The sequence below is a fragment of the Gobius niger genome, assembly GCF_951799975.1.
Source record: "Gobius niger genome assembly, chromosome: 16".
Classification (NCBI taxonomy): Eukaryota; Metazoa; Chordata; class Actinopteri; order Gobiiformes; family Gobiidae; genus Gobius; species Gobius niger.
Window position 1 is genome coordinate 27,317,148 of NC_136867.1, and position 72,089 is coordinate 27,389,236.

At 43.8% G+C, this 72,089-nt stretch overlaps 1 protein-coding gene across 1 annotated transcript; it reads left to right on the top strand.

Annotated features, from left to right (window-relative positions):
* Positions 1-1,167: 1,167 nt before the first annotated feature.
* LOC306976395 (uncharacterized protein) lies at positions 1,168-32,493 on the top strand (the record flags this gene model as incomplete). Its single annotated transcript, XM_079574312.1, has 30 exons — positions 1,168-1,200; positions 1,285-1,484; positions 2,552-2,710; positions 2,792-2,942; positions 3,858-4,016; positions 6,422-6,589; positions 8,082-8,183; positions 8,258-8,458; positions 9,619-9,826; positions 9,909-10,021; positions 11,315-11,520; positions 12,570-12,677; positions 12,762-13,041; positions 14,292-14,639; positions 15,928-16,182; positions 17,458-17,757; positions 18,918-19,145; positions 20,064-20,180; positions 20,281-20,604; positions 21,970-22,314; positions 22,450-22,628; positions 22,823-23,039; positions 23,753-23,851; positions 24,072-24,236; positions 25,529-25,876; positions 27,779-27,915; positions 29,019-29,148; positions 29,574-29,747; positions 29,889-31,985; positions 32,458-32,493. 30 exons carry the CDS (start codon positions 1,168-1,170, stop codon positions 32,491-32,493), a joined length of 7,587 nt encoding a protein of 2,528 aa, XP_079430438.1.
* Between the last annotated feature and the right edge of the window lie 39,596 nt (positions 32,494-72,089).

The following is a 72,089-nucleotide window of genomic DNA, read 5'->3' on the forward strand; positions in this document are numbered from 1 at the left end:
GATGCTGGGTTTGAGTGTAGAGTTTAGATGAGTACCGTAAATTCTCTAATACTGGCCTGTATTCCATTAGCGGCCGGGTCTCTGACAGAGGCCGGGTTTGCGGCTGGCGGAGGCAAATTAAAGCCGGTCTCTAAAACAGGCCGGGGCTATTATTAGAAACTATAGCGGTAGAAATATTCCCCATGTTAGGAATTTGTTTCATACTCATGTAAATGAAAACTCACGTGCAGGAAGTAAACAAACGGGAACCCGGGCCGAGGGGGACGCTGCGTAGTGGAGCTGATCCGAGCATAACTTTGACACAGATTTAGCCAGTTTTCAAACCTCCTGTGACTATTTGTGGAAACAGGGCAAACAACAAATGTTGCGTGTCTGTCGCGTCTTCAAAGCACGTCCAGCTGCTCCGTGTGCAGGTCAGTCCCACGCCTCAAAATAAGTCCTCCGATCAGCACGAGCGTCTCGTCTTCTCTCAGGTCAGTCTCATGATCGATCACAAACACAAACGCTCCGTCTAAACTCGCCTTTTACACAAGAAAACAACAAATAATCTGGTCCGCAGTAAAAACAAAGCAGAAACCTGCAGTGATATTGATGTCAAGTTCCGCTAACAGCAACGAAACACTTCCTGTTGTCCCGACAAAATAAAAGGCGTCAATGTTTCAGCCGTTGGGAGAGGGTTTGCAATGTTAATTAATAAATTAACCTAATATTTTAAGTGCAAATGGACATAAATCTCGTTTTTCTTCATTTTCCTGGTCGTCCGTTTTGCTCAAATAGAAATAAAGGCCTGTCTCTAATTGTGGCCTGGTTCCAATAAAGGCCTGGTCCTCAATGCCCTTGAGTAAATAAAGACTCCAGCCTATATTAGAGCATTTACGGTAGATATCTCCGGATCCAAAAGTGATGCCTGCCACATTTATAAGTCTCACACATCAATATCTAGCCTAATTGAGAAAAAAAGGAAGTCAAGTTCATTTTCACACTTTTTTTTTCATTTTATATTTGAAATTTGACTCCAGCATTTTTCTCCAGGAGGGTCGTTCAAAGCTTTCCCTGATCCGCCAGAGCATCGACAGCCTCAAAGACAAAGCGCCGCAGCTGGACCTGCTGCTCCAGGGCGCTCGCCTCACGGTGACCCAGGACGGAACGCCTGCGTCCTGCCTCGACATGGTCTCATCCCTGCTCCGCAAACTGGAGGAGGTGGACGCGACTCTGGCCAATCAGCAGCAACAACAACAACAACAACAGCAGCAGCAACAACAGGACCAGCAACAGCAACAGCAGGAGCAGCAGCTGGAGCAAAAACAGCAGGAGCAGGATCAGCAGCAGCAAGAGGAAGTGCAGCAGCCGAGTGCCCCGAAGGACAGCCAGAGCAAGTCTGCTGGTCTCAGGAAGAGGACGCTGTTGAGTGAGCTCCGTAAACTCCACGACTCGGTGGAGGCGCAGACACTGAAGGAGCCCACTCTGCCGGCCGTGCAGCACAGGTCTGTAGAATTATGTTGAACTCAATTTTCACACTTTTTGAGGGCACATTGGAATCATCGTTTGGCCTAAGGTGTAAATATGAATGAGTTGCTTTATTTCATGTATCCTCTGGTCTTCCAAATGATTTGATATTACTGCAAACGATAAAGGTTTAAGAGCCTGACTTGAGCATACTGAAAATACTGTCCACACCTTTCAGAAATGCCTTTGGGAGGATTTCCAGACTGTTTCATTTGTTATGAACCGCATTGTGTGTGTGTACAAAGCCATGCTTGTGTCTGGACTCCCAGCTGTTGGGTAGGAAAAGATCGGCCAACAAATAAACCTGTTGATCCATGCCATAGGTGCGGATCTCCCTGCACTCTGTTGCAAAATGTCTGCTTTATGAACAGAAAAAACCCCCATCATTTTTATTTAGGGGTAGGGGATTAGGGATTTAGGGATTTTTAATAGACTATACCAGGGGCAGGCAACGTCAGGCCCGAGGGCCAAATCCGACCCTCCAGCATAGAACCAGCTGGCCCTCAGGATGTTTTGAATGTTGGAGGAATGTGTGAAATACAGTCAATTCTTTCAAAATTTCAAAACAGAATGCTAGTGTAACTCAGATACATTTTTGAAACAGTAATATATAATACAAAAATATTATATTGTTAAAGCTGTATCACTAATATAGAATATATGACATTTTTAAGTAACTTGCCCAACACTTGCAATGTCAAGAAATCAAAACAAATCATTTTAATTTGAGCTGAAACAACCAAGTCAGTTCCTGGACCAACAGCGTCAATTATGTTTTTTTTGGTTTTTTTCCGTACCTGCTTAAGACTCTTTCCCCTGATACCAGACTGGCATCGTTCAACGGTACCTAGCTCTACTCATGTACATACAATGCTGGCATTTGTAGAAAATTGTGTTTTACTTTGGGCTAAAATTGGCACGTCCGGCCCTTGGTCTTTTTACAATGAAGAAAATAAGCCCTCTGTCATTCAAACTTGCCTACCCCTGGACTATACCATCATTTCCTGTAACCTTCCATGAGGTGACCATGTTTTGTGTGTTGCAGGCTGCGGTCCCTGTCAGACCTGGACTCTCAGCTGCAGACGCTCCTCCCTGAGCTGCAGACTCTGACGGAGCTGCAGGACTCCCAGGGAGCTCTGGGCGAAGCTGTGCTGGACGAGGTGCAGCAGCAGTGGGACGAGACGCGGCGGGCGCTGGGCGGCAGGTCGGGGTCTCACTCAGAACAACTCATGTTTGTGTATTCACAGTCGGCCAGTTGAACCACGCTTGTGTTGTGTTATTGCAGGAAGCACCAGTGCAGCGTCCTGGTGGACTTACTGAAGAAGTTCCAGAGCTGCAGGGGTCACCTGAGCTCCACTCTGCAGAGAGCGGAGCAGACCATCAGCGAGCAGGCCTCGTACATGGGCAAAGACAACCTGCAGAAGTGCATCACTAAGGTACAGGCGTCTCTCCGGTCTTTGTCGTGATCAGTGTATTACAAAGTGATAATACTAACTCTCAAACAGGTCTTTTTCAATATGTGTTCTTCATAGCCAACATTTAATTTATTGCGGGAGTAGGCAACGTCAAACCCTGGAGCAAAATCTGTCCTTTCAGTATAGAACAAAGATGATTTTGGGATCAAATGCCTTTAAAGCCATACTAAGTAACATGTTTACCTTAATAAATCCTTTTCTTAGTCCCTGTGGGGGTAATACAAGTGTTTATGGGATGATTGGAGGGTCTTTCATCTCCCCCCTCCAACTTCACTGCCACCGGACCGGAGCAACCAATGGCTAGCCCAACTAATGGAATCACGAAGAAGAAGCTAACAGGCTAACGGACAAAGCTAACTGTAGCTAGCGTCACTTTAAACAGTATTTACAGCCAAGTTTGAGTGAAAAAAATTATTTCCATTGTATAATTGGATGTCCAATATCCCTCTGTCCCTTCGCCTTTCCTGTCAGCGTAGTATTTACTCTCCAAGACAATTAATAAGTTAAAAAATTGTAACTTGCTACGACACCTGCAGTTGCGCTTATGGCCTCTAGGGGCAAGAGTTACTTAGTACTGCTTTAACATAAACTACAATGTTGAAAAAAGACCCCTGAAAACCATGATGTGTGTATTTGTAATTGGGCCACAATTGGTTCGGCCTTGATCTTTTGATGTGGGAGAAAATCAGCCCACCACCAAACATGCCTATGCCTGTATTGTTTTTTATTTTCTAATCTTTTACAAAGAAAATGCAGGCTGTGTCTTTATCTTGAGCAGTAAGGCCTTTCTAATCCAACCCAGCACAGTGTGTGGACACAACGAGCCAGCAGAGGGCAGACTCGCACCACAGTTCACTGAGTTTTCCTCGTGTCCAGGTGGCGGAGACAAAGCAGGAGCTGGCGGGTCTGGGGGCCCCCATGGAGGAGCTCAGAGGCGTCTGCAGACAGATCCAGTCCGGCCTGAAGAAGATCCCGGACTGTGACCAGACGTCATTTGAGGCCGAGGCGGAATCGCTCATGGACAATTGGCTCGATGTAAGACTTTTGTTAAAGCGTAAACCATCCACTTTGATAAATTACTCTTTTAAAAATGACCTTTGTGAATAAAATTGAGATTAGTTATTATGAAAGAAAATCAGATAGTAGAGCCGGTGGTCCCGTACCCGGCTGCCATGCACCTTTTGCGAGAAAAAAACATAAAAAACTCTTAAAAACAACCACTGAACCTACTTATTTCTCAGACTCATTAGCCAAAAATTCTCTCTGTTGAGTTTCAGAAATATTGATTGTGGTATTAAAGAGTTTTTTGTAGTTTCTCACTCATCTACGGACCCGGAAGTAGAGCTGTGACGTCACCACTGAACAAACATATACCAGCACCAGAGCGGACAGTGTTTAACTCACAGTGAGATACATTAAGTTTGTAGTTTGTATCCAAGAACATTTTCTCCAGTTTGGGTTACCCAAATCTGAAAGCTTCTGGACTGGAGCTTACAGTCCCGTTTGAAAGCTAAGGCCTACAAAACTTGCCTGGCCTGCCAAACTACATGCTTTTTTATAGATATTTCAGAGACATGTAGTCTGGGAGCAGCATGATCTCCATGATTTCCCGGTGGTCGTGATTGACAGTCGGCATCAACCAATCAGAGCAATGCTATATACGTCGCAGCAACAAGCGGCAGGAAGCCTTTCCAAAAACGTCCTTTTTTGGGGAGAAAGCTTTGAACGCTGTTTCTTGCTCCAGATTTAGGGATTTTATATTTTCCAAATGATTTAAAACAAGAGCAGTAGAAAACAGTGTATTGATCGCCTTCTTCTTTTGAACAGAAAGTGTCAGGCAATTACAAAACTGATCTAAACTTTTTTGTTGCTTTTTCACTACATTTTTTGTTGCTTTATTTTAAGCTTTTTAGTCGTGTTTTTGTGACTTTTTTGTCATGTTTTTGTTGCTTTTTCACTTCTTTTTTTATGCATTTTTTAAAACTGTGTTTTCGTCACTTTTTTGTCACATTTTGTCTCTTTTCATTGCGTTATTGTTGCTTGTTGTGTCGTCCCCAAACAGCGTCCCCATGGACGAACTGTTTTGATGCTTTTTTCAAGAAGCTTTTAGATTTGGGTAAAGCCAAAGTGGAGAAAACGTGCTTGGTTCAGGTTGAAGTTAAAGGGACTATACAGAGTTTAAAAATTGTAAAATTATCTAATTTCCTCCCCCTAAATGTTCCAACAATGTCCTAATGTGTAGAAAGAGCCGAGACCTGTTCACCACAACTGCCTCTAAAATCCTGCACTGTCACTCAAAAAGGTGTGAATTTGGGTCCTAAGTGCCGTCATGCATGAGCTTAATAGGGAAGCTGCAGTTACATGTATGACCTGAGGTGGCAGTACTGAGTATAAAATGGCTAACTTGCATCTAGCCCCTTTAAGAGGTTAAAGGCCTGAATGCTGATGAGAAGCCAATGGTAGGCAGCAGATTTTGCAATCTTGGTCGGCCTTTTTTTCTTAGCCACGCCCTCAGGCCGCTGGTCACAAAAGCACTAACCAGACACCGGACCGACACTGTTGTTGGTCCTGGCAAGGATGCAACCGAGCTGGGATTTGAACCGCCAACCTCTTGGTATATGTTTAAAACCTGATAATCCTGGAGTCTGGAGATGTGCAAACATGTTACGAACTGTGATTCAAATTGTGTTCGTTTAGCTTTTCTGTCCTCCCTAAATGGTCAGTGCTTTATGCTGAATATTTTAACTTTGAATTATACAGTAAATTGCAAATATTTGTCGGAATGTTAATAGAAGCTGTGTAGATGGAGACAGCTCTAACGTGTATTATTCCCAGAGGGTTTTGGCTGAGCAGTGAAAAGCTTTAAAGGTCATAACATTAATGGTGCCAGAATTAAAAATTAAGACCTTAAATGTCACTGAATTGTATTTAAGCTGGATTTAAATCTACATTACTAGGAAAATAATGATTTTGCTTCACTATTTTTTTTGCATAAGTTCATAGAAAATCATTTTTTTTTGCTCAAAAGTTGCATGTTTCGTCCCATTTTCTTTTGAAGATCAAAATTTCCCCTCATTGCTTTGTTCCATTTGTTGAAATCTTACAGAATGAAATATGCACAGATGTTTATGCATTAGCGGCAATACATACAGTATTCAGGCCTCAACCTGGCATTTAAAAAAGTATAGATTTGACTTGCTGCCACCTGAATGAAGCCTGAATACTTAAACTTGCAATAGAGAATATCTGAAGTTATTGCCCTAACTTTGAAACTATAAAACTCAAAAGGTCAGGGCTGTTTTAAATCCTAAATGTTCACTTACCATGGCAAAGATCCATCCAATATTTGCAGGCCACCGTCTAAAACCAGGCGTAGGTCAGGTCGCCGTGACATTTCGACAGTTTTAGATTTAATTTCACATTGATATCGTATCCTCCAGGTGACGGAGAAGACGGACGCGTACATGGATAACCTGCGGGTGGCACTGGAGCTCTGGGACAAGCAGCTGATGTTGGGGGCGGAGGTGGACAGCTGGGCCGGGGCGAAGCTGGCGCTGTTCGCTGCCAGTCACCCCTTTCACAACGAGCAGCAGGTCTTAGCCATGAGGGTAAGAGAGACACGAGAACAGAAAGAGCTTTGTGTTTTAATCTATTAGCATTTTACTTCACTCTTATAGATCGGTATAGTTATTTTTGAGATGCAACTTGCAATTTAACCTTTTTGTCCACAATACAACAGTATGATAATTAGATTATGTTAGAGATGTGGGAAACTAGGACTCATTCTCCAGATATTTTCACAGACTAATAATTGCTATGTGAAAATGAGGAGGTACTTAAAAGGAAAAGCTTCAGGCGAACTGTAGTCTGAAGTTAGACAGGTCCTTTGTGTGTTTGCTGATCAAAGTTAAGTCAATTTGTTTTTGCGATGCCAAATATCCCAACAGCGGTTTCCTCACAGAGCTCCATGAATATTGATCATTTCACAAGCAAGAAAGGTTTGGAAATCAGAAATAACGCTGAACTCGAGCAATGAAACCGACAAACAAGTAATGTCCAAATGAACAGTCAGCAGCAGAGCCGTGGGAGCATATTTTGATGAAGGGGTGCTGAGGGACAGGATATGCCCTAAAATGCCTTTTCTGGGGCTTCTGAACCGCTCTTTGTCTGACCCGTCACCTCGGACCTAGGACCCTACCAGGGGCACGAAGCCCCCGAAAACAGAGCTCCCAGGATCATTCGGATGCTGAAACCCCTCCACCACGTTAAGGTGGCTGTTCCAGACAGTTGTCCCGGGAGTCTCCCATCCTTGGCAAGGAAGAAAATAACCCCATGAGAAAAAAGAGAAACCTTGTGGAGAACTACATTGAAGGACTGGTCCTTTTCCCATGAACGGATATGCTTTAGATCACCCAGGGCTGATGGGAGTCCGTCTGTAGACTGGGCAGAAGACTATGGAGCTAATGTCGAGTCACAAATTAATGTCCTCGTACAGGGTTTCCGCGGGGCATTAAAATCATGGAATTAAACTGGATTCAAACTGGCATTAAATCTGAATTTCATGGAAAATCTCAACAATTTTTACTATATAGGTTCATCGAAAATACCAAAATTATGAATTATTCAGTTGCAGTTTTGGCTAATTTTCTGTCATCCTGATCTTTGCAAATCTTGCAAATTAAATATGTAGTAATTGGTTCAGCGTTTGTGGCATTAAAATGACATTCAAAAGCATGAAATTTGCTTCTGCCTGTATAAAACCTGGCATATGTTTTGACCATACACACTTCTTTATCTGGGGCACATGTTACATGAAAGAAAAAGTACTTGCCGGTCAGTAATTATGAACTTTTCACACAACTTTGTGAAATAATTATTGATGAGCAAAATTAATTGTGATGAAGCCAAATCAAAAACGGATTTATATGATCACATTTTTCTCATTTACCAGCACTAGTGTTTGTTGAGAACCAGGACATTTTGATGACAAAATCAAACAAATGTAAATGAGGGCAAGATTGAGAAATATTACAAACGAAACCAAGTTATTGTCACTGAAGAATATGAATTGGAGTTGTAAGTATGTAACTATGTTTGCAGGATGAGATCAACAAAAACGAGGAGAACATCGACCACTTCCACCGAAAGTCTGCAGAGATCCAGGAGATGCTTCAGAGTCAGGAGGCGCCACTCGAACTACAGGTCTGTCTGAGCTCCCACCCTAAGATCAATATTTATAGATTAAACTTAAATGTGACTGTTCTTGTTGGCGGCAGGTGATAGAGACGCAGCTGAGGAAGCGCATGGAGCAGGTGAAGGAGCTGTTCACCGACTGCACGGACGTGTTCGAGGAGCTCATGGCCGTGAAGAAACATCTGACGGAGAAGATCGAGGAGTGTCAGGCGGCGGTGGAGAACCTTCAGTGCTCCCTGACCAAGTGTGACGCCTCCAAACCAGACGCAGAGGCACAGATACAGGTCGATACTGTGGGAAAAAGGAACATTTAAAGCAGCACTAAGTAACTTTGTTCTCCCTCTGGGGGAAATACAAGTGTTAATGGTTTGATTGGAGGGTTTTTCATCTCCCCCTGGTGTCTCTGGCCAGAAAACCACAATTGCAACGTCCCTGCCTCCAGGCCCCAAAACACGCTAAAGGAATCACGAAGAAGCTCACAGGCTAACGGGCAAAGCTAATTGTGGGCTAGCGCCACTTAAACAGTATTTACAGCCAAGTTTGAGTGAAAAAAATTATCTCCATAATGTAATTGGATGTACAATATCCCTCTGTCTCTTTGTCATTTCTGTCAGCGTAGTATTTACTTTCACGGACAATTAATGAGTAAAAGAACACAACATGCTATGACACCTGCTGTGGCACTTATGGCCTCTAGGGGCATGAGTTACTTAGTACTGCTTTAACATATATACAGTATTATTACATTCCCTTCATGTTGGTTTTACATTGGATTTACATTTCTCCAGTTTGGGCTTTACCCAAATCAAGAGCTTCTTGAACAAAGTGTCAAAAAGGCGGAGAAAACGGGGATGAAAACACAACAAAAGAGTGACAAAAACATGACAAACGCAGCAAAAAAGCAACCATAGAATGACAGAAAAGTGACGAAAAAGTGATTTAAATGTGACGCAAAAGTGACGAAAATGTGATGCAAAAGTGATTTAAATGTAACAAAAATGTAACAAAAAGTGACAAAAAATGTGACTATAAAGTGGCAAAAATGTTGCGAAAAAGTGAAAAAAATTTGACAAAAAATTGACAAAAAATTGACAAAAATGTGACAAAAAAGTGACGAAAAAGTGATGAAAAGTGCTAAAAAAATAAATGAGCAGGGTCGTTTTCAAACGACGAGGCTTTCAAATGAAGCGGGGGGGTTAAGAGGTTAACCCCCACCTGAACCGAGTGCATTTTCTCCAGTTTGGTGATACCCAAATCTAAAAGCTTCTTGAAGAAAGCTGTTGAAAAAGCATAAAAACTAAAAAAGTGACCAAAGAATCAACAAAAGAATGACAAAAACGTGCCATAAAAGCAACAACAACACAACAAAGGTTAATACACACAGGTTAATAGACTTCTTAGGCCATTTGAAACCATTTTGATCTGTTTCTGTTTTGTTCTCCAGGACCTGTGTGAGGACCTGGAGTCGCAGGAGCTCCAGGCCGAGTCGGTCCTGAAGGAGGTCTCCCTGGTGTCGAGCGTGGCCAGTCCCCAGGCCCTGGAGTCTCTGTCTGTGGACTGCGGACGACTGCGGGAGGCCATCAACCGGACCAAAGAGATGATCCACATGAAGAGAGAGGAGGGGGAGAAGGGGCTGCTCAAAGTCCTGCAAGGTCAGACCCGACTGTAGTATGGGGTAAAAAACGAACATATACGGGAGCGTTTTGTAGAAGCTGAGTCGTCTTTGCGTTGCAGATGAGCGGCAGTCCTTTGGGGAGTGGTTCCAGGACCAGCAGCTGTCTGTGAACGAGTGCTTTGAGAATCCGGAGAGCACGGCCGACGTGGAGACTGCCATTCAGAGGCTAACGGTGAGCTCAGAATTAGGATTAGAATCAGAACCAGTTTGGCGAAAGACCTTAAAGCATCATGGGAATTACCTGGTGGTGGAGTGCAGAGGTGGAAGACTGAGTATGAAGAATCACTGAAACAAAACGCAACACCAGGTCTGTGTTTGATGACACTTTAGCATTATAACGGCAGGTAAAAGTGTTGATTCTTCAGGCAGTGGTCAATGTTGAGACTTTTAGCTACTTTTCTTCCATAACATCTTAGTTTTAAAGGGATATTTCAGGATTTTTTGACATAGGGCCTCATTTCCTAGTTATCCAGGGTGATTTCTGGAGACATATTTTTTTTTCATTCATGCAGTCCTTATATTTGAAAAAATTTGTGGTGCTAGGCTAGTGCTAGTGCTAGGCTAGTGCTAGGCTAGCGCATGTCTATGGTAACTAGTAGCCTGCATTAAAAAACCTCTTCAAAATTATGGGGTCGTCCTCCAAACGTTGCCATATCTGACTACTGCAGATCCGGTAACCGGGCAGATCACTTCGCCGCTGCGTAGCTACAACCAGGGAGCTGATGCTGCTCAAATATAAATTATTTTAAATGCAATGGTTATATTTAAGAAATGATTCCGTCAACACAGACATTTATATTGTTAGTCTGGTGTTATAAGTGATTTGCCTCAGGTGCACTGTGCTTGGGTCAGACTGTTTTTAATGCAGGCTACTAGTTACCATAGACATGCACTAGCCTAGCACTAGCACCACTATCCATCCATCCATCCATCCATTTTCTTCCGCTTTATCCGGGGGGCCGGGTCGCGGGGGCAGCAGTCTCAACAGAGATGCCCAAACTTCCCGATCCACACACACCACCTCCAGCTGTTCTGGGGGGACCCCGAGGCCACACCAGGCCAGCTCGGAGACATAGTCCCACCAGCGTGTCCTGGGTCTAGCACCACTAAACTCTCCAAATATAAGGACTGCACTCTGGATAACTAGGAAATGAGGCCCTATGTCAAAAATCCTGAAACATCCCTTAAATTAAAAAAAGACGAAACATACCGTTTACAATGCTTATTTTATGATGTTTTGTCGCTAGCGAGCCAGAGATTTCCAGGAAGTAACTACAACATTGCTTCGCACACGCCATTTTTATACATAAAATGACACAACTTGCACTTGCACACTTGGAGCTACACTGTGTTGTGCAGTGTTCCCTTTAAAACAATAGTTTCATATTGATATCTCAGAATGTAATTATTGTCCCCTATTCTCCTGCTGTGTCTGGCCTTAATATAATATGACTGTTGTGTTTAGGGCTTCCTGAAGTCCACAGACCCGGAGCGGCGCCTGGACCAGCTCCGGGAGCAGCTGCAGCGCGGGCTCAGGCAGGTGCCGTCGGACCAGAGCCTGAACGACGTCTCGGAGTTCATCAGGGAGCAGCAGGACGAGGTGGACACCTTCAGGACGCATTGCCAGAACCGACTGCAGCAGATGGAGGAGCTGCTCAGCCTCCTGCACAGGTACACGCTGCAGTTCATTCATCAACTCTGAATGTTTCTCAATATCAGGACAAGTTTTCATCCCATCACAGTGTGGTTAGAGCTGTTACAATAATTAACATCTTGACTTGACAACAGATCTTTGGCTAAATATTTATCGTCTGTATGAGCATTTTTTGTCTTTGTAAAACTTTGATCTGAAAGTGAAGTCAGTGAAGTTAGTTAACATTATATTTCAGCCTAGTGTGGTATTTTAGGTAGAGATGGGTGATATTGACATAATTAAATATCTCAATTTTTTTTTTTTTTTTATCTTTCTCCATAACTATAACAAAGCGATATTTTTTGCAAATTATTTGAAATATGCAAAAATGTGCTGCAAACATGTTTTACATTTGTCACCCTAAAAAAACTAAACAGACAAAAGGGCAGAGAAGAAACACTTAACACATTTTTTTCACAATTTTCCCCCCTTTTTATTTATTTATTTAGCATTTTTTTCACAATTTTCTCCACTTTTTCCCCCCATTTTTCCTTTATTAATTTTAAAGGGACAGTTTCTCCTAATTTTCTCTCCATTTAATTTATTTGTCACTTTTTACTCAATTTGTTTTTGCAATTTTAATTATATTTGTTTTATTTATTTATTATTTATTTTATTTTTGTTTTGTTTTTTTTGTTTAAGTTTTCCCCTCAATTTTCCCCCTATTTTTCCTAATATTTCTCACATTGCTCCCTAATTTCTTAAACAATTTTTCCACTTTTCCACATTTTTAAACCTTTTTTATTTATTCACATTTCTTGACATTGGAGATAAATTCGATATTGTAAATTTGCATATCTTCCAAACAGGAATGTCGATAATATCTTGTAGACAATATGTTTAAAAAGATATAATCAAGCACTTTTAGAACAAAGCTTTACGGTCATTTTCATGCTTTACAGTTGAAAGTATCTAGCATCTTTAGAATCAGTAATATAATTTATCGCGATATTCTCCTGCCTCAATATATCGAACTTCAAAATGTGCTCCAGATCACGTCTTAAACCTTCTGTTGTTTGTGTTCCAGTCTGCAGAAACAACACAACAGCTTTAGCGAGTGGCTTCAGATGAAGGAGAAACAGTCTGTGGAACCAGAGAGAGTCAAGAATCTGCTCACAGAACTTCAGGATGCAAGGTGGATCTAAATATGAAAATAAAGATTTAAAAATAAAGGCTTGTTCTGATCCCGCGCTAACCCTGATGAATCTCGTCTCCGCAGCGCTCGGGCGTCGTCTCTGTCCGAGCTCCTGGCCTCCGTGCGCAGACAGGGCGTGAGAGGAGACAGTCTCCTGAAGGACTCCGACAACCTGCTCCAGAGGTTCAGAAACCTGGAGTCCCGAGTCCAAGACCAAGTCCAGAAACAGGACCAGACCCAGGAGGATGTGAACCGGTTCAAATCTAAGAAGGAGGAGACCGAGAAGTGGATCAGGGAACTGCTGCAGCCGCTCCAACTCAGCCAAACAGAGGGTGAAGCGCAGGAGGTGAAGCGCAGGGCAGAGGTGGGATTTTGGATTGTGGATCTTTGTGCCAAGTGTGGCTTTTACTTGTTTTTTCTTTAAATATACATTATTCTATGTAAGAAACATAAAATACAAATTATCTAAAGTGTCAAAGCATCAGAAACATTTTTAAAAAGCCTAAATGGTCATCCATTATTTTTGTAATTCATGCAGTTCTTTTATTTGAAGAGTTTCGTGGCACTAGGCTAGTGCAAGGCTAGCACATTTCTATGGTATCAGCTAGCCTGCATTAAAAACAGTCTGACCCGCTCCACAGAGCACCTGAGGCAAATCGCTTATAACGCCAGACTAACCATATAAATGTCTGTAACTTATATTTGAGCAGCATCAGCTTTGTGGTTGTATAAGCTACTCAGTGGCGGAGTGATCTGCTAGAAAATAGTCCCTCAAAATGTGATCATTCATGTGATGCAAGGTCAGTTACTGTATATTCCAAACATTATTCTATGGACACAGACATTTATATGGTTAGTCTGGCGTTATAAGTGATTTGCCTCAGGTGCACTGTGGAGTGGGTCAGACTGTTTTTAATGCAGGCTAGCTGATACCATAGAAATGCGCTAGCCTAGCGCCACGAAACTCTTCAAACATAAGAACTGCATGAATTACCAAAAAAATATCTCCAGGTACCAGCAACACTCTGGATAACTAGGAAATGAGGCCCTATGTCAAAAATCCTGAAATATCCCTTTAAAGAGACTAGATGCAAGTTGGCCATTTTATACTCACTACTGCCATCTCAGGTCTTCCGCGTAACTGCAGTCTCTATTCGGACCCGAAGTAACAACTTTTTGAGTGACAGTGCAGGATTTTAGAGGCAGTTGTGGTGAACAGGTCTGAGCTCATGCTACACATTAGGACATGGCTGGAACATGTAGGGGGAGGAAAATACTTAGTTTTAACATTTTTAAGTCCCTTTAAGAACAACAATATCCTAGGGTGAAAAGTTTTCTTCTTTCAAACATCTCCACAAGTCCAGTTTGTAAGTCCTGATTAGTGGATTTAGTGGATTAAGCTGTTCATTTCAAGTTCCCAGTTTCCTCCGAGGGAAATAATGTCATTGCTCGATTGTTCACTGCACAGTTTTGGCTGGTGTTTTTGCTCAAAAGTTTCCTGTTGTGTCTGATTTGCGTTTGAATATAGAAAATAGAAATATTTGAAATGGCATTAGATATTTGACTTGCTGTAACACGGTCCTTGTTGACTTACAATATCTTCCCTGTTTGTAGTCCATCCTAGAATCCAAACCCGAGGGAGACTCCAGACTGTCCGATCTGCGTCTCCAAAGCCAGAGTCTGTTGGATCAAGACCTGGACCAGAACCAGAGACAGGAGGTGCGGCAGTGTCTCGGAGAGGCCGAGGAGTCCTGGAGATCTGCCCTGGAGCGGACGGACGAGGCTCTGAGGGCGGCTCAGTCCCAGATCCAGACCCGAGTAAACACCAGAGCCCAGTTAGAGCGAGACCTGGGCGACTTCAGAGACCAGACGGACTCGGTGCAGAGCTGGATCTCAGAGCAGGACGATCAGCTGCAGAGTCTGAGGCTTCTGCCGGCCGAGGAGAAGGTCCAAGTCGCTCTGGTGAGGAGGAAACTTTCAGATTCCAGTTGTCTTTAACCCTTTAATAGTTTACTCAACCGTTTGGTAAAGCACACTTTATTGAATCAGGTGTTGTTTCGAATTCTGCCTATCGCTACCATTCGGTTCAAGTTTGTAATACTCAAAATATCCAGTTTGGACTAGTATAGGTTGGGGTTGGAATAGTTTTGACTGGTTTATGCTGGTTTAGAGCAGGTTTGGGGAGGTTTAGAGCAGTTTTGGGCCAGTTTGGAGCAGTTTTGGACTGGTTTGGACCAGTTTAGACCAGGTGTGGATTGGTTTGGACCATGTTTGGACTGGTTTATGCTGGTTTTGCTAGGTTTAAAGCAGTTTTAGACTGGTTTAAACCTGGTTTGGACCAGTTAAGACCAGGTTTGGACTGGTTTATGCTGGTTTTGACAGGTATAGAGCAGTTTTAGACTGGTTTAGACCTGGTATAGACCTGGTTTGGACCAGTTTAGACCAGGTGTGGACTGGTTTATGCTGGTTTTGACAGGTATAGAGCAGTTTTAGACTGGTTTAGACCTGGTTTGGACCAGTTTTGACCAGGTTTGGATTGGTCTAGACCAGGTTTGGACTGGTTTATGATGGTTTTGCTAGGTGTAGAGCCGTTTTTTGCTGGTGTAAACCTGGTTTGGAACAGTTAAGACCAGGTTTGGACTGGTTTATGCTGGTTTTGACACGTATAGAGCAGTTTTAGACTGGTTTAGACCTGGTTTAGACCAGGTTTGGACTGGTTTATGCTGGTTTTGTTAGGTATAGAGCAGTTATTTACTGGTTAAAAGCTGGTTTGGACTGGTTTATGCTGGTTTTGACAGGTATAGTGCAGTTTTTTACTGGTTTAGAGAAGGTTTTGATTGGTTTCGATGAGGTTTAGTTCAGGTCTGACTGGACTGGTTTGTGCTGGTTCAGATCAGCTTTGGACTGGTTTAAGGCAGGTAACTCAGAGGTCTAAAAAAAAAAAATTACAAAAAAAATGGTGTAGGGAGTAACATTAAAGGGTTACAGCTTTAACCTGTGGGACACTTTAATCTCTATGTTTGTTCTATGCTTTTTCTTTATCTTTTCCGCTTTTTGTATAAGGTTTGTTTAACTTAACATCAGCCAATTCTTTTTCTCAAAGCTATAATTTCTTTCAAACTTCCTTTACCATCTTCTTTCCTCTTCCTTCCCTTTCCGCCCCCTCTCTCCTCAGTCCTGTCTCCGCTCCAAACCTCACGGCGACTCTTTGGTCCAGGATTTGAAGCGTTTTTGCCAAACTCTGTCCCAGAACCAGTCGCTGGACGATTCTCAAAGACGGTCCGTGGAGGACGCGGCGAAGGAGACGGAGGATCAGTGGAGTGGGGTTTCCCGAGCCGCGGAGCAGGCCCTGAACGCGGCAGAGGGCGAGGCCGCGGTGCAGAGGGAGTACGAGGCGTTCAGGGACCACTGGGAAACGCTGCAGTCGTGGATCCGGGAGCAGAAACAGAAGGTCATGTCCGTCACGGGACTGGGCTCGTCTGAGGAGCGGCTGCAGCTCGCGCAGGTGGGATTCAAAGGGAGAGGAAGGGAAAGTTATTGTGTAGAGATTTTCACATGACACAAGTCGCCCCAAAGCGCTTCACACGAGGGAGGACGTGTTTCATTCACTCCCAAGACAGTGGTGGTAAGATATGTTCAGATTCCCCTGGGCAGACAGACAGAGGCACAGCTGCAAACATCTGCACCAACCATCTTCATACTTCATAATTCTAGATCTCAAGACTGTATCTGTGCATGTCCCAAACCTTTCAGTATCTCACAAGCAAATTTATTCTATTATAGTATTTACAATTCAGAACAAAGCTTGTTTCTACAGCACCTTTACAACTCGAACAGCCCAAAGTGCGTTAAGGGGTGTCTTAAAGGTACATTAAAAAGGTTTACACACCCTGGCAATATTTCATCATATTTCATCATTGAACCACTGTGGGGAGAACTCAAATGTGCAGTTCTTGCAAAACATCTCAGGAATCTACAGGAACTGGAGGTTTTTTGCCAAGAGGAATGGGCCGCTTTACCATCAGAAAAAATAAAGAACTTCATCCACAACTACCACAAAAGACTCTGAAGCTGTCCTTGACGGGGCGGCACGGTGGTGCAGCAGTTAGCGCTCATGCCTCACAGCTAGAAGGTCCCAGGTTCGATTCCCACCTGGACGGGGCCTTTCTGTGTGGAGTTTGCATGTACTCCCCGTGTCTGTGTAGGTTTCCTCTGGGTACTCCGGTTTCCCCTACCACTTAAAACATGTACAATAGATTCCCCTCTGGGGCCAGAACTCCCCTGAAAAAGAGTTTCTTAATCTCAGTGGGACTATCCTGGTTAAATAAAGGTCAATAATAAACAATAATTGATGTTAAAGGGGGAAATACACAGTATTAGGAACTGGGGTGTGTAAACTTTTGATCAAGGTCATTTTGGTATTTTCTTTTTTCATTATGATAAAAAAAAAAAAAAAGGAAACTCAGTTGTTTCACCATATATGGCTTCACACAACCACTGACTATGAGTAACTATTTATGTTATATATTATCTTTCATATTCTTTGAAAAATAGTCAAAAATAAAATAAATTCTGCCAGGGTATGTAAACATTTGCGCACACAACTGTATGTGGACTAGTGCTCCGGCCAGACATGGAAATAAATATCCTTAAGACAGCGGGTAAATGAAGAGGGTTGTGTAAGAAAAGTTGATTCAAGAAAGAAACAAGCTGGAAGAATGTCCTTCAGAACGGTTAAACGACGTGTGATGACACCATTTGCTTCTTGTTTTCTCCCCAGGCTGTTCTGAACTCCAAACCCGAGGGCGACTCAAAGCTGCGTTCCCTGGAGAGAGAGGCCCAGACTCTGGAGCCGCGCCTGGACCTGACGCGGCGGGCGGAGGTGGAGCGGATGGTCTCGGACGCGGAGCAGCAGTGGAGGACGGCGCTGCAGACGGCGGCTCAGGGCGAGCTCAGGAGCCTCTCGGACGACTTCGAGAACCAGAGCCAGACGACACAGGGCTGGATCAGAGAGAGAGCCCAGCAGCTGCAGAGCGTGGGCAGCCAGACGCCTCCCAACGAGAGGATACAGGCGGCTCAGGTACCTGCAAACAAGGGGGTCAGACTGATAGGCAGATAGTTCATTAAGAGGCAATCAATTAAAGTCCAACTGGCATTAAGTGTAAATAGAATAGAAAATACCAAAATCATGGGGCAAAATCCTCCAGGGCAGCCGTGTCTACAATAGTAGCTTATCACCACCAAGTATGGAGTGAATGAATTATGCAATGTGAAGCGTCTTTGAGTGTCCAGAAAAGCGCTATATAAAACCAGTTTCGTGAGCCTTTACATGATCCAAGTTTAGTTGCACAAAATTAAACAAGTCAATTTCCTAAGTAGATAAAAGGGGGCAGTATATTGTGAGGCGTAATAACAATGATCCGCACGCTGTAATATCGTCAACGGTGGCCTATTCCTTTAATATAGAACCTGCAGTTACGCGTTGACCTGAGGTGGCAGTAATGAGTATACAAATGACCAACTTGCATCTAGTCCCTTTAACATTCTTAACCCCCACCAGAAAAAAAAATTGACAAAAAACAAAAAAGTGTTGAAAAAAAGCTTGAAAAATGGGACAAAAAAGTTAAGATCAGTTTTGTAGGTCTTAGCTTTCAAATAAGGCATTACATTGTTGAGAAGCTTTTAGATTAGATAAATGTGCATACGTAAGGCGGGGGGGAAGAGGTTAAACAATTAGATTTTTCTCCGAATTCTGTCAAAACAAGACACAAAATGTGCAATATCTGGATTAAAACTAGGCTGAAATGTATCTTAAAGAGAGTCATATCTTGACAAGTTAAAATGACTGGAATCAAGAAAATTTTACCCTAATACGTAAGTAATTTTGATTTGAAATCAGCCAATGGAATGAGTAGTTTTGCACTTAAAATAAGAAAAAAATCAAGTAAAATGAGATTGTCTAATTTTAAGATGAATAAGATTGTTTTTCTTGTTTTTCCAATACATCTTACTTATTTCAAGCAAAACGTACCTATTTTTAGATTGCTTTTTGTCGTGTAACACTTTTTATTTTAGACTCTCATTGATTTTGTGATTAATTGAGGCTTTTCTGATATCGATATTGCATTGCTTAATATTGCAGTAACAATAATTTGCCATTAATTGTTCTATTCCTATTTTGATAAACTTGATGATACCATCACATACGGACATGTTGAGGTAATGCCTTGTATTGTTCAGGCCGTTCTGAGTTCCAAACCCGACGGCGACTGCAAAGTGAATAACCTCCGTCGACGCGGCCAGAGCCTGAGCGACCACAGAGACCTGAGCGAGAGCCGGAGGCAGCAGCTCCATCAGACGGTGAAGGACACGGAGGAGCAGTGGAGAAACCTGCAGCAGAATGCCAAGGACCTGCAGAACGCCGCGGAGGAGCGGCTCAAGGAGGAGACGCAGAGCAGGCAGCAACAGGTGAGAAAACACACAAGAGCAAGATGACACAAAAATATCTACAAACAGCTGGTCACATGTCATATGTTTCATGTTGTGTCTGTGTCAAAGCGACTCATTGGCTCAGAGCGTTTCAGTGTGTTGCCCTGACGGCTTTGAGCAACAAGGCGCTGAACCAAGGAGTTTACTGGTCCATGCTTTGGCGATGTAGTAATAAGTGAATGTGCTGCATTTCCCTGTTGTCCCATGTGGTGAAAGGTTTGTGCACCTGGCCCTAAGGAGCGCTATCTACTGCAAACTGTGGCTCAATTAGCTCTGACTTAAAGGGCAAGTTGGCCATTTTATACTCACTACTGCCACCTCAGGCCACATTTGTAACTGTAAGTGCAGGATTTTAGAGGCAGTCTGAGCTCATTCTACACATTAGGACATGGCTGGAACATGTAGGGGGAGGAAAATATATATTTGTTTATTTTTTTAAACTCCCTAAAGTCCCTTTAACTACTATAAAACTAAATAGAACTATAAAAGATCACAAATTGATGTCCTGCCCATGGTCCTGCCTCGGAGCAGCAGAGCCGTGGAACAGACACACATTACAAAAACAATGACTCTTACTTATTGGCCTATGATGGAGCTGATCATGAAAACGTCACACTCCTGTTTGAAACCTCAATTGCACTTTGCTTTGATTGTGTTGGTGCTTCAATCATGTTTACCAGAAGTCGCATTAATTAAGTTTGTCCACAAGAGGTCAGTGTGGAATGGAATGAAGCAGCTCTGAAGCGTTGAATCTTTACGATCTCTACTGTTTGCACATACTTGCTCAATACTGTGTAGTTATGATTGAGGTTTTTGGATGGTAATTCCACCTTCGGTACCAGGATTCTCAAAAAACATGGACAGAAAAACTAAAGCGCTTTTTTGTTTGTTTTGTAGCTGCAAGAATTTGACTCCCAGAAACAGGAAGTCTCTGTTTGGCTCAACAACCTTCAGCAGAGACTGAACTCACTACAGGATCAACCCACGGCAGAGGACAGACTTCACACGGCTCAGGTGAGGAGATTTACAGAACAGAAAGTAATATACACAAATAACTTGGTCTTGAAAATCATCTAAGAATCCAAACTTCTAAACATGTCTGTGATTTCTCCAGTCCATTCTGAGCTCCAAAGCAGAAGGCGACTCCAGACTCCAGGAGCTGAGGAGGAGAAGCCAGAGTCTGCGCCCAGACTTAGACGAACAAACCAGATCTGACATTTCCCGCGCGGTGGAGGAGCTGGAGGGGCAGTGGACGGGGCTGATCCAGGGAGCAAGGCAGGTCCTGGGGCAGTCCGAGCGGCAGTGCGCCCTGGAGAACCTGCTGAAGGAGTACAAGCACCTGAAGGAGGGGACCACAGCCTGGGTCCAGGAGAGAGAGGAGAGGGTGAAGGGTCTGGACGTGAACGCAGAGCCGGAGCGGGCCATCAGCACGGCACAGGTCAGTCTGTCAGAAGTTCACTGTCGCTTCTAATAAAATGAGGCTGTGTTTCCAAACAAGAACAATTGAAATCCCAAGCACTTAGAAAGATTAGTAATGTAATTTAAAGACAGTTCACAATAAAGGGTTATACGTTTGATATTTATGCTTTATTTGATTTATTTTGAACACAACATGTTGCTAAAAAAAGTTGAAGTTTTTATAAAGAAGTATAGTTAGTCAAAATGAGAGATTCAAAGTGTTGGCAGTCAGTGACACATGGTACTCCTGAGGTAATCCATTCTCATTAAATGGAATTGCTGCAGTAGTTATTTTTTTTTAAGTAAGTCAGTCAAAGATGACATCATGACTGATCCTCCGTCTGACGCAACAACAGCATTAGAGCAGAACAGAGTGACATCTTGCGTGCAAACAGATATTGCGCTAGTGCTTGCGTGGCCAGGACTCGGGGGCTTTGAAACTGACTGAGGCGTGGTGTGCTACTGACTGCAAAAAGAACGAGGCGCTTCTTCCCCATTTCCCTGCTCATCTTTACATTAGCATTGCGCTCAGCCTCTTGTACTTCCTTCAGGTCCTACAGGTCAAACTAGAAAAGTTTATTCCACTTTGAGTTAAACATTGGAGAAAGAGAACATACCGCTGCCTCTGGCACGGCGCAGAAACGTGGTCAAAACACCAGTACATGCGTCACCCACCCCCCATTGGACAAATGCTGCCCTCTGGTGGGAGTTATGGAATCATTTAGAGGTGCCAAGCTGTATTAAAACAGAAAAGAAACCCCTAAATACAACTATGAAGGTAAGCTACATGCTAATGTTATGCTAACACCAGCTTAAGCTGCGCTAACAGCGGCTAAATGCTAATATCGGCAAAATCCCCTTTTATAACAGCCGTATGATGTTGTGAAATATTAAATCCGTATGACCTGCGTGTCAATAGTGAGGACTGTCCACTCTCTTTAGCCAACCAAAGGCCAGAGTCTGTTCACGCCACATCAGACACGGGTCAGCGCTTTGGCCACAGCCAGAGGTCGGTCCCAAAACCTACACCTGGTCAGCTCGACAAAGCGCCTGATACGCACCTGCATGTGGAAAACCATCTTTAGTCTGGAGCTGAAGTTATCACATAGCGCACCCCGACTTTGCAAACGTCTCGTCCACAGTCAGCGTAGAAATGCACGATCAGGCCCAATATCTGTAAAGGTAAATGATGGATCAGCATTAGTTCCAAATAGAACATAGCAGCACCTTTAATTGGGTTTTATTTTCTTCTTACTCTTTACAATGCCACTTCTGTGAAGAGCAGAAACCGTTCAGGAGATTATTCCACACACAATTTAACAACCCTTATCATTGCATTTCCCAGATGATCCTGAGCTCCAAACCCGAGGGCGACTCCAAACTGTCCGACTTGAGGAGGCAAACCCAGAGCCTCTTGGACCGGGACGATCTGGACGGAGCGGCGAGACTGGAGGTGGGCCGCGTGCTGACGGACACGGAGTACCAGTGGAGGGACGTCCTGGCAAAGGCTGAGGACACGCAGAGGAGAGCCGAGGGCCAGTACACCGTCCACAGGGAGATGGACGCCTTCAGGGCCCAGGCCGACAGCACCGAGTCCTGGGTGAAAGATCTACAACGGCAGCTGGAGGAGAAGGGGAGCGGAGCTGCAGGCACAAAGGCCCAGATAGAGGAGAGACTCAACACCGCACAGGTGAGGGCAACCTTTATCCCTCAGTCACCACAAAAGTTACGCTGTGCTCATTCATAAAGCCATAGAAAATGAAGGAATTGCAGCACAATGAATAAAGAAGTTATGAAAATGGCACTTTGTTATGTCTTTCCCCAGCTGGTGCTGAACTCGTGGCTGAACGCGGACGCGCAGCTGAAGGAGCTGAGGAGACGAGCCCAGAGTCTGAGCGAAAACCCGGACCTGGATCCCGACCAGAGACCGGAGCTGGAGCGCAGAGTGGGAGAGACCGGGGAGCAGTGGAGAGAGGCCCTGAAGGTGGCAGGGGACACTCAGAGGTAACACAGAACTGGCTTTTTTATTCCACAAATTATCTCTTGTGAGCATTTGTGAGACCTAATAACTGTTATAGGTTGGTGAAGGAAAAGGTACTGCATATATGAAATGAATTTGTGCATATTAGTAAAAATGTACTAATGCTAATAGAGTAAAGCCCTTCGTCTCAGCATCCGCCTTTCCTTCGCCCTCTCAGGCAGCTGCAGGCCGTGTTGGAGCGGCTGGTCTCCTGTCAGTTCCAGCGCTCTCAGTTGGAGTCTCGTCTGTCTGAGCTGAAGACCCAGACCTCGGGGCTCCCGCGCCTCTTCCCGTGGCCCGGACTCGGAGAGAGGAGGCAGGCCGCGGACCAGGCCAGGAGCATGATCGACCAGACCACCGCTTTAGCACCGCTGCTCAACGACACACGCAAACAGGTCAGAACTAAAGAACACTATCAAAGGACACAGTGGGCTTGATTACTTGATGAAAACAGTAATATTTCATGTCAATGTTGAGATTTTTGACTAGTTATCTTCCATAACATCTTGGTTTTATTCTGAAGCTCACCCTCTTTATGATGCTTTGTCCACTCCCCTTCTTATTTCCGTAATTTACGGACTATAAGCCGCTACTTTTTTCTTTGAACCTTGCGGCTTATACAATGATGCTGCTAGTTTGTAGATTTTCACATACTGAAACTCCAACGTGAGAAAGACGCAATAACAGCTCCAAATCCAAACATAAAGTTGTGGAGATGATGGAAAGCTCATGTGGTTTCTTTCGGACAAATCCCTCTCATCTGCCATTTGCAGTGTTAGGGCACTTTGGAAAATGTGTACAAGGAGCTCAAAATGCAAGGTCAACAAATAAAAGGACACTACATCAAAACAAATGAAAAAAGTGAAAATAAAAGCATACATTTAAACCTGGCTCTATCCATTATTTAGATTTTGTTGCTGAAAATATAGGCAATTTTGGTCATTTTTATGCAAAGGTTTTAAATCTCTAAATGTATTTATTTTCTCCCTGTTCACCTGCAGCGTCTGGCCTTTACGCATGATTAAAATGCATAAAAAAAACTAAATTGTCGTCATCTTTAAGTTGTTTTAATGCGTTCTTGTGAAGTAAGTGTGCTTGTGTTTTCCAGGCTGCGGAGCTGGCAGAAATCACCCAGGACCCGAGCTGGACGTCCACAAACTGGGGCGAGATGGAGCAGAGCATCCCCGCTCTGCTGAAAGAGCTCACGGTGAGTTTCAGACAGAGGAGAGAGTTTATCTAACACATAAAACAATGGGACTGTATATCCATAGATTCACTTTGTTCTGTGAGATCCCCATGTGCCTTTTACCTCAGGGTTTCTCCAACAAAAAGCAATAAAAGTCATTAATTATGTTGCACAAAATTAAGGAAAATGCCATATTCAGTGGGTCTGTAACTGGACTGTAATGACCCCTCTCTGTTTGCAGGACGCCCTGAGTTTCCTGGAGGAGGGGATCCTCACGGAGAGACAGTGCACTCAGCTGATGGAGCAGCACGAGGCGGCGCAGGACTGGCTCCGGGACCAGGTCAAAGCTCTGGGACCGACTCCCACCGACAAACAGGGCCTTCACAACGACGTCAACACTCTCAAGGTGAGGGACAGATGGTACTTAAGGGGGAAATAAAAGGCTAATAGGTACATTTGTCTTTCATTTGGTAACTAATTTTAAAGAAACTAGATGCAAGTTGGTCATTTTATACTCACTACTGCCACCTCAGGTCTTACGCGTAACTGCAGCTACTACATTAAAGGAACAGGCCACCGTTTTTCCATACTGTGATATGTTCTTACCTGAGCTTAGACGAGTTGATACGTACCTGTCTGGTCTTTGTGCGTGTCCATGGAAGAGCGTGGTAGCTTCCAACTTCACCCCTGTTCGGAGCTATAGGAATATAATGGGCCAAATGCTAGCAGCATCTTTGGTCTTTGTGGGTGACTGAGCGCACGCATAAAGACCAGACAGAAAACAAAAAAACCTGATACACTTTTATTTATGTCAGTAATCTACAGCAAAAGTTTAAAATTGATAACTCTACATTTAAAAGATAATCCTGTTCACCTGCAGTGTCTCAATTTACATGAAAAGAGATCTTTGTAGTGTAAAAAACTTGCTCGAAAGATTTCTTGAAATGAGTGACTCAAATCAAGGGTAAATTTACTTTTTATTTATTTATTTATTTACAAAGCATGAAAATTTATACTGTATCATACAATTTATATCACACTGTTTGTTGATATTGAGGTCTGCTTTGTAAAAGGGAATCCCCATAAGCGCATGTTAGGTATTTTTGCTGGGAAATAAATAAATAGCTTCACCTCTGACCTCCCGGGCCCGAACCCATTTTCTCTGGTTCGGCGTTACTCAAATTTAAAAGCTTCTCCACTGGAGAGTTTACGCCGTATATGCAAGTGTAATGCCTTATTTGAAGACTAAGACCTACAAAACTGATCTCAACTTTTTTGTGACTTATTTATTATGTTATTGCTGCTTTTCAAACATGCTTTTTTTCTCTCTCTATTATTATCGTGTTTTCATTGTTTCTAATTCATTTTTTGTTGCTTTTTTTGCCACATTTTTTGTTCACAGTCTATAGGCCAGTGCAGTGCCTCAGCTGAAAGCTTAGATCTTGTAGTTTCTAAAAATATGTGTCAGATTAGGCCCTTTAATTAATGCACTGATTCAATGTGTGAAAAATTGCAGCTTCTCAAATTACATTTTCAAACTTTGTTGCAACCAAATCTTTTTTTCAGTGACATTTTTAAGTATTTAATCCCTGTCTGATTTACTGAGCTTTGAACCCCCAAAACACAGCATTTGAGGGTTGTTTTTCACTAATAACTCTCTTATTAAAAAGTGAATAAATCTCCTGCGTGTTTGTCCAGGCTCTGCTGCAGACGGTGCACAGGGAGCAGAGGGAGATGAAGGAGCTGGACGAAGCCCGGGACAGTCTGCTGACCCTGTGCTCTCCGGGAGGCCGAGACGCTCTGACTCTGGACGTCGGCCATCTCCACGACCTCTGCGCCGCCTCCGAGCAGGAAGTGAAGCAGCACCTGGCGTCCTGCGAGGCGGGTTTGGGGGCGATGGAGAAGCAGACGGCTCAGAGGAGCGAGGGGCTGAAGGGAAGGACCTCGGCTCTGCAGTGGGAGCTCAGGTCTCTGGACCAGGCTCTGAGCTACAGCCAACCCCAGAACAACATCACACAGCTGCAGCAGCACTGGCACAGCCTCAAGGTCCGATTCTCAGGTTTATTCAAAGGAAATGTTTTGTTGGTTTGCTGTCCACAGATTTCCAGGAAGTACTGTAACAAGTAAGGGAGTGGGAGAGTTCAAAGTGAGAGAATGAGTGAGAAAGGTGTGCAGAGAAGGATTTTAGAGTGAATCTTGATTGTTGATACCTAGTTTTATGAATACTATATTAAAGGGATGTTTCAGGATTTTTGACATAGGGCCTCATTTCCTAGTTGTCCAGAGTGTTGCTGATTTCTGGAGATATTTTTTTTTGTAATTCATGCAGTTCTTATATTTGAAGAGTTTAGTGGTGCTAGGCTAGTGCAAGGCTAGCGCATTTCTATGGTATCAGCTAGCCTGCATTAAAAACAGTCTGACCCGCTCCACAGAGCACCAGAGGCAAATCACTTATAACACCAGACTAACCATATAAATGTCTGTGTCCATAGAGTAATTTTTGGAATATAATTGACCTTGCATCACATGAATGATCGCATTTTAAGGGACTATTTTCTAGCAGATCACTCCGCCGCCGCGTAGCTTATACATCCACAAAGCTGATGCTGCTTAAATATAAGTTATTTTAAATGCAAAATGGTTAAAATTATTCTATGGACACAGACATTTATATGGTTAGTCTGGTGTTATAAGTGATTTGCCTCAGGTGCTCTGTGGAGCGGGTCAGACTTTTTTTAATGCAGACTAGCTGATACCATAGAAATGCACTAGCCTTGCACTAGCCTAGCGCCACGAAACTCTTCAAATATAAGAAATATCCAGAAATCAGCAACACTCTGGATAACTAGGAAATGAGGCCCTATGTCAAAAATCCTGAAATATCCCTTTAAAGGAATAGGCCACCGTTTTTACATACTAAGATATGTTCTTACCTCACTTTAGACGTGTTAATATATCCCCGTCTGGTCTTTGTCCGTGCGCTCTGCCAGGCAAACGGAGCACATACGCAGCCTCTCCCACATGTCATATAGCTCCAAAAAAGCTCACGATAGAAGCTACCAAGCTCTTCCACGTGTTCCCTATTTAAATAAAGTTACGTGAAGTGTTTTCATGCGAAGTATATTTACCCAGAAATGTAACGTGTCGATTTTATAAGCAAATAAAAAGGGGGACTATATTGTGAGGCGTAATGAAAAAGGGGGACTATACAATATAGTCCCCCTTTTTATTTGCTTATAAAATCGACATGCTACATTTCTGGGTAAATATACTTCGCATGAAAACACTTCACGTAACTTTATTTAAATAGGGAACACGTGGAAGAGCTTGGTAGCTTCTATCGTGAGCTTTTTTGGAGCTATATGACATGTGGGAGAGGCTGCGTATGTGCTCCGTTTGCCTGACAGAGCGCGCGGACAAAGACCAGACGGGGATATATTAACTCGACTAAAGTGAGCTAAGAACATATCTTAGTATGTAAAAACGGTGGCCTATTCCTTTAAGTGGTCAATTAGTTCACATTTCATTCATTCTGGAAAAGTTTTCTTCTTGATACATCAACTTGCCCAGGGACTACAGGTGTAGGTTAGCATATTGTGCTATAACCTGGCACCAAGCTTCTTGACTTGGTCAATGTGCTGTTGTGCACTGTCCCTGTCAAATAAAACCATACCATAACTACAACATTGCACCACACCGGCTGGTTTCCCACGCTTATTCATTCACACATACTGACATGTTTGGTGTCCACATGTAGCACGAAGGACGGTCTGTAACCGAGATGACGCTGTAATCCAAATATGGTCATTTCCTTTGTGGGAGACAGGGTGCACGTGCAGACAAAGGGACTAAACTTTAGGGCCATTTTCTCCAAATGAGGTCTCCAAACGTTACAGTCTTGGACAAAAAAATTCTTTGTTGTTTTATCAACTTGTTGTTTTTCATCAGAATTGCGAAAAATCTCTGGGGGATTTGAGAGTGAAGCTCGACGAACTGCTTCAGGAAGTGACTTCAGCTTCGGCGACTGAGGAGCTGCCCGCGGAAATCACTACCGTGGTCAAGTCTCTGTCCCAGCAACACGACAGGTAACGGACCAAACCTACAAACGAATGTCTTTTATTTAAGTGGAAGATATTAGCCAAATGCTCTAATAAAAGCACCGTCATTTCTGGACTATTGAGAGCATCAAAAGTTCCAAACCATTACAAAAGCTGGTCCAAATACATGCTGTTATAAACCCAGGCTTCACCGCTGCTTGGCATGAGTGGAGATGGAATTAATTTATTGATAAAAGACCTGTATTTGCTTTGGTCCCAGCTGCTTCGCCTCAGCTGCTCTCCTTACCTCAGAAACTCCATTAAAAATCCCATCTGGCCTCTTCACTGCTGTTCTAATTACTAAATACCAGTGGCGTTCCTCAGAAGGTCAATCTGCTCTTTCAGCTGTATTCAATTCAGTAGCAACAAAATAGAGAAAGGGCTGTCCCATGTTTAGAGCAGGAAGTAATTACGGAATTGCTCAATTATTTTAAAATAGCTTTCTTTTCTCAATCTGTAACTCTGTTGTAGCAAGTAGCAATAATCTCATACACTTTTTACAAATAACATATCTGTATCTTTATATCTATCTTTCTCAGTCAGTTTTACCCAGAACTCCTCCGAAAGAACACAAATCAGACCCAAAAAACAAAGCAGGCGACAAAACTGAAAGCTTTTTGCACTTACGTCAAAGCTTAATGCACAAAATATGATCTGTCAGAGAATCACAGCCTCTTTTCATTAGTTGTGGCATAAGATTTGTTTCACAGACACATTTTGTCAATCAAAAAGTGTGCCTTTTATCAATCGTGTAGTGAGTTTTCTGGCTGGAATTATTACAGTTTTATGTTAAAAGAGCCAGTCTTTTTAACAGCTCTTTGAAAAGAACAGATCCCAAAGACTCAGCTCCCAGAAAAGGGCCATAAATCCCATCACTAATTACTATAGCAAAATTGTACATATTTTTGTATTATTTGAACAATATTACAGTAGTAAATTGTGTTACATTAAGTTTCATACTAATTGCGACTCGTGTGCTATGTTGAAATTTACTTTTAGAACAACATATTTCAATGTATGCATTGTTTGATCTGACTTGGTTTTGTGTTTTTTGTTGAGCTACATTATTAATTCTGTCTTTTTTTTCCCAGCTTGAAATCGAGGTTGAGAGACCACGAGACGTGCTGCTCCGATAACACCGATCGCTGCTTCAAAGACTGTCTCCAGAACCTGCAGCAGTGGATCAACAGAGAGGCCCCAGAGTCTGGCGATTCTCTACAGGTAAAAACTTCCAAATTAACCCAATGCCTTGCCCCTTGAAGGGAAATGTCAAATATTTCATAATACTGTATGCTACTATTACCGACTTATGTGTGACTTCCATAATATTTGGCAGGGCTATGTCAAATACACTGCCTGACCAAAACAAAGAAAGGTCACATGTTCTACTATTTGGTTGTAGTGCCTTTAGCTTTGATTATAACACTTTTGCAGTGGGATTTTTCAACAAGCTTCTGTCACAAACAAATTCAAAACAAATCCCAAACTGCTGTATATGATATGAGTCCCTGATTGGGAGTCTAAACTGCTAAATTGCTTAAAAAATAATTATTTCCCACATTCTTCCCACACTTTCTTTTTTACTCTTTTATCATTACACCTTTTTTGTGTGTGATATTAGACATTTTCTCTTCCACTGTGCACAGGAATCATTGGAGGAGGGTGAAAAGTACAAGCTCGACCTGCAGGAGGCGCTCTCACACAGGCAGTTCATCTCGGACTGTCTGTCTCCTCCAGCCTTTGAGAAACTGGACCAGGAGAGCTCAGAGACTTTGGCCAAAGCTGAGGCACAGAAGGACGCTTTGCACAAGAAGAAAGAGGTATTGAGTTTGAAGTAACCCACATTATATTTCTGGAAGCTTTAGCGTTAGTCCTTTTCTTTGTAAATCGAGTGCTATTGTGCTTTGTTTTTGTTAATGTACATACATATTCCTAAGATATTTTTTCTTTCTTTTTTCTAGGAACTTGCGTCAAGACCCAAGCAAAAACCTTTAGCGGCCCAACTGTCCAGTGAAGCAGCTGTGGTGCCACCTCCGAGAAAACACAAGCGCACGCAAATGACCCCAGCCTCAAGCATTCAGTCGATCAACATATCGACAGAAGAGGAACCAATGCAAGTCGAGCCTGTCGTATGCGTCAACGATGCACCCCAGCGCATGGAGGAGGCTATTGCATCGAGCATTACAGGAGCTAAAGTGGAGACAACACAAGCTGCAAGTCAAGAAACGCCTGTGCCATTGAGAAGAAAGTCCAAAACAGTGACCAGCGAACCAGAGACAAAGCAGATGAAATTTGACGCTGAAATACCTGAAACTTTTGAAACTAAACGGATATCAACAATTATTCTTGATGAGCCACAGGTGTTCATAGCGCCAAGCAAAGTAGAAGAAATAGACAGAGAACAAGCCGGAGTTGAAGAATTGGATAAAGCAGATGCAGGTTTTACATCCGAAGTTGCAACGACAATTTTGCCCGAAGCTGTTCCACCAAAACGAAAGCCAAAAAGTCCAAAACTGCCATCAAAAGAAATGGAACTCAATGCAAAACCTACAGAAATCGCAGAAGTTGTAGCTGGTGCAGCAGTCATACCAGCAAGAAGGAAGTCAAAGACAACACCCCCGGCTGAATTACCTATTGAGAAGTCTCGTGATGAAAGTGCTCAAGAAGCTGGCAAGCTTTCCCCAGCAAAAAAGCGATCGAAAAAGTCGAAAACTTCACCAGAAAGTGCACCCAAGGAAGTGAAAATCAGTGAAACCCAAGAAGAGGCCAAGCTTTCAGAGTTGAAAGAAGCGAAAGCATGTCAAGATGTACAGCCAGAGCAAAAAGAGGACGTGGAGGAACTCACGTTGATGGCACCAAAGAGAAGATCCAAGATGGGAGATTTACCTCAAAAGACCTCCGATACTGCTGAAATCTATGCATCATCGGAGTCTGTTAATGTTCCTGAGGCTTCGGCAAACGGAAAATTGTCACCACCCAAAAGAAAGCCAAAAGGTCCAAAGGCATCTCCTGTAGTAGTTGAGAGCGATGCTCCTAAGGAAGAGGCTAAGCAAGAAATGTCTTCCAATCAAGAGACAGATTTACAAAGTACTGTTCAACCTTCACCTCAGCTGGATAAACCTATGGTTGAAAAGCTAAGTTTATTTTCCGAGGCCCAATCTGGAAAATCTTTTGAAGAAAGTGGCAGCCTGTTTTCGCCCAAGAGAAAGCCAAAAAGCCCCAAAGCATCTCCTGCAATAGCTAAGAAAGGTCTGCTGATGGAAGAGGGCAAGCAAGACACTCAAGTTCAACAAACAGATTTGCAAACTACAACTAAACCTCCCTCTGAGCCAAGTATTGTTCCTGAGGCACCAACGGAAAAGCCGCAGGAAGGAAATGGCAGCTTGTCACCAACCAAAAGAAAGTCAAAGGGAAGGCCTAAAATATCTCCCGAACTAACTAAAAAAGATGTTGAAGAGACTAAAGATGAAGCCAAGATTCAAACCTCTCCAACGAAAACTACTCCTTCAGATGGTGTTAATGTATCACCACCAAAAAGAAAGTCCAAAAAGGCTAAAGATTCCCCGCTGTTGTCTAACAAGGACATGGACGAAGCTAAAATCCAAGCTGTGGTTGGAAGTTTGTCTCCACCAAAACGCAAGTCAAAGGGCAAGAAAATCGTGCAGCAAGATTCATCCGAAGTATCTCCAATGGATACCACATCAGAGGTTGTCAATGCAAATGAGGAATTAAAGAAGTTGGCTACGATAGTTTTGGAAATGCCTGGCACTGTCCCACAAATGATTTTTGAGGAAGCCATCTTCAAGCCAAAAGAAAATGTCACCACAGAAACAGCAGTGGATAGTCAGGGAAGACAGACAGAAGAGACATCAACAGTTGGAGACCAGATGCAAATTGAAGCTACAAGTAAGAAGGCTCAAGTTACTATTGACAGCATCGGTCCTGATTCTGTGAAGCCCACCGGTGAATTTCATAGCTTGGGGGATCTTGAAGAGAAGAAAGTGGCAACGATAGTTTTGGAAATGCCAGAATCTGCCATTCCAATTAGTCATCCACAAGTTAGTGACAAACAAGATATGAACACATTAATGGATGATATTGATGATAATATGGAAACAGACAAAGCTAAAGATGTCAAAGAAGTTGTTGATGTACCGACTCAAAAAGAAATGCATCCACCAATTGCAATGGTTGAAGACATTCCAAAAGATGTCATTCCCGTTGAAGAGACTGAAGAAAAGAAAGTAGCCATTGTTGTTTTGGACATGCAAGAAGACCTTTCAAAAGCAGCAACTCGGGCAGATGAGAAGGAATCAAAGCCGGTAGTTAATGTACCTGTAGAAGAACCATCTCAATTGGCAGGTCAAATTGATAATCAACCTCTAAAAGCAGCAAAAGAGGTCATTGCTCCTGCATCTGCAATGGACACTGATCAAATACAATGTGTTGGTGATATGCAAAAAAATCAAGACAGCAAAGTTGCAACGATAGTTTTGGAAATGCCTGATCGTGAACCTTCAACTGTTCTAGGAAGTGCCCCAGAAGAAGCAAAGCCATCAGAAGTAATCCAAACTCTAAAAAGAGAATCCAAAGAAGCAGTGGTTCCTCAAGAAATTCTAAAGGACTTTGAGACAAAACCAGAACAAGCCTCTGCAGAAGATGTGGTTGCAGTTTGTGAACCACAGGAAGCGTTGATCCAAAAAGAGGTGGGAGAAGACATCAGCATTTCAGCCGTAGCAGAAGAGCCAGGCGTAACTCAGAAAGAAGAATTGCAAATTACTTCAATAGGTGACAAGACCACAATTTCTGCGCCTGAACAAATGGACCTTACTGAGCCAACTACAAGACCAGATGCTGACTTGTTGGACGGTGAAAAAGACATTGAGAAATTACAGCCTTCTATTGACCAAGAGATGATCAAAGATATTGTAAAAGATGTTTCAGGGGCTGTGCTAGTCCCAGTGACAGAACCTCAAGAAAAATTGGCCTCTCAAGAAGTAGAAATTCAATCTCGCACTCAAGAAATTAGTCCACTTTTTGTAAATACCAAAGAAGATGTTGCAAAGACCACTACAGACAAGTTGGAGAGATCTGAAGAAGTCATGATGCCACCTGGAACTCCCATTGAGACTACACAGCAAGATCATGAAGATGTGAAGGAAGAAGCCACAAAGCCAACGGAAGTCACACAGATAGAGAGCAGAGATGTAGAACTACCTAAAGGAATGGAAACTAGTCTAGATGGTGTTAGTGCAATTAGTGAGAATATTGTGCTTGGTGATGCTGTGACCTTTCAAGTCTCATTGGAAAAATCTGAGCAAATTATCTCGCAACCAGGTGAAATTGATTTTCAGATTAGGGAGGATACTGGGGTGATTCAAATGCCTTCAGCTCTTGTATGCATAGAGGAAGATGTTACAAAACAGACAGAAGCTCCACAGGTTGTAGAGGAAACCATTCCACAAAAAGTAGAAACTCAACAAATTAGAGGCTTTGATATTACAATCGAGGTATCAAAAGAACAAGATTTGTCAACCGAGCCCAAAATCACATCAAAACTTGAGAAAGCTGAGGGTAGAGTTGGAGAGAGCAAGCCTTTAGAAGAAGCAGTCATGGCAGAAGAGACTATTGTAGAATACATCAGTATAGTTAAGAAGCCAAGAGTCGAAGATGAGGCTATTGAGAAGAGTCAAGAAGGCCAAATGCCTGCTAATAAGTCTGATAGTGTTCCAGATGTAAGTAGCAGCCTGTTGCAAATCGAGACTCCACAAACTAGCGCCATAGACTTGACCGCCTCCACACTGTCCCCTCAGATGAAAGAAGTAGCTCGTTCATGTGAAGTCCAGCTTCAAAATGTAAGTACAACACCGATTGTCGCCGCCGAGAATGCCGTGTTCGACACTCTGGCTGATTACATAGATTACGTGTGCACAAAACCGCTTGATGTAGAAAAGAGAATCATAGTGCTCGATGTGCATGAAAGTGAAATCACAGAAGCTTGCACGTTCGATGCTGAAAAGGCTGACGCAGTAGTTCCAAGTGAACTTACTCAGCCTGTTTCAGCCACGGAAATGTCCACTGATATCACGCATGATGTAGTTGAAAAAATGCATGTAGATCCGCATGTAGATGAAACTTTACCACCGGATCAAGACGAACCAAGCCACGCAGTGAGTAAAATTGTAATACTAACTTCCACCCAGGGTAAGACAGAAGGTTATGACTTGCATGCTGCTGATAGTGATACTATTCAGGCAGATCTAGAGAGAACAAATGTAGTAGAAACATTAGTCCAAGACAAAAAAATCAAAGTTGATGATACACAGCTAAATGTAGATGCAATTGTTTCATCAGGGCAAGATTCAGATGGTCGAGAATTTATGCAAGAGAGACCTAAAATGGACAATAACTTCATGGAAAAGGAAAGCACGCAGCCTAATGCAGAGGCAAGATGTGAGACAGCACAAACAACGTTGAAAGATTGTAAAGAGCCACTCCAAATGGAAGTGTTGGGAGCACCACTAGGAACAAATGTGGAAGAAGTCCAGGTAGGTTCTGAAGAAAAACAAGCTGATTTTAAAACGCCAAGCAAAGTCCCAAGTGATATTGAACATTTAATGACAACACAGGGACTGCCCAAAGAACAGGTAAGTACAGAAATTGGTTATGAAAAGGCCAGAGTTAATGAAGCTAAAAACAATATGCCATCTCACCAGGACACAGAAGTACCCAAAATATTCAAGGACAATCCAGGGGAAGAGAAACCTTTTACACCAATGCAAGATGCAGATATACTTGGCGAAGACGTTGTGGAAATGGTCCAAGATAAGGAGACTGTTCCATTACTGAAGAGCAAATCCACCCCATCAGTACAAGAGGGAGTCAAACCAACTGAAAGTGCACCCAGAGATGTAGACAAACCAGATGAACCAATATCAGATAGTGCTTCCGTTACTAAATCCTCATGTTGGTTTAACACTGATACCATGACTTATGCTGAGGTGTTGAAACAAAGTGTTCCCACAAAACAGGTGGACAGTGATAGTATCCCTTCTACCCAAGTAACAACGCAGTCAAGGACTCCAGCTGAAGACAAGCTGGAAAGTGAGGAAAATGCTGATCCAGTTAAACTTGCAATTGAGGATAATGAAAAGAGTGAACTAAAAGAGATTAGAGAGACAGCAGAAATCGAAGAGAATGATTCTTTACTGTCTCAGGTAAGTACCTCATCGAATGAGTATGGCACATGTACACCAGCAGTACAAGGACCCTTGGGCACAGAAGGTGATTCATTTACTTCTGAAGTGGTTGGCCTCCAAATGAATGCTTTACGTGTTGAAATAGGCGATTTGTCACCAACTGAAATGCAACCAGATACTGAAATGACAACTCACAAATCTTCAGATGATTTTGAAAACGTTGATGGCCAAACTTCAGAAATATGGTTTTGTGTTGGTAAAAAAGGACAGCTTTCACCAACAAAATCTCAACCAGAATGTGACACCAAGAAGATGATGGAAAGCAAATATGAGGTCAAAAGCAGAGAGGCATCTTCAGGGTCACAATTCCCATCAGCTTCTGAAGCTCCCACATCAGTTGACCTGCCTTTATGTCCAGAACTTTTAAATGATGAGCTTCCCAAAGATGAGACAGAAAGTGCAGAGTCATTAGTCAAAGAGGACAAAATGGCAATAGAAGCAACAGAGGTGGTTCTGTCTGGAAAAGCTCAAAAACTAAAGAAAACAAAAAGTATTAATATATCCAAACCCAAGGAGGAACGTGTGGCTCAAGCAAGCAGCATTGATGTAAAGGAATTACAGCGGCAAAAGGTAAGTAAAGTTGCACTACCCAAAAAGAAACCAAAAGGTCTCAAGTCTCCAATTTCAAAGACAGATGAGACTAAAGAATGTGGCGTATTCCAACTTTCACAAACAGAAAGTGTGCCAAAGTTGCTTGAAGCTGACAAACTTGAAAGTCATGAACCTGCCTCAGTTTCAGAAGTTGTTCTTGAACCCAAAGATGAGAGAGTCAATGTTGAGCCATCTGCTCAGTCACTTACTTCCAAAGAGACTCAAGATGTTATTGAGATAACAAAAGCTGAAATTTCTGAAAAGGAAAAACCAAAACTAACACTAAAAAAGAGTCAAAGTATTGACATTACTAAACCTAAAGAGCCACGAATAGCTCGAGCAGGCAGCATTGACGTAAAAGAACTGCAGACAAAAAAGACAGCTTCTAAAGTTGATGTTGGTAAAATGACACAGCCAAAAGCCAAGCCATCATCTTCAAAGTCAAAAGGTGCCACCAAGACTGTTATAGCTTCAGATTCTCCCATATCTTTAGCTGATTCTGCAAGAAATGAAACAACTCCTCTCGCAGTGGAGGGTGAACCAAACTCAACAGATGCATTGGCTAAATTGGACAACCCTAATAGTCGGGAAGAAGCACCAATTGATGTTTCTTCAGAAATCTCGAAGGAGAAACATGTACAGGAAATAAAGAGCAAAGAAGCCATAGAAAAGTCAAAGCCTGTCATTTCTGAAAAACCTAAACCATCACTAAGAAAAGCAAAAACTATTGACATTACCAAACCTAAAGAGGCACGAGTTGTTCGAGCAGGTAGCATCGATGTTCAAGAAATCAAAGGCAGAAAGGCCAAAGTTGAATCAGGCAAAGAGACAGAGCAAAAGACCAAACCTGTAGCATCAAAGACAAGAAAGACCACAGAGAAGGCTGTCTTGACTCCTAAGGCAGCAGCCATACCAGCTGAAAATGCTAAACAGTCACTTTCAACGAGTGTACCAAAGAGTCCTCAAACATTAGTTGGAATGGAAAGCCTTGAAATTCAGAAAAATGTCTCACCGTCTGATGTTGCCATGCAATCTGATGTCTCTAAAAATGGCCTTCCAACTCCAAATATCTCTGCAGAACATCCCAAAGAGATTGTTGTTGAAGCAATAGACATGAGTAAAAACGAGAAACATGACACTGAAAAGGATATTGGAAAAAAGAACATTCCAATTATGGATGAAGAAAAACGCAAACCGGCATTGCAGAAGACAAAAAGTATTGACATTTCCAAACCTGTTCAAATTCCTGTTAGAAAGACCATGTCAAAGGTTGGCAGAGAGCTGTCACAACCTAAATCAAAACCAACTACTTCAAAATCATCCTCAGACTGTAAGAAAAACTCTGAAACAGAAAGTGAATCAAAATCACCTCAAGCCTCAGCTGATCTTTCTCCAGAGTTTTGTAAGACTGTATCGGTAGAGACAAAAGACTTGGACAGTGTAGAGGCATCTTCAGTGTCACTTGAAGCAGGTGATGAAAAGCCACTAGAAATTCAGAAGTTGATAGAGGTAAGTAAGGTTACTCTTCCCAAAGACGAAAAACCTAAGCCCAACATCAAAAAATCAAAGAGTGTGGACATTCCCAAACCTAAAGATACACGTGTTTCTCGAGCTGGCAGCATTGATGTGAAAGACATACACGTTAAAAAGTCCATAGTTGACATTGGAAAGATGAATGAGTCAAAACCACCAGTTAAAAAGCCTAAAGACACACAGGAGAAAGTTGCTGCGGTATCAAAAAGCAAGAAAGCTACAGCTACCTCCACATCTCAGCCCCAAGAGACCAAACCAGATGCAAGTATAGTTGGGGCTGACTCAGTTGATCAGTCTCTAACTAAAAACACAGAAACTGTTCCAAACATAATTGATGGACAAAAAGATGATCAACTGAAAAAACAAAAGCTTTTTCAAAAAAATGAATCGGTAACAATTACGCCAGAAATTGTGCCAACCACACAGGAAAACAAGGACTTTGAGATTAAACCAGATCTAGGCATAGATACTAAAGTAAAAAAAGAGGAAGCCGCAAAGGTTGAATTTGAACTGGAGGTCTTGGAAAAAGGTGAGGAAAATGTCACTTGCCCTGTAAATGCAATCGAAAAAGAACATTCGACGTCAAGAATTGAGGCGAAACAGGCCCAACAGAGAAAACTGGATCCCATCTCTGAGTTTGTGGAGTCATCAACGGAGAAGTCAATTAAAAAACACAAAATATCGCCAAAGAAAAAAAAGTTGAAACAGCGTCTGAATGTGTCGCCAGAAGTTCCTGAAAATGAGACGAAAGATGAAACGAACATGGTTAGCCTCATTTTAAATACAGTTGCATCAACAGTTGCACAGTTGATAACATCGGAGCACGATGACAACACAACAATAGAGGAAAATACTGAGATTTGTGAAGATCAACCAATTGCACCAAAGGCAATAATGAGAGTCGTTTCTGGGGTATCACCTCTGGTTTTGCCCAAAGACACCTCATATCATATTGAGCAAGAAGTGCAGAAACTGGTGGTCTGTGAAATTGATAAAACTGACGCTCAATCAGACGTTGCACCTCAACCTGAAGCAGCTATTGATTCTGGACTGCCAAGACCAATCGTGTTGCCCAAAGACACCATTGAACATACTGAGCCAGAAGTGCCGAAACTGGTGGTCTGTGAAATTGAAATAACTGATGCTCAATCAGACGTTGCACCTCAACCAGAATCAGCAATTGATTCTACAATAGAGGAAAATACAGAGATTTGTGAAGATCAACCAATTGCACCAAAGGAAGTAATGAGAGTCGTCTCTGGAGTATCACCTCTGGTTTTGCCCAAAGACACCTCAGATCATATTGAGCCAGAAGTGCCGAAACTGGTGGTCTGTGAAATTGAAATAACTGACGCTCAATCAGACGTTGCACCTCAACCTGAAGCAGCTATTGATTCTGGACTGCCAAGACCAATCATGTTGCCCAAAGACACCATTGAACATACTGAGCCAAAAGTGCCGAAACTGGTGGTCTGTGGAATTGAAATAACTGATGCTCAATCAGACGTTGCACCTCAACCAGAATCAGCAATTGATTCTACAATAGAGGAAAATACAGAGATTTGTGAAGATCAACCAATTGCACCAAAGGAAGTAATGAGAGTCGTCTCTGGAGTATCACCTCTGGTTTTGCCCAAAGACACCTCAGATCATATTGAGCCAGAAGTGCCGAAACTGGTGGTCTGTGAAATTGAAATAACTGACGCTCAATCAGACGTTGCACCTCAACCAGAAACAGCAATTGAATCTGGACTGCCGACACGAGCCATGTTGCCCAAAGACACCACTGAACATATTGAGCCAGAAATGCCAAAACTGGTGGTCTGTGAAATTGAAATAACTGACGCTAAATCAGACGTTGCACCTCAACCAGAAGCAGCAATTGATTCTGGACTGCCAACACTAACCATGTTGCCCAACGACACCATTGAACATATTGAGCCAGAAGTGCCTAAACTAGTGGTCTGTGAAATTGAAATAAATGACGCTCAATCAGACATTGCACCTCAACCAAAAGCATCAATTGATTCTGGACTGCCAAAACTAACTATGTTGCCCAAAGACACCATTGAACATATTGAGCCTAAACTGGTGGTCTGTGAAATTGAAATAACTGACGCTAAATCAGACGTTGCACCTCAACCAGAACCAGCAATTGAATCTGGACTGCCAACACGAGTCATGTTGCCCAAAGACACCACTGAACATATTGAGCCAGAAGTGCCGAAATTGGTTGTCTGTGAAATTGAAATAACTGACGCTCAACCAGAAGCAGCTATTGAATCTGGACTGCCGACACGAGCCATGTTGTCCAAAGACACCATTGAACATATTGAGCCAGAAGTGCCGAAACTGGTGGTCTGTGAAATTGAAATAACTGACGCTCAATCAGACGTTGCACCTCAACCAGAAGCAGCTATTGATTCTGGCCTGCCAACACTAACCATGTTGCCCAAAGACACCATTGAACATATTGAACCAGAAGTAGAGAAACTGATGGTCTGTGAAATTGAAATTACTGAGGCTCAGTCAGGAGTTTCAGAAATTGGCCCGTCAGACGCTGTCTTGGAGATCAACGAAGCAGATCAGAGCCTGACTCCATCTGTTGAGACTGAATTGAAGCCTTCTGAGGACGGCTCATTGCCAGTCACTTTAACTGTGACTGAGGCTGATGTCTCCAAACCCAAACAAAAGAAGAAGTCAAGGAAGCACATCAAGCCCAAGAAAGAAAAGGATCATGGAGATGAGGGAGCAACTTCTGGGCTTTCTGAGGATGAAACTGAGTCTGCCAAACCAGAGATAGAGCCTGAAGTCCAGAAACTGGTGGTCTGTGAAATTGAAATAACTGACGCTAAATCAGATGTTGCACCTCAACCAGAAACAGCAATTGAATCTGGACTGCCGACACGAGCCATGTTGCCCAAAGACACCACTGAACATATTGAGCCAGAAATGCCAAAACTGGTGGTCTGTGAAATTGAAATAACAGACGCTCAATCTGACATTGCACCTCAACCAGGAGCAGCAATTGATTCTGGACTGCCCACACGAGCCATGTTGCCCAAAGACACCACCAAACATATTGAGCCAGAAGTGCCGAAACTGGTGGTCTGTGACATTGAAATAACTGACGCTCAACCAGAAGCAGCTCTTGCTTCTGGACTGCCAATACTAACCATGTTGCCCAAAGACACCATTGAACATATTGAGCCAGAAGTGCCGAAACTGGTGGTCTGTGAAATTGAAATAACTGACGCTAAATCAGATGTTGCACCTCAACCAGCAGCAGCAATTGATTCTGGACTGCCGACACGAGCCATGTTGCCCAAAGACACCACTGAACATATTGAGCCAGAAGTAGAGAAACTGGTGGTCTGTGTTATTGAAATAACTGACGCTCAATCAGACATTGCACCTCAACCAGAAGCATCAATTGATTCTGGACTGCCAAGGTTAACCATTGAGCCAGATGTGCCTAAACTGGTGGTCTGTGAAATTGAAATAACTGATGCTCAATCAGACATTGCACCTCAACCAGAAGCATCAATTGAATCTGGACTGCCCACACTTGCCATGTTGCCCAGAGACAAAACCGAGCATATTGAGCCAGAAGTGCCGAAACTGGTAATCTGTGAAATTGAAATAACTGACGCACAATCAGACATTGCACCTCAACCAGAAGCAACAATTGATTCTGGATTGCCAAGACTAACCATGTTGCGCAAAGACACCATTGAACATATTGAGCCAGAAGTGCCTAAACTGGTGGTCTGTGAAATTGAAATAACTGACGCTCAATCAGACGTTGCACCTCAACCAGAACCAGCAATTGAATGTGGACTGCCAACACGACCCATGTTGCCCAAAGACACCACTGAACATATTGAGCCAGAAGTGCCGAAACTGGTGGTCTGTGAAATTGAAATTACTGAGGCTCAGTCAGGAGTTTCAGATATTGGCCCGTCAGACGCTGTCTTGGAGATCAACGAAGCAGATCAGAGCCTGAATCCATCTGTTGAGACTGAATTGGAGCCTTCTGAGGACGGCTCATTGCCAGTCACTTTAACTGTGACTGAGGCTAATGTCTCCAAACCCAAACAAAAGAAGAAGTCAAGGAAGCACATCAAGCCCAAGAATGAAAAGGATCATGGAGATGAGGGAGCAACTTCTGGGCTTTCTGAAGATAAACCTGAGTCTGCCAAACCAGAGATAGAGCCTGAAGTCCAGAAACTGGTGGTCTGTGAAATGGAAATAACTGACGCTCAATCAGATGTTGCACCTCAACCAGAAACAGCAATTGAATCTGGACTGCCCACACGAGCCATGTTGCCCAAAGACACCACCGAACATATTGAGCCAGAAGTGCCGAAACTGGTGGTCTGTGAAATTGAAATAACTGACGCTAAATCAGATGTTGCACCTCAACCAGAAACAGCAATTGAATCTGGACTGCCGACACGAGCCATGTTGCCCAAAGACACCACTGAACATATTGAGCCAGAAGTGCCGAAACTGGTGGTCTGTGAAATTGAAATAACAGACGCTCAATCTGACATTGCACCTCAACCAGAAGCAGCAATTGATTCTGGACTGCCCACACGAGCCATGTTGCCCAGAGACACCACCGAACATATTGAGCCAGAAGTGCCGAAACTGGTGGTCTGTGAAATTGAAATAACTGACGCTCAACCAGAAGCAGCTATTGAATCTGGACTGCCGACACGAGCCATGTTGCCCAAAGACACCATTGAACATATTGAGCCAGAAGTGCCGAAACTGGTGGTCTGTGAAATTGAAATAACTGACGCTAAATCAGATGTTGCACCTCAACCAGAAGCAGCAATTGTTTCTGGACTGCCGACACGAGCCATGTTGCCCAAAGACACCATTGAACATATTGAGCCAGAAGTGCCGAAACTGGTGGTCTGTGAAATTGAAATAACTGATGCTCTATCAGACATTGCACCCCAACCAGAAGCATCAATTGATTCTGGACTGCCAAGACTAACCATGTTGCCCAAAGACACCATTGAACATATTGAGCCAGATGTGCCTAAACTGGTGGTCCTTGAAATTGAAATAACTGACGCTCAATCAGACGTTGCACCTCAACCAGAAGCAGCAATTGATTCTGGACTGCCGACACGAGCCATGTTGCCCAAAGACACCACTGAACATATTGAGCCAGAAATACCAAAACTGGTGGTCTGTGAAATTGAAATAACAGACGCTCAATCTGACATTGCACCTCAACCAGAAGCAGCAATTGATTCTGGACTGGACACACGAACCATGTTGCCCAGAGACACCACCGAACATATTGAGCCAGAAGTGCCGAAACTGGTGGTCTGTGAAATTGAAATAACTGACGCTAAATCAGATGTTGCACCTCAACCAGAAACAGCAATTGAATCTGGACTGCCGACACGAGCCATGTTGCCCAAAGACACCACTGAACATATTGAGCCAGAAATGCCAAAACTGGTGGTCTGTGAAATTGAAATAACTGACGCTCAACCAGAAGCAGCTATTGAATCTGGACTGCCGACACGAGCCATGTTGCCCAAAGACACCATTGAACATATTGAGCCAGAAGTGCCGAAACTGGTGGTCTGTGAAATTGAAATAACTGACGCTAAATCAGATGTTGCACCTCAACCAGAAGCAGCAATTGTTTCTGGACTGCCGACACGAGCCATGTTGCCCAAAAACACCATTGAACATATTGAGCCAGATGTGCCTAAACTAGTGGTCTGTGAAATTGAAATAACTGACGCTCAACCAGAAGCAGCTATTGAATCTGGACTGCCGACACGAGCCATGTTGCCCAAAGACACCATTGAACATATTGAGCCAGAAGTGCCAAAACTGGAGGTCTGTGAAATTGAAATAACTGACGCTCAATCAGACATTGCACCTCAACCAGAAGCATCAATTGATTCTGGACTGCCAAGACTAACCATTGAGCCAGATGTGCCTAAACTGGTGGTCTGTGAAATTGAAATAACTGACGCTCAATCAGACGTTGCACCTCAACCAGAACCAGCAATTGAATCTGGACTGCCCACACGAGCCATGTTGCCCAGAGACACAACCGAGCATATTGAGCCAGAAGTGCCGAAACTGGTGGTCTGTGAAATTAAAATAACTGACGCTCAATCAGACATTGCACCTCAACCAGAAGCATCAATTGATTCTGGATTGCCAAGACTAACCATGTTGCCCAAAGACACCATTGAACATATTGAGCCAGAAGTGCCTAAACTGGTGGTCTGTGAAATTGAAATAACTGACGCTCAATCAGACGTTGCACCTCAACCAGAACCAGCAATTGAATCTGGACTGCCAACACGACCCATGTTGTCAAAAGACACCACTGAACATATTGAGCCAGAAGTGCTGAAACTGGTGGTCTGTGAAATTGAAATAACTGACGCTCAACCAGAAGCAGCTCTTGCTTCTGGACTGCCAATACTAACCATGTTGCCCAAAGACACCATTGAACATATTGAGCCAGAAGTGCCAAAACTGGAGGTCTGTGAAATTGAAATAACTACTGCTCAATCAGACGTTTCACCTCAACCAGAAGCAGCAATTTATTCTGGACCGCCAACAGTAACCTTGTTGCCCAAAGACACCATTGAAAATATTGACCCAGAAGTGCCGAAACTGGTGGTCTGTGAAATTGAAATAACTGACGCTCAATCAGACATTGCACCCCAACCAGAAGCATCAAGTGATTCTGGACCGCCAAGACTAACCATGTTGCCCAAAGACACCATTGAACATATTGAGCCAGATGTGCCTAAACTAGTGGTCTGTGAAATTGAAATAACTGACGCTCAACCAGAAGCAGCTATTGAATCTGGACGGCCGACACGAGCCATGTTGCCCAAAGACACCATTGAACATATTGAGCCAGAAGTGCCGAAACTGGTGGTCTGTGAAATTGAAATAACTGACGCTCAACCAGAAGCAGCTATTGCTTCTGGACTGCCAGCACTAGCCATGTTGCCCAAAGACACCAATGAACATATTGAGCCAGAAGTAGAGAAACTGGTGGTCTGTGAAATTGAAATTACTGAGGCTCAGTCAGGAGTTTCAGATATTGGCCCGTCAGACGCTGTCTTGGAGATCAACGAAGCAGATCAGAGCCTGAATCCATCTGTTGAGACTGAATTGGAGCCTTCTGAGGACGGCTCATTGCCAGTCACTTTAACTGTGACTGAGGCTAATGTCTCCAAACCCAAACAAAAGAAGAAGTCAAGGAAGCACATCAAGCCCAAGAATGAAAAGGATCATGGAGATGAGGGAGCAACTTCTGGGCTTTCTGAAGATAAACCTGAGTCTGCCAAACCAGAGATAGAGCCTGAAGTCCAGAAACTGGTGGTCTGTGAAATTGAAATAACTGACGCTAAATCAGATGTTGCACCTCAACCAGAAACAGCAATTGAATCTGGACTGCCGACACGAGCCATGTTGCCCAAAGACACCACTGAACATATTGAGCCAGAAGTGCCGAAACTGGTGGTCTGTGAAATTGAAATAACAGACGCTCAATCTGACATTGCACCTCAACCAGAAGCAGCAATTGATTCTGGACTGCCCACACGAGCCATGTTGCCCAGAGACACCACCGAACATATTGAGCCAGAAGTGCCGAAACTGGTGGTCTGTGAAATTGAAATAACTGACGCTCAACCAGAAGCAGCTATTGAATCTGGACTGCCGACACGAGCCATGTTGCCCAAAGACACCATTGAACATATTGAGCCAGAAGTGACGAAACTGGTGGTCTATGAAATTGAAATAACTGACGCTAAATCAGATGTTGCACCTCAACCAGAAGCAGCAATTGTTTCTGGACTGCCGACACGAGCCATGTTGCCCAAAGACACCATTGAACATATTGAGCCAGAAGTGCCGAAACTGGTGGTCTGTGAAATTGAAATAACTGATGCTCAATCAGACATTGCACCCCAACCAGAAGCATCAATTGATTCTGGACTGCCAAGACTAACCATGTTGCCCAAAGACACCATTGAACATATTGAGCCAGATGTGCCTAAACTGGTGCTCCTTGAAATTGAAATAACTGACGCTCAATCAGACGTTGCACCTCAACCAGAAGCAGCAATTGATTCTGGACTGCCGACACGAGCCATGTTGCCCAAAGACACCACTGAACATATTGAGCCAGAAATACCAAAACTGGTGGTCTGTGAAATTGAAATAACAGACGCTCAATCTGACATTGCACCTCAACCAGAAGCAGCAATTGATTCTGGACTGCCCACACGAACCATGTTGCCCAGAGACACCACCGAACATATTGAGCCAGAAGTGCCGAAACTGGTGGTCTGTGAAATTGAAATAACTGACGCTAAATCAGATGTTGCACCTCAACCAGAAACAGCAATTGAATCTGGACTGCCGACACGAGCCATGTTGCCCAAAGACACCACTGAACATATTGAGCCAGAAATGCCAAAACTGGTGGTCTGTGAAATTGAAATAACTGACGCTCAACCAGAAGCAGCTATTGAATCTGGACTGCCGACACGAGCCATGTTGCCCAAAGACACCATTGAACATATTGAGCCAGAAGTGCCGAAACTGGTGGTCTGTGAAATTGAAATAACTGACGCTAAATCAGATGTTGCACCTCAACCAGAAGCAGCAATTGTTTCTGGACTGCCGACACGAGCCATGTTGCCCAAAAACACCATTGAACATATTGAGCCAGATGTGCCTAAACTAGTGGTCTGTGAAATTGAAATAACTGACGCTCAACCAGAAGCAGCTATTGAATCTGGACTGCCGACACGAGCCATGTTGCCCAAAGACACCATTGAACATATTGAGCCAGAAGTGCCAAAACTGGAGGTCTGTGAAATTGAAATAACTGACGCTCAATCAGACATTGCACCTCAACCAGAAGCATCAATTGATTCTGGACTGCCAAGACTAACCATTGAGCCAGATGTGCCTAAACTGGTGGTCTGTGAAATTGAAATAACTGACGCTCAATCAGACGTTGCACCTCAACCAGAACCAGCAATTGAATCTGGACTGCCCACACGAGCCATGTTGCCCAGAGACACAACCGAGCATATTGAGCCAGAAGTGCCGAAACTGGTGGTCTGTGAAATTAAAATAACTGACGCTCAATCAGACATTGCACCTCAACCAGAAGCATCAATTGATTCTGGATTGCCAAGACTAACCATGTTGCCCAAAGACACCATTGAACATATTGAGCCAGAAGTGCCTAAACTGGTGGTCTGTGAAATTGAAATAACTGACGCTCAATCAGACGTTGCACCTCAACCAGAACCAGCAATTGAATCTGGACTGCCAACACGACCCATGTTGTCAAAAGACACCACTGAACATATTGAGCCAGAAGTGCCGAAACTGGTGGTCTGTGAAATTGAAATAACTGACGCTCAACCAGAAGCAGCTCTTGCTTCTGGACTGCCAATACTAACCATTTTGCCCAAAGACACCATTGAACATATTGAGCCAGAAGTGCCAAAACTGGAGGTCTGTGAAATTGAAATAACTACTGCTCAATCAGACGTTTCACCTCAACCAGAAGCAGCAATTGATTCTGGACCGCCAACAGTAACCTTGTTGCCCAAAGACACCATTGAAAATATTGAGCCAGAAGTGCCGAAACTGGTGGTCTGTGAAATTGAAATAACTGACGCTCAATCAGACATTGCACCCCAACCAGAAGCATCAAGTGATTCTGGACCGCCAAGACTAACCATGTTGCCCAAAGACACCATTGAACATATTGAGCCAGATGTGCCTAAACTATTGGTCTGTGAAATTGAAATAACTGACGCTCAACCAGAAGCAGCTATTGAATCTGGACGGCCGACACGAGCCATGTTGCCCAAAGACACCATTGAACATATTGAGCCAGAAGTGCCGAATCTGGTGGTCTGTGAAATTGAAATAACTGACGCTCAACCAGAAGCAGCTATTGCTTCTGGACTGCCAGCACTAGCCATGTTGCCCAAAGACACCAATGAACATATTGAGCCAGAAGTAGAGAAACTGGTGGTCTGTGAAATTGAAATTACTGAGGCTCAGTCAGGAGTTTCAGATATTGGCCCGTCAGACGCTGTCTTGGAGATCAACGAAGCAGATCAGAGCCTGAATCCATCTGTTGAGACTGAATTGGAGCCTTCTGAGGACGGCTCATTGCCAGTCACTTTAACTGTGACTGAGGCTAATGTCTCCAAACCCAAACAAAAGAAGAAGTCAAGGAAGCACATCAAGCCCAAGAATGAAAAGGATCATGGAGATGAGGGAGCAACTTCTGGGCTTTCTGAAGATAAACCTGAGTCTGCCAAACCAGAGATAGAGCCTGAAGTCCAGAAACTGGTGGTCTGTGAAATTGAAATAACTGACGCTAAATCAGATATTGCACCTCAACCAGAAACAGCAATTGAATCTGGACTGCCGACACGAGCCATGTTGCCCAAAGACACCGTTGAACATATTGAGCCAGATGTGCCTAAACTGGTGGTCTGTGAAATTGAAATAACTGACGCTCAATCAGACGTTGCGCCTAAACCAGAAGCAGCAATTGATTCTGGACTGCCGACACGAGCCATGTTGCCCAAAGACACCACTGAACATATTGAGCCAGAAATGCCAAAACTGGTGGTCTGTGAAATTGAAATAACAGACGCTCAATCTGACATTGCACCTCAACCAGAAGCAGCAATTGATTCTGGACTGCCCACACGAACCATGTTGCCCAGAGACACCACCGAACATATTGAGCCAGAAGTGCCGAAACTGGTGGTCTGTGAAATTGAAATAACTGACTCTAAATCAGATGTTGCACCTCAACCAGAAGCAGCTATTGAATCTGGACTGCCGACACGAGCCATGTTGCCCAAAGACACCACTGAACATATTGAGCCAGAAATGCCAAAACTGGTGGTCTGTGAAATTGAAATAACAGACGCTCAATCTGACATTGCACCTCAACCAGAAGCAGCAATTGATTCTGGACTGCCCACACGAGCCATGTTGCCCAGAGACACCACCGAACATATTGAGCCAGAAATGCCGAAACTGGTGGTCTGTGAAATTGAAATAACTGACGCTCAACCAGAAGCAGCTATTGAATCTGGACTGCCGACACGAGCCATGTTGCCCAAAGACACCATTGAACATATTGAGCCAGAAGTGCCGAAACTGGTGGTCTGTGAAATTGAAATAACTGACGCTAAATCAGATGTTGCACCTCAACCAGAAGCAGCAATTGTTTCTGGACTGCCGACACGAGCCATGTTGCCCAAAGACACCATTGAACATATTGAGCCAGATGTGCCTAAACTAGTGGTCTGTGAAATTGAAATAACTGACGCTCAACCAGAAGCAGCTATTGAATCTGGACTGCCGACACGAGCCATGTTGCCCAAAGACACCATTGAACATATTGAGCCAGAAGTGCCGAAACTGGAGGTCTGTGAAATTGAAATAACTGACGCTCAATCAGACATTGCACCTCAACCAGAAGCATCAATTGATTCTGGACTGCCAAGACTAACCATTGAGCCAGAAGTGCCTAAACTGGTGGTCTGTGAAATTGAAATAACTGACGCTCAATCAGACGTTGCACCTCAACCAGAACCAGCAATTGAATCTGGACTGCCCACACGAGCCATGTTGCCCAGAGACACAACCGAGCATATTGAGCCAGAAGTGCCGAAACTGGTGGTCTGTGAAATTGAAATAACTGACGCTCAATCAGACATTGCACCTCAACCAGAAGCATCAATTGATTCTGGATTGCCAAGACTAACCATGTTGCCCAAAGACACCATTGAACATATTGAGCCAGAAGTGCCTAAACTGGTGGTCTGTGAAATTGAAATAACTGACGCTCAATCAGACGTTGCACCTCAACCAGAACCAGCTCTTGCTTCTGGACTGCCAATACTAACCATGTTGCCCAAAGACACCATTGAACATATTGAGCCAGAAGTGCCAAAACTGGAGGTCTGTGAAATTGAAATAACTACTGCTCAATCAGACGTTTCACCTCAACCAGAAGCAGCAATTGATTCTGGACCGCCAACAGTAACCTTGTTGCCCAAAGACACCACTGAACACATTGAGCCAGATGTGCCTAAACTGGTGGTCTGTGAAATTGAAATAACTGACCCTCAATCTGAAATTGCACCTCAACCAGAAGCAGCAATTGATTCTGGACTGCCCACACGAGCCATGTTGCCCAGAGACACCACCGAACATATTGAGCTAGAAGTGCCGAAACTGGTGGTCTGTGAAATTGAAATAACTGACGCTCAATCAGACATTGCACCTCAACCAGAAGCATCAATTGATTCTGGACTGCCAAGACTAACCATTGAGCCAGAAGTGCCTAAACTGGTGGTCTGTGAAATTGAAATAACTGACGCTCAATCAGACATTGCACCTCAACCAGAAGCATCAATTGATTCTGGACTGCCAAGACTAACCATTGAGCCAGATATGCCTAAACTGGTGGTCTGTGAAATTGAAATAACTGACGCTCAATCAGACGTTGCACCTCAACCAGAACCAGCAATTGAATCTGGACTGCCCACACGAGCCATGTTGCCCAAAGACACCATTGAACATATTGAGCCAGAAGTGCCAAAACTGGAGGTCTGTGAAATTGAAATAACTACTGCTCAATCAGACGTTTCACCTCAACCAGAAGCAGCAATTGATTCTGGACCGCCAACAGTAACCTTGTTGCCCAAAGACACCACTGAACACATTGAGCCAGATGTGCCTAAACTGGTGGTCTGTGAAATTGAAATAACTGACCCTCAATCTGAAATTGCACCTCAACCAGAAGCAGCAATTGATTCTGGACTGCCCACACGAGCCATGTTGCCCAGAGACACCACCGAACATATTGAGCTAGAAGTGCCGAAACTGGTGGTCTGTGAAATTGAAATAACTGACGCTCAATCAGACATTGCACCTCAACCAGAAGCATCAATTGATTCTGGACTGCCAAGACTAACCATTGAGCCAGAAGTGCCTAAACTGGTGGTCTGTGAAATTGAAATAACTGACGCTCAATCAGACATTGCACCTCAACCAGAAGCATCAATTGATTCTGGACTGCCAAGACTAACCATTGAGCCAGATATGCCTAAACTGGTGGTCTGTGAAATTGAAATAACTGACGCTCAATCAGACGTTGCACCTCAACCAGAACCAGCAATTGAATCTGGACTGCCCACACGAGCCATGTTGCCCAGAGACACAATCGAGCATATTGAGCCAGAAGTGCCGAAACTGGTGGTCTGTGAAATTGAAATAACTGACGCTCAATCAGACATTACACCTCAACCAGAAGCATCAATTGATTCTGGATTGCCAAGACTAACCATGTTGCCCAAAGACACCATTGAACATATTGAGCCAGAAGTGCCTAAACTGGTGGTCTGTGAAATTGAAATAACTGACGCTCAATCAGACGTTGCACCTCAACCAGAACCAGCAATTGAATCTGGACTGCCGACACGACCCATGTTGCCAAAAGACACCACTGAACATATTGAGCCAGAAGTGCCGAAACTGGTGGTCTGTGAAATTGAAATAACTGACGCTCAATCAGACATTGCACCCCAACCAGAAGCATCAAGTGATTCTGGACCGCCAAGACTAACCATGTTGCCCAAAGACACCATTGAACATATTGAGCCAGATGTGCCTAAACTAGTGGTCTGTGAAATTGAAATAACTGACGCTCAACCAGAAGCAGCTATTGAATCTGGACTGCCGACACGAGCCATGTTGCCCAAAGACACCATTGAACATATTGAGCCAGAAGTGCCGAAACTGGTGGTCTGTGTAATTGAAATAACTGACGCTCAACCAGAAGCAGCTATTGCTTCTGGACTGCCAGCACTAGCCATGTTGCCCAAAGACACCATTGAACATATTGAGCCAGAAGTAAAGAAACTGGTGGTTTGTGAAATTGAAATTACTGAGGCTCAGTCAGGAGTTTCAGATATTGGCCCGTCAGACGCTGTCTTGGAGATCAACGAAGCAGATCAGAGCCTGAATCCATCTGTTGAGACTGAATTGGAGCCTTCTGAGGACGGCTCATTGCCAGTCACTTTAACTTTGACTGAGGCTAATGTCTCCAAACCCAAACAAAAGAAGTCAAGGAAGCACATCAAGCCCGAGAATGAAAAGGATCATGGAGATGAGGGAGCAACTTCTGGGCTTTCTGAAGATAAACCTGAGTCTGCCAAACCAGAGATAGAGCCTGAAGTCCAGAAACTGGTGGTCTGTGAAATGGAAATAACTGACGCTCAATCAGATGTTGCAACTCAACCAGAAACAGCAATTGAATCTGGACTGCCCACACAAGCCATGTTGCCCAAAGACACCACTGAACATATTGAGCCAGAAATACCGAAACTGGTGGTCTGTGAAATTGAAATAACTGATGCTCAATCAAACATTGCACTTCAACCAGAAGCACCAATTGATTCTGGACTGCCAAGACTAACCATGTTGCCCAAAGACACCATTGAACATATTGAGCCAGATGTGCCTAAACTGGTGGTCTGTGAAATTGAAATAACTGACCCTCAATCTGAAATTGCACCTCAACCAGAAGCAGCAATTGATTCTGGACTGCCCACACGAGCCATGTTGCCCAGAGACACCACCGAACATATTGAGCTAGAAGTGCCAAAACTGGTGGTCTGTGAAATTGAAATAACTGACGCTCAATCAGACATTGCACCTCAACCAGAAGCATCAATTGATTCTGGACTGCCAAGACTAACCATTGAGCCAGAAGTGCCTAAACTGGTGGTCTGTGAAATTGAAATAACTGACGCTCAATCAGACATTGCACCTCAACCAGAACCAGCAATTGAATCTGGACTGCCCACACGAGCCATGTTGCCCAGAGACACAATCGAGCATATTGAGCCAGAAGTGCCGAAACTGGTGGTCTGTGAAATTGAAATAACTGACGCTCAATCAGACATTACACCTCAACCAGAAGCATCAATTGATTCTGGATTGCCAAGACTAACCATGTTGCCCAAAGACACCATTGAACATATTGAGCCAGAAGTGCCTAAACTGGTGGTCTGTGAAATTGAAATAACTGACGCTCAATCAGACGTTGCACCTCAACCAGAACCAGCAATTGAATCTGGACTGCCGACACGACCCATGTTGCCAAAAGACACCACTGAACATATTGAGCCAGAAGTGCCGAAACTGGTGGTCTGTGAAATTGAAATAACTGACGCTCAACCAGAAGCAGCTCTTGCTTCTGGACTGCCAATACTAACCATGTTGCCCAAAGACACCATTGAACATATTGAGCCAGAAGTGCCAAAACTGGAGGTCTGTGAAATTGAAATAACTACTGCTCAATCAGACGTTTCACCTCAACCAGAAGCAGCAATTGATTCTGGACCGCCAAGACTAACCATGTTGCCCAAAGACACCATTGAACATATTGAGCCAGATGTGCCTAAACTAGTGGTCTGTGAAATTGAAATAACTGATGCTCAACCAGAAGCAGCTATTGAGTCTGGACTGCCGACACGAGCCATGTTGCCCAAAGACACCATTGAACATATTGAGCCAGAAGTGCCGAAACTGGTGGTCTGTGAAATTGAAATAACTGACGCTCAATCAGACGTTGCACCTCAACCAGAAGCAGCTATTGATTCTGGCCTGCCAACACTAACCATGTTGCCCAAAGACACCATTGAACATATTGAGCCAGAAGTAGAGAAACTGGTGGTCTGTGAAATTGAAATTACTGAGGCTCAGTCAGGAGTTTCAGAAATTGGCCCGTCAGACGCTGTCTTGGAGATCAACGAAGCAGATCAGAGCCTGACTCCATCTGTTGAGACTGAATTGAAGCCTTCTGAGGACGGCTCATTGCCAGTCACTTTAACTGTGACTGAGGCTGATGTCTCCAAACCCAAACAAAAGAAGAAGTCAAGGAAGCACATCAAGCCCAAGAAAGAAAAGGATCATGGAGATGAGGGAGCAACTTCTGGGCTTTCTGAGGATAAACCTGAGTCTGCCAAACCAGAGATAGAGCCTGAAGTCCAGAAACTGGTGGTCTGTGAAATTGAAATAACTGACGCTAAATCAGATGTTGCACCTCAACCAGAAACAGCAATTGAATCTGGACTGCCGACACGAGCCATGTTGCCCAGAGACACCACCGAACATATTGAGCCAGAAGTGCCGAAACTGGTGGTCTGTGAAATTGAAATAACTGATGCTCAATCAGACATTGCACCTCAACCAGAAGCAGCAATTGATTCTGGACTGCCAACTGTAAACTTGTTGCCCAAGGACACCACTGAACATATTGAGCCAGAAATGCCTAAACTGGTGGTCTGTGAAATTGAAATAACTGACGCTAAATCTGAGGTTGCACCTCAACCAGAAGCAGCAATTGATTCTGGACTGCCAACAGTATCCTTGTTGCCAAAAGACACCACTGAACATATTGAGCCAGAAGTGCCTAAACTGGTGGTCTGTGAAATTGAAATAACTGACGCTAAATCTGAGGTTGCACCTCAACCAGAAGCAGCAATTGATTCTGGACTGCCAACAGTAACCTTGTTGCCCAAAGACACCATTGAACACATTGAACCAGAAGTAGAGAAACTGGTGGTCTGTGAAATTGAAATAACTGACGCTAAATCAGAGGTTGCACCTCAACCAGAAGCAGCACTTGATTCTGGACTGCCAACAGTAACCTTGTTGCCCAAAGACACCACTGAACATGTGGAGCCAGAAGTGCCTACACTGGTGGTCTGTGAAATTGAAATAACTGACGCTAAATCAGAGGTTGCACCTCAAACAGAAGCAGCAATTGATTCTGGACTGCCAACAGTAACCTTGTTGCCCAAAGAGACCATTGAACATATTGAGCCAGAAGTAGAGAAACTGGTGGTCTGTGAAATTGAAATAACTGACGCTAAATCAGAGGTTGCACCTCAACCAGAAGCAGCAATTGATTCTGGACTGCCAACAGTAACCTTGTTGCCCAAAGACACCACTGAACACATCGAGCCAGAAGTAGAGAAACTGGTGGTCTGTGAAATTGAAATAACTGACGCTAAATCAGAGGTTGCACCTCAACCAGAAGCAGCAATTGATTCTGGACTGCCAACAGTAACCTTGTTGCCCAAAGACACCACTGAACATATTGAGCCAGATGTGCCTAAACTGGTGGTCTGTGAAATTGAAATAACTGACGCTAAATCAGAGGTTGCACCTCAACCAGAAGCATTAAATGATTCTGGACTGCCAGCAGTAACGTTGTTGCCCAAAGACATCATTGAACACATTGAGCCAGAAGTAGAGAAACTGGTGGTCTGTGAAATTGAAATAACTGACGCTCAGTCAGAAGTTTCAGAAATTGGCCCGTCAGACGCTGTCTTGGAGATCAGCGAAGCAGATCAGAGCCTGACTCCATCTGTTGAGACTGACTTGAAGCCTTTTGAGCACGGATCATTGCCAATCACTGAAACTGCGACTGAGGCTGATGCCTCCAAACCCAAACAAAAGAAGAAGTCAAGGAAACACAGTAAGCCCAAGAAAGAAACGGATCATGGGGATGAGGGAGCAACTTCTGGGCTCTCGGAGGAAAAACCTGATACTCCCAAACCAGAGACAGAGCCTGAAGTGCAGAAACTGGTGGTCTGTGAAATGGAAATTACTGAGGCTAAGTCAGAAGTTTCAGAAATTAGTCCATCAGAAGAAATTCGAGCTTTTGAAATCACAACATCTGATATACCTCTGACTTCGTCTGTTGAGCATGTACCGATGGCCTCAGAAGAAAGTACAATTCCAACAACTGAATCAGTGCGTGACGATTCACTTTCTGCACAGGATCCAAGCAAAGAGATAAATGAGAAAGATGAGCCCAAGTCATCTTTCTTTGACCTGATTAAAGTAGCAGCAGCAGAAATTACAAAAGGTGTGGAAAACATCTTTACAGCAGATGATCCCAAAACAGAAATGGCGGTGAAGGAGGAAGATGCCGCTTCTCCTGTCTTGGAGATCAGTGATGCAGATCAGAGCCTGACTCCATCTGTTGAAACTGAATTGAAGCCCTCTGAGGACGGATCATTGCCAGTCACTGCAACTGCGACTGTGCCGGATGTCTCCAAATCCAAACAAAAGAAGAAGTCAAGGAAGCATAGTAAGTCCAAGAAAGAAAAGGATCATGGAGATGAGGGAGCAACTCCTGGGCTTTCTGAGGATAAACCTGATTCTGCCAAACCAGAGACAGAACCTGAAGTGCAGAAACTGGTGGTCTGTGAAATTGAAATAACTGATGCTCAATCAGACATTGCACCTCAACCAGAAGCAGCAATTGATTCTGGACTGCCAACCGTAAACTTGTTGCCCAAGGACACCACTGAACATATTGAGCCAGAAGTGCCTAAACTGGTGGTCTGTGAAATTGAAATAACTGACGCTCAATCAGACGTTGCACCTCAACCAGAAACAGCAATTGATTCTGAACTGCCAACAGTATCCTTGTTGCCAAAAGACACCACTGAACATATTGAGATAGAAGAACCGAAACTGGTGGTCTGTGAAATTGAAATAACTGATGCTCAATCAGACATTGCACCTCAACCAAAAGCAGCAATTGATTCTGGACTGCCAACAGTAACCTTGTTGCCCAAAGACACCATTGAACACATTGAGCCAGAAGTAGAGAAGCTGGTGGTCTGTGAAATTGAAATAACTGACGCTACATCAGAGGTTGCACCTCAACCAGAAGCAGCACTTGATTCTGGACTGCCAACAGTAACCTTGTTGCCCAAAGACACCACTGAACATGTGGAGCCAGAAGTGCCTACACTGGTGGTCTGTGAAATTGAAATAACTGACGCTAAATCAGAGGTTGCACCTCAAACAGAAGCAGCAATTGATTCTGGACTGCCAACAGTAACCTTGTTGCCCAAAGAGACCATTGAACACATTGAGCCAGAAGTAGAGAAACTGGTGGTCTGTGAAATTGAAATAACTGACGCTAAATCAGAGGTTGCACCTCAACCAGAAGCAGCAATTGATTCTGGACTGCCAACAGTAACCTTGTTGCCCAAAGACACCACTGAACACATGGAGCCAGAAGTAGAGAATCTGGTGGTCTGTGAAATTGAAATAACTGACTCTAAATCAGAGGTTGCACCTCAACCAGAAGCAGCAATTGATTCTGGACTGCCAACAGTAACCTTGTTGCCCAAAGACACCACTGAACATATTGAGCCAGATGTGCCTAAACTGGTGGTCTGTGAAATTGAAATAACTGACGCTAAATCAGAGGTTGCACCTCAACCAGAAGCATTAAATGATTCTGGACTGCCAGCAGTAGCCTTGTTGCCCAAAGACATCATTGAACACATTGAGCCAGAAGTAGAGAAACTGGTGGTCTGTGAAATTGAAATAACTGACGCTCAGTCAGAAGTTTCAGAAATTGGCCCGTCAGACGCTGTCTTGGAGATCAGCGAAGCAGATCAGAGCTTGACTCCATCTGTTGAGACTGACTTGAAGCCTTTTGAGCACGGATCATTGCCAATCACTGAAACTGCGACTGAGGCTGATGCCTCCAAACCCAAACAAAAGAAGAAGTCAAGGAAACACAGTAAGCCCAAGAAAGAAACGGATCATGGGGATGAGGGAGCAACTTCTGGGCTCTCGGAGGAAAAACCTGATACTCCCAAACCAGAGACAGAGCCTGAAGTGCAGAAACTGGTGGTCTGTGAAATGGAAATTACTGAGGCTAAGTCAGAATTTTCAGAAATTAGTCCATCAGAAGAAATTCGAGCTTTAGAAATCACAACATCTGATATACCTCTGACTTCGTCTGTTGAGCATGTACCGATGGCCTCAGAAGAAAGTACAATTCCAACAACTGAATCAGTGCGTGACGATTCACTTTCTGCACAGGATCCAAGCAAAGAGATAAATGAGAAAGATGAGCCCAAGTCATCTTTCTTTGACCTGATTAAAGTAGCAGCAGCAGAAATTACAAAAGGTGTGGAAAACATCTTTACAGCAGATGATCCCAAAACAGAAATGGCGGTGAAGGAGGAAGATGCCGCTTCTCCTGTCTTGGAGATCAGTGATGCAGATCAGAGCCTGACTCCATCTGTTGAAACTGAATTGAAGCCCTCTGAGGACGGATCATTGCCAGTCACTGCAACTGCGACTGTGCCGGATGTCTCCAAATCCAAACAAAAGAAGAAGTCAAGGAAGCATAGTAAGTCCAAGAAAGAAAAGGATCATGGGGATGAGGGAGCAACTCCTGGGCTTTCTGAGGATAAACCTGATTCTGCCAAACCAGAGACAGAACCTGAAGTGCAGAAACTGGTGGTCTGTGAAATTGAAATAACTGATGCTCAATCAGACATTGCACCTCAACCAAAAGCAGCAATTGATTCTGGACTGCCAACAGTAACCTTGTTGCCCAAAGACACCATTGAACACATTGAGCCAGAAGTAGAGAAGCTGGTGGTCTGTGAAATTGAAATAACTGACGCTAAATCAGAGGTTGCACCTCAACCAGAAGCAGCACTTGATTCTGGACTGCCAACAGTATCCTTGTTGCCAAAAGACACCACTGAACATATTGAGATAGAAGAACCGAAACTGGTGGTCTGTGAAATTGAAATAACTGATGCTCAATCAGACATTGCACCTCAACCAAAAGCAGCAATTGATTCTGGACTGCCAACAGTAACCTTGTTGCCCAAAGACACCATTGAACACATTGAGCCAGAAGTAGAGAAGCTGGTGGTCTGTGAAATTGAAATAACTGACGCTAAATCAGAGGTTGCACCTCAACTAGAAGTAGCACTTGATTCTGGACTGCCAACAGTAACCTTGTTGCCCAAAGACACCACTGAACACATTGAGCCAGAAGTGCCTACACTGGTGGTCTGTGAAATTGAAATAACTGACGCTAAATCAGAGGTTGCACCTCAAACAGAAGCAGCAATTGATTCTGGACTGCCAACAGTAACCTTGTTGCCCAAAGAGACCATTGAACACATTGAGCCAGAAGTAGAGAAACTGGTGGTCTGTGAAATTGAAATAACTGACGCTAAATCAGAGGTTGCACCTCAACCAGAAGCAGCAATTGATTCTGGACTGCCAACAGTAACCTTGTTGCCCAAAGACACCACTGAACACATTGAGCCAGAAGTGCCTAAACTGGTGGTCTGTGAAATTGAAATAACTGACGCTCAATCAGACGTTGCACCTCAACCAGAAACAGCAATTGATTCTGGACTGCCAACAGTAACCTTGTTGCCCAAAGAGACCATTGAACACATTGAGCCAGAAGTAGAGAAACTGGTGGTCTGTGAAATTGAAATAACTGACGCTAAATCAGAGGTTGCACCTCAAACAGAAGCAGCAATTGATTCTGGACTGCCAACAGTAACCTTGTTGCCCAAAGAGACCATTGAACACATTGAGCCAGAAGTAGAGAAACTGGTGGTCTGTGAAATTGAAATAACTGACGCTAAATCAGAGGTTGCACCTCAACCAGAAGCAGCACTTGATTCTGGACTGCCAACAGTAACCCTGTTGCCCAAAGACACCACTGAACATGTTGAGCCAGAAGTGCCTAAACTGGTGGTCTGTGAAATTGAAATAACTGACGCTAAATCAGAGGTTGCACCTCAACCAGAAGCAGCAATTGATTCTGGACTGCCAACAGTAACCTTGTTGCCCAAAGAGACCATTGAACACATTGAGCCAGAAGTAGAGAAACTGGTGGTCTGTGAAATTGAAATAACTGACGCTCAATCAGACGTTGCACCTCAACCAGAAACAGCAATTGATTCTGAACTGCCAACAGTATCCTTTTTGCCAAAAGACACCACTGAACATATTGAGATAGAAGAACCGAAACTGGTGGTCTGTGAAATTGAAATAACTGATGCTCAATCAGACATTGCACCTCAACCAGAAGCAGCAATTGATTCTGGACTGCCAACCGTAAACTTGTTGCCCAAGGACACCACTGAACATATTGAGCCAGAAGTGCCTAAACTGGTGGTCTGTGAAATTGAAATAACTGACGCTAAATCTGAGGTTGCACCTCAACCAGAAGCAGCAATTGATTCTGGACTGCCAACAGTATCCTTGTTGCCAAAAGACACCACTGAACATATTGAGCCAGAAGTGCCTAAACTGGTGGTCTGTGAAATTGAAATAACTGACGCTAAATCTGAGGTTGCACCTCAACCACAAGCAGCAATTGATTCTGGACTGCCAACAGTAACCTTGTTGCCCAAAGACACCATTGAACACATTGAGCCAGAAGTAGAGAAACTGGTGGTCTGTGAAATTGAAATAACTGACGCTAAATCAGAGGTTGCACCTCAACCAGAAGCAGCATTTGATTCTGGACTGCCAACCGTAACCCTGTTGCCCAAAGACACCACTGAACATGTTGAGCCACAAGTGCCTAAACTGGTGGTCTGTGAAATTGAAATAACTGACGCTAAATCAGAGGTTGCACCTCAACCAGAAGCAGCAATTGATTCTGGACTGCCAACAGTAGCCTTGTTGCCCAAAGAGACCATTGAACACATTGAGCCAGAAGTAGAGAAACTGGTGGTCTGTGAAATTGAAATAACTGACGCTAAATCAGAGGTTGCACCTCAACCAGAAGCAGCAATTGATTCTGGACTGCCAACAGTAACCTTGTTGCCCAAAGACACCACTGAACACATTGAGCCAGAAGTAGAGAAACTGGTGGTCTGTGAAATTGAAATAACTGACGCTAAATCAGAGGTTGCACCTCAACCAGAAGCAGCAATTGATTCTGGACTGCCAACAGTAACCTTGTTGCCCAAAGACACCACTGAACATATTGAGCCAGATATGCCTAAACTGGTGGTCTGTGAAATTGAAATAACTGACGCTAAATCAGAGGTTGCACCTCAACCAGAAGCAGCAAATGATTCTGGACTGCCAGCAGTAACCTTGTTGCCCAAAGACATCATTGAACACATTGAGCCAGAAGTAGAGAAACTGGTGGTCCGTGAAATTGAAATAACTGACGCTCAATCAGACATTGCACCTCAACCAGAAGGATCAATTGATTCTGGACTGCCCACACGAGCTATGTTGCCCAAAGACACCACTGCACATATTGAGCCAGAAGTGCCTAAACTGGTGGTCTGTGAAATTGAAATAACTGACGCTCAATCAGACGTTGCACCTCAACCAGAAGCATCAATTGATTCTGGATTGCCAACATTAACCCTGTTACCCAAAGAAACCATTGAACATGTTGAGCCAGAAGTGCCTAAACCAGTTATCTGTGAAATTGAAATAACTGACGCTCAATCAGACGTTGCACCTCAACCAGAAACAGCAATTGATTCTGAACTGCCAACAGTATCCTTGTTGCCAAAAGACACCACTGAACATATTGAGATAGAAGAACCGAAACTGGTGGTCTGTGAAATTGAAATAACTGACGCTAAATCTGAGGTAGCACCTCAACCAGAAGCAGCAATTGATACTGGACTGCCAACAGTATCCTTGTTGCCAAAAGACACCACTGAACATATTGAGATAGAAGAACCGAAACTGGTGGTCTGTGAAATTGAAATAACTGTTGCTCAATCAGACATTACACCTCAACCAGAAGCAGCAATTGATTCTGGACTGCCAACCGTAAACTTGTTGCCCAAGGACACCACTGAACATATTGAGCCAGAAGTGCCTAAACTGGTGGTCTGTGAAATTGAAATAACTGACGTTAAATCAGAGGTTGCACCTCAACCAGAAGCAGCAATTGATTCTGGACTGCCAACAGTGACCCTGTTGCCAAAAGACACCACTGAACATATTGAGACAGAAGAACCGAAACTGGTGGTCTGTGAAATTGAAATCACTGACGCTAAATCAGAGGTTGCACCTCAACCAGAAGCAGCACTTGATTCTGGACTGCCAACAGTAACCTTGTTGCCCAAAGACACCACTGAACATGTTGAGCCAGAAGTAGAGAAACTGGTGGTCTGTGAAATTGAAATAACTGACGCTATATCAGAGGTTGCACCTCAACCAGAAGCAGCAATTGATTCTGGATTGCCAACATTAACCCTGTTACCCAAAGACACCATTGAACACATTGAGCCAGAAGTAGAGAAACTGGTGGTCTGTGAAATTGAAATAACTGACGCTCAGTCAGAAGTTTCAGAAATTGGCCCGTCAGACGCTGTCTTGGAGATAAGCGAAGCAGATCAGAGCCTGACTCCATCTGTTGAGACTGAATTGAAGCCTTTTGAGCACGGATCATTGCCAATCACTGAAACTGCGACTGAGGCTGATGCCTCCAAACCCAAACAAAAGAAGAAGTCAAGGAAACACAGTAAGCCCCAGAAAGAAAAGGATCATGGGGATGAGGGAGCAACTTCTGGGCTCTCGGAAGAAAAACCTGATACTCCCAAACCAGAGACAGAGCCTGAAGTGCAGAAACTGGTGGTCTGTGAAATGGAAATTACTGAGGCTAAGTCAGAAGTTTCAGAAATTAGTCCATCAGAAGAAATTCGAGCTTTAGAAATCACAATATCTGATATACCTCTGACTTCGTCTGTTGAGCATGTACCGATGGCCTCAGAAGAAAGTACAATTCCAACTACTGAATCAGTGCGTGACGATTCACTTTCTGCACAGGATCCAAGCAAAGAGATAAATGAGAAAGATAAGCCCAAGTCATCTTTCTTTGACCTGATTAAAGTAGCAGCAGCAGAAATTACAAAAGGTGTGGAAAACATCTTTACAGCAGATGATCCCAAAACAGAAATGGCGGTGAAGGAGGAAGATGCCGCTTCTCCTGTCTTGGAGATCAGTGATGCAGATCAGAGCCTGACTCCATCTGTTGAGACTGAATTGAAGCCTTCTGAGGACGGTTCATTGCCAGTCACTGCAACTGCGACTGTGCCGGATGTCTCCAAATCCAAACAAAAGAAGAAGTCAAGGAAGCATAGTAAGTCCAAGAAAGAAAAGGATCATGGAGATGAGGGAGCAACTCCTGGGTTTTCTGAGGATAAACCTGATTCTGCCAAACCAGAGACAGAACCTGAAGTGCAGAAACTGGTGGTCTGTGAAATTGAAATAACTGACGCTAAATCAGAGGTTGCACCTCAACCAGAAGCAGCACTTGATTCTGGACTGCCAACAGTAACCTTGTTGCCCAAAGACACCACTGAACATCTGGAGCCAGAAGTGCCTACACTGGTGGTCTGTGAAATTGAAATAACTGACGCTAAATCAGAGGTTGCACCTCAAACAGAAGCAGCAATTGATTCTGGACTGCCAACAGTAACCTTGTTGCCCAAAGAGACCATTGAACACATTGAGCCAGAAGTAGAGAAACTGGTGGTCTGTGAAATTGAAATAACTGACGCTAAATCAGAGGTTGCACCTCAACCAGAAGCAGCAATTGATTCTGGACTGCCAACAGTAACCTTGTTGCCCAAAGACACCACTGAACACATTGAGCCAGAAGTAGAGAAACTGGTGGTCTGTGAAATTGAAATAACTGACGCTAAATCAGAGGTTGCACCTCAACCAGAAGCAGCAATTGATTCTGGACTGCCAACAGTAACCTTGTTGCCCAAAGACACCACTGAACATATTGAGCCAGATGTGCCTAAACTGGTGGTCTGTGAAATTGAAATAACTGACGCTAAATCAGAGGTTGCACCTCAACCAGAAGCATTAAATGATTCTGGACTGCCAGCAGTAACCTTGTTGCCCAAAGACATCATTGAACACATTGAGCCAGAAGTAGAGAAACTGGTGGTCTGTGAAATTGAAATAACTGACGCTCAGTCAGAAGTTTCAGAAATTGGCCCGTCAGACGCTGTCTTGGAGATCAGCGAAGCAGATCAGAGCCTGACTCCATCTGTTGAGACTGACTTGAAGCCTTTTGAGCACGGATCATTGCCAATCACTGAAACTGCGACTGAGGCTGATGCCTCCAAACCCAAACAAAAGAAGAAGTCAAGGAAACACAGTAAGCCCAAGAAAGAAACGGATCATGGGGATGAGGGAGCAACTTCTGGGCTCTCGGAGGAAAAACCTGATACTCCCAAACCAGAGACAGAGCCTGACGTGCAGAAACTGGTGGTCTGTGAAATGGAAATTACTGAGGCTAAGTCAGACATTGCACCTCAACCAGAAGCAGCAATTGATTCTGGACTGCCAACCGTAAACTTGTTGCCCAAGGACACCACTGAACATATTGAGCCAGAAGTGCCTAAACTGGTGGTCTGTGAAATTGAAATAACTGACGCTCAATCAGACGTTGCACCTCAACCAGAAACAGCAATTGATTCTGAACTGCCAACAGTATCCTTGTTGCCAAAAGACACCACTGAACATATTGAGATAGAAGAACCGAAACTGGTGGTCTGTGAAATTGAAATAACTGATGCTCAATCAGACATTGCACCTCAACCAGAAGCAGCAATTGATTCTGGACTGCCAACAGTATCCTTGTTGCCAAAAGACACCACTGAACATATTGAGCCAGAAGTGCCAAAACTGGTGGTCTGTGAAATTGAAATAACTGACGCTAAATCTGAGGTTGCACCTCAACCTGAAGCAGCAATTGATTCTGGACTGCCAACAGTAACCTTGTTGCCCAAAGACACCATTGAACACATTGAGCCAGAAGTAGAGAAACTGGTGGTCTGTGAAATTGAAATAACTGATGCTCAATCAGACATTGCACCTCAACCAGAAGCAGCAATTGATTCTGGACTGCCAACCGTAAACTTGTTGCCCAAGGACACCACTGAACATATTGAGCCAGAAATGCCTAAACTGGTGGTCTGTGAAATTGAAATAACTGACTCTAAATCTGAGGTTGCACCTCAACCAGAAGCAGCAATTGATACTGGACTGCCAACAGTATCCTTGTTGCCAAAAGACACCACTGAACATATTGAGATAGAAGAACCGAAACTGGTGGTCTGTGAAATTGAAATAACTGTTGCTCAATCAGACATTACACCTCAACCAGAAGCAGCAATTGATTCTGGACTGCCAACCGTAAACTTGTTGCCCAAGGACACCACTGAACATATTGAGCCAGAAGTGCCTAAACTGGTGGTCTGTGAAATTGAAATAACTGACGCTAAATCAGAGGTTGCACCTCAACCAGAAGCAGCAATTGATTCTGGACTGCCAACAGTGACCCTGTTGCCAAAAGACACCACTGAACATATTGAGACAGAAGAACCGAAACTGGTGGTCTGTGAAATTGAAATCACTGACGCTAAATCAGAGGTTGCACCTCAACCAGAAGCAGCACTTGATTCTGGACTGCCAACAGTAACCTTGTTGCCCAAAGACACCACTGAACATGTTGAGCCAGAAGTGCCTAAACTGGTGGTCTGTGAAATTGAAATAACTGACGCTAAATCAGAGGTTGCACCTCAACCAGAAGCAGCAATTGATTCTGGACTGCCAACAGTATCCTTGTTGCCAAAAGACACCACTGAACATATTGAGCCAGAAGTGCCTAAACTGGTGGTCTGTGAAATTGAAATAACTGACGCTAAATCTGAGGTTGCACCTCAACCAGAAGCAGCAATTGATTCTGGACTGCCAACAGTAACCTTGTTGCCCAAAGACACCATTGAACACATTGAGCCAGAAGTAGAGAAACTGGTGGTCTGTGAAATTGAAATAACTGACGCTAAATCAGAGGTTGCACCTCAACCAGAAGCAGCACTTGATTCTGGACTGCCAACAGTAACCTTGTTGCCCAAAGACACCACTGAACATGTGGAGCCAGAAGTGCCTACACTGGTGGTCTGTGAAATTGAAATAACTGACGCTAAATCAGAGGTTGCACCTCAACCAGAAGCAGCAATTGATTCTGGACTGCCAACAGTAACCTTGTTGCCCAAAGACACCACTGAACACATTGAGCCAGAAGTAGAGAAACTGGTGGTCTGTGAAATTGAAATAACTGACGCTAAATCAGAGGTTGCACCTCAACCAGAAGCAGCAATTGATTCTGGACTGCCAACAGTAACCTTGTTGCCCAAAGACACCACTGAACATATTGAGCCAGATGTGCCTAAACTGGTGGTCTGTGAAATTGAAATAACTGACGCTAAATCAGAGGTTGCACCTCAACCAGAAGCATTAAATGATTCTGGACTGCCAGCAGTAACCTTGTTGCCCAAAGACATCATTGAACACATTGAGCCAGAAGTAGAGAAACTGGTAGTCTGTGAAATTGAAATAACTGACGCTCAGTCAGAAGTTTCAGAAATTGGCCCGTCAGACGCTGTCTTGGAGATCAGCGAAGCAGATCAGAGCCTGACTCCATCTGTTGAGACTGACTTGAAGCCTTTTGAGCACGGATCATTGCCAATCACTGAAACTGCGACTGAGGCTGATGCCTCCAAACCCAAACAAAAGAAGAAGTCAAGGAAACACAGTAAGCCCAAGAAAGAAACGGATCATGGGGATGAGGGAGCAACTTCTGGGCTCTCGGAGGAAAAACCTGATACTCCCAAACCAGAGACAGAGCCTGAAGTGCAGAAACTGGTGGTCTGTGAAATGGAAATTACTGAGGCTAAGTCAGAAGTTTCAGAAATTAGTCCATCAGAAGAAATTCGAGCTTTTGAAATCACAACATCTGATATACCTCTGACTTCGTCTGTTGAGCATGTACCGATGGCCTCAGAAGAAAGTACAATTCCAACAACTGAATCAGTGCGTGACGATTCACTTTCTGCACAGGATCCAAGCAAAGAGATAAATGAGAAAGATGAGCCCAAGTCATCTTTCTTTGACCTGATTAAAGTAGCAGCAGCAGAAATTACAAAAGGTGTGGAAAACATCTTTACAGCAGATGATCCCAAAACAGAAATGGCGGTGAAGGAGGAAGATGCCGCTTCTCCTGTCTTGGAGATCAGTGATGCAGATCAGAGCCTGACTCCATCTGTTGAAACTGAATTGAAGCCTTCTGAGGACGGATCATTGCCAGTCACTGCAACTGCGACTGTGCCGGATGTCTCCAAATCCAAACAAAAGAAGAAGTCAAGGAAGCATAGTAAGTCCAAGAAAGAAAAGGATCATGGAGATGAGGGAGCAACTCCTGGGCTTTCTGAGGATAAACCTGATTCTGCCAAACCAGAGACAGAACCTGAAGTGCAGAAACTGGTGGTCTGTGAAATTGAAATAACTGATGCTCAATCAGACATTGCACCTCAACCAGAAGCAGCAATTGATTCTGGACTGCCAACCGTAAACTTGTTGCCCAAGGACACCACTGAACATATTGAGCCAGAAGTGCCTAAACTGGTGGTCTGTGAAATTGAAATAACTGACGCTCAATCAGACGTTGCACCTCAACCAGAAACAGCAATTGATTCTGAACTGCCAACAGTATCCTTGTTGCCAAAAGACACCACTGAACATATTGAGATAGAAGAACCGAAACTGGTGGTCTGTGAAATTGAAATAACTGATGCTCAATCAGACATTGCACCTCAACCAGAAGCAGCAATTGATTCTGGACTGCCAACCGTAAACTTGTTGCCCAAGGACACCACTGAACATATTGAGCCAGAAGTGCCTAAACTGGTGGTCTGTGAAATTGAAATAACTGACGCTAAATCTGAGGTTGCACCTAAACCAGAAGCAGCAATTGATTCTGGACTGCCAACAGTATCCTTGTTGCCAAAGGACACCACTGAACATATTGAGCCAGAAGTGCCTAAACTGGTGGTCTGTGAAATTGAAATAACTGACGCTAAATCTGAGGTTGCACCTCAACCAGAAGCAGCAATTGATTCTGGACTGCCAACAGTAACCTTGTTGCCCAAAGACACCATTGAACACATTGAACCAGAAGTAGAGAAACTGGTGGTCTGTGAAATTGAAATAACTGACGCTAAATCAGAGGTTGCACCTCAACCAGAAGCAGCACTTGATTCTGGACTGCCAACAGTAACCTTGTTGCCCAAAGACACCACTGAACATGTTGAGCCAGAAGTGCCTAAACTGGTGGTCTGTGAAATTGAAATAACTGACGCTAAATCAGAGGTTGCACCTCAAACAGAAGCAGCAATTGATTCTGGACCGCCAACAGTAACCTTGTTGCCCAAAGACACCACTGAACACATTGAGCCAGAAGTAGAGAAACTGGTGGTCTGTGAAATTGAAATAACTGACGCTAAATCAGAGGTTGCACCTCAACCAGAAGCAGCAATTGATTCTGGACTGCCAACAGTAACCTTGTTGCCCAAAGACACCACTGAACATATTGAGCCAGATGTGCCTAAACTGGTGGTCTGTGAAATTGAAATAACTGACGCTAAATCAGAGGTTGCACCTCAACCAGAAGCATTAAATGATTCTGGACTGCCAGCAGTAACCTTGTTGCCCAAAGACATCATTGAACACATTGAGCCAGAAGTAGAGAAACTGGTGGTCTGTGAAATTGAAATAACTGACGCTAAATCAGAGGTTGCACCTCAACCAGAAGCAGCATTTGATTCTGGACTGCCAACCGTAACCCTGTTGCCCAAAGACACCACTGAACATGTTGAGCCACAAGTGCCTAAACTGGTGGTCTGTGAAATTGAAATAACTGACGCTAAATCAGAGGTTGCACCTCAACCAGAAGCAGCAATTGATTCTGGACTGCCAACAGTAGCCTTGTTGCCCAAAGAGACCATTGAACACATTGAGCCAGAAGTAGAGAAACTGGTGGTCTGTGAAATTGAAATAACTGACGCTAAATCAGAGGTTGCACCTCAACCAGAAGCAGCAATTGATTCTGGACTGCCAACAGTAACCTTGTTGCCCAAAGACACCACTGAACACATTGAGCCAGAAGTAGAGAAACTGGTGGTCTGTGAAATTGAAATAACTGACGCTAAATCAGAGGTTGCACCTCAACCAGAAGCAGCAATTGATTCTGGACTGCCAACAGTAACCTTGTTGCCCAAAGACACCACTGAACATATTGAGCCAGATATGCCTAAACTGGTGGTCTGTGAAATTGAAATAACTGACGCTAAATCAGAGGTTGCACCTCAACCAGAAGCAGCAAATGATTCTGGACTGCCAGCAGTAACCTTGTTGCCCAAAGACATCATTGAACACATTGAGCCAGAAGTAGAGAAACTGGTGGTCCGTGAAATTGAAATAACTGACGCTCAATCAGACATTGCACCTCAACCAGAAGGATCAATTGATTCTGGACTGCCCACACGAGCTATGTTGCCCAAAGACACCACTGCACATATTGAGCCAGAAGTGCCTAAACTGGTGGTCTGTGAAATTGAAATAACTGACGCTCAATCAGACGTTGCACCTCAACCAGAAGCATCAATTGATTCTGGATTGCCAACATTAACCCTGTTACCCAAAGAAACCATTGAACATGTTGAGCCAGAAGTGCCTAAACCAGTTATCTGTGAAATTGAAATAACTGACGCTCAATCAGACGTTGCACCTCAACCAGAAACAGCAATTGATTCTGAACTGCCAACAGTATCCTTGTTGCCAAAAGACACCACTGAACATATTGAGATAGAAGAACCGAAACTGGTGGTCTGTGAAATTGAAATAACTGACGCTAAATCTGAGGTAGCACCTCAACCAGAAGCAGCAATTGATACTGGACTGCCAACAGTATCCTTGTTGCCAAAAGACACCACTGAACATATTGAGATAGAAGAACCGAAACTGGTGGTCTGTGAAATTGAAATAACTGTTGCTCAATCAGACATTACACCTCAACCAGAAGCAGCAATTGATTCTGGACTGCCAACCGTAAACTTGTTGCCCAAGGACACCACTGAACATATTGAGCCAGAAGTGCCTAAACTGGTGGTCTGTGAAATTGAAATAACTGACGTTAAATCAGAGGTTGCACCTCAACCAGAAGCAGCAATTGATTCTGGACTGCCAACAGTGACCCTGTTGCCAAAAGACACCACTGAACATATTGAGACAGAAGAACCGAAACTGGTGGTCTGTGAAATTGAAATCACTGACGCTAAATCAGAGGTTGCACCTCAACCAGAAGCAGCACTTGATTCTGGACTGCCAACAGTAACCTTGTTGCCCAAAGACACCACTGAACATGTTGAGCCAGAAGTAGAGAAACTGGTGGTCTGTGAAATTGAAATAACTGACGCTATATCAGAGGTTGCACCTCAACCAGAAGCAGCAATTGATTCTGGATTGCCAACATTAACCCTGTTGCCCAAAGACACCATTGAACACATTGAGCCAGAAGTAGAGAAACTGGTGGTCTGTGAAATTGAAATAACTGACGCTCAGTCAGAAGTTTCAGAAATTGGCCCGTCAGACGCTGTCTTGGAGATAAGCGAAGCAGATCAGAGCCTGACTCCATCTGTTGAGACTGAATTGAAGCCTTTTGAGCACGGATCATTGCCAATCACTGAAACTGCGACTGAGGCTGATGCCTCCAAACCCAAACAAAAGAAGAAGTCAAGGAAACACAGTAAGCCCCAGAAAGAAAAGGATCATGGGGATGAGGGAGCAACTTCTGGGCTCTCGGAAGAAAAACCTGATACTCCCAAACCAGAGACAGAGCCTGAAGTGCAGAAACTGGTGGTCTGTGAAATGGAAATTACTGAGGCTAAGTCAGAAGTTTCAGAAATTAGTCCATCAGAAGAAATTCGAGCTTTAGAAATCACAATATCTGATATACCTCTGACTTCGTCTGTTGAGCATGTACCGATGGCCTCAGAAGAAAGTACAATTCCAACTACTGAATCAGTGCGTGACGATTCACTTTCTGCACAGGATCCAAGCAAAGAGATAAATGAGAAAGATAAGCCCAAGTCATCTTTCTTTGACCTGATTAAAGTAGCAGCAGCAGAAATTACAAAAGGTGTGGAAAACATCTTTACAGCAGATGATCCCAAAACAGAAATGGCGGTGAAGGAGGAAGATGCCGCTTCTCCTGTCTTGGAGATCAGTGATGCAGATCAGAGCCTGACTCCATCTGTTGAGACTGAATTGAAGCCTTCTGAGGACGGTTCATTGCCAGTCACTGCAACTGCGACTGTGCCGGATGTCTCCAAATCCAAACAAAAGAAGAAGTCAAGGAAGCATAGTAAGTCCAAGAAAGAAAAGGATCATGGAGATGAGGGAGCAACTCCTGGGTTTTCTGAGGATAAACCTGATTCTGCCAAACCAGAGACAGAACCTGAAGTGCAGAAACTGGTGGTCTGTGAAATTGAAATAACTGACGCTAAATCAGAGGTTGCACCTCAACCAGAAGCAGCACTTGATTCTGGACTGCCAACAGTAACCTTGTTGCCCAAAGACACCACTGAACATCTGGAGCCAGAAGTGCCTACACTGGTGGTCTGTGAAATTGAAATAACTGACGCTAAATCAGAGGTTGCACCTCAAACAGAAGCAGCAATTGATTCTGGACTGCCAACAGTAACCTTGTTGCCCAAAGAGACCATTGAACACATTGAGCCAGAAGTAGAGAAACTGGTGGTCTGTGAAATTGAAATAACTGACGCTAAATCAGAGGTTGCACCTCAACCAGAAGCAGCAATTGATTCTGGACTGCCAACAGTAACCTTGTTGCCCAAAGACACCACTGAACACATTGAGCCAGAAGTAGAGAAACTGGTGGTCTGTGAAATTGAAATAACTGACGCTAAATCAGAGGTTGCACCTCAACCAGAAGCAGCAATTGATTCTGGACTGCCAACAGTAACCTTGTTGCCCAAAGACACCACTGAACATATTGAGCCAGATGTGCCTAAACTGGTGGTCTGTGAAATTGAAATAACTGACGCTAAATCAGAGGTTGCACCTCAACCAGAAGCATTAAATGATTCTGGACTGCCAGCAGTAACCTTGTTGCCCAAAGACATCATTGAACACATTGAGCCAGAAGTAGAGAAACTGGTGGTCTGTGAAATTGAAATAACTGACGCTCAGTCAGAAGTTTCAGAAATTGGCCCGTCAGACGCTGTCTTGGAGATCAGCGAAGCAGATCAGAGCCTGACTCCATCTGTTGAGACTGACTTGAAGCCTTTTGAGCACGGATCATTGCCAATCACTGAAACTGCGACTGAGGCTGATGCCTCCAAACCCAAACAAAAGAAGAAGTCAAGGAAACACAGTAAGCCCAAGAAAGAAACGGATCATGGGGATGAGGGAGCAACTTCTGGGCTCTCGGAGGAAAAACCTGATACTCCCAAACCAGAGACAGAGCCTGACGTGCAGAAACTGGTGGTCTGTGAAATGGAAATTACTGAGGCTAAGTCAGAAGTTTCAGAAATTAGTCCATCAGAAGAAATTCGAGCTTTTGAAATCACAACATCTGATATACCTCTGACTTCGTCTGTTGAGCATGTACCGATGGCCTCAGAAGAAAGTACAATTCCAACAACTGAATCAGTGCGTGACGATTCACTTTCTGCACAGGATCCAAGCAAAGAGATAAATGAGAAAGATGAGCCCAAGTCATCTTTCTTTGACCTGATTAAAGTAGCAGCAGCAGAAATTACAAAAGGTGTGGAAAACATCTTTACAGCAGATGATCCCAAAACAGAAATGGCGGTGAAGGAGGAAGATGCCGCTTCTCCTGTCTTGGAGATCAGTGATGCAGATCAGAGCCTGACTCCATCTGTTGAAACTGAATTGAAGCCTTCTGAGGACGGA